General features: G+C 37.5%; 1 protein-coding gene across 5 annotated transcripts; it reads left to right on the forward strand.

Annotated features, from left to right (window-relative positions):
* Positions 1-9632: 9632 nt before the first annotated feature.
* TTK (TTK protein kinase) lies at positions 9633-47771 on the forward strand. Of its 5 annotated transcripts, none has more exons than XM_072965532.1 (22): positions 9633-9779; positions 10905-11045; positions 13581-13803; positions 14159-14265; positions 16475-16618; positions 17085-17199; positions 17360-17423; positions 17528-17622; positions 18080-18173; positions 19419-19539; positions 23156-23304; positions 29718-29851; positions 31244-31370; positions 34037-34129; positions 38170-38327; positions 38460-38611; positions 39631-39755; positions 41369-41449; positions 44810-44986; positions 45338-45422; positions 45744-45841; positions 47266-47771. In XM_072965532.1, exons 2-22 carry the CDS (start codon positions 10907-10909, stop codon positions 47350-47352), a joined length of 2568 nt encoding a protein of 855 aa, XP_072821633.1. In that variant the 5' UTR covers positions 9633-9779; positions 10905-10906; the 3' UTR covers positions 47353-47771. The 5 variants fall into 5 exon arrangements, with proteins under 5 accessions (XP_072821633.1, XP_072821631.1, XP_072821634.1 ...); XM_072965530.1 differs by having other exon boundaries at positions 9634-9779; positions 29715-29851; XM_072965533.1 differs by having other exon boundaries at positions 9634-9779; positions 18086-18173; positions 29715-29851.
* Positions 47772-72089: the final 24318 nt, after the last annotated feature.

A 72089-nucleotide genomic window follows, 5' to 3' on the forward strand; every position in this document is an offset into this window, starting at 1 on the left:
CTAGGAAGGCCAGGAATGTTATAAGCAGAACATTGAAATGCAGTAACATGTGCTGAGATAGTTCCTTTCTATTTGCTAACAGCACTCTCCCCAGATTCCCAACAAACTTCAATTCTTTCGAGCTGGTTCTGAGAAAATGTCAAATGGTGCTACTCAGTGACCTGCCACAAAGCTCACTCTTCACACTAATACATGATTCCTCTGCTTTGACTCAAATATTTCAACTCCTGCCTACTTGAGGGGCCTTAAGATGGGACACTCCCTGAGACATTGTAGTGGCTTTGGTTTCCTCCTCTCTGCTGGAGGATATCCATACCATGACTAAGTATCTAGCAACTGCTTCTTCAAGGACGTCCATAGAGGTCAAACTTCTACTGGTCTACCTTTCACATTAGAACAGCCCTATGTTGAGGAATTTGGCAAACAGACACACACAACCCCTGATTTAATAGAGTCTCAGTAATAATAATGCAACAGGAAAATGGCAGTGATGTCTTGCAAATCAAATAGGATCCCAAGAAGGATGATTTAAGCAGACAATGGAGGACAATTACAACCCTCTGTAGTAGCTGCATGTTCTTGTACATGAGCACATGTGAAAGACTCAAGGGACTCAGACACACTGGAGGAATGTGCATTTTTCCAGGAAAGGGAAGGCTGCACTAGCCATTGGAAGAGTGAGTCACAGGCTAAAAGATGGAACACCACCCCATCTTCAAAATGTCGTCTAAACATTTTCAAAATACCTGGAGCTTCTGGATGAGATTAATCATTTGTGTTTAATTTGCTTTCATCCATTCGCCCACCGTTAAAGAAATATATATTTGTGTGTGTGTGTGTGTGTGTGTGTACTATTTTTACATTGTTTGATATGAATATATATTAGTCACTACATACTATGTATATATGTATCATAATTGTTATGAGTTGAATGCTTGTGCTACCCCAAAATCAGATGTTGAAATCCTAACCCCTGATATAATGTGTTCTTATAAGAAGAGAAGAGGTGTCAGAGATCTTTCTCTCACTTCCCTCCCCGGGCACAGAAGACGGTGTGAGGACGCACTACAAAATGCCATCTGCAAGTCGAGGAGAGAGGCCTCATCGGAAACCAACCCTGCCAGCACCTTGATCTTGGTTTTCCAGCCTCTGGAGCTGTGGGAAAATAAACTTCTGTTGTTTAAGCCACTCAGTCTATTTTTTTTTTAATAGCAGCCCAGGCAGATTAATATGGATTTTAGGAATGTGAAGGAGGATGCTGATGTAACAAGCACCTAAAAATGTGGAAATGGCTTTGATGGGTCAAGGCTAGAAGAGCTTTGAGGTGCATGCTAGAAAAATCCTGAATTGCCTTGAAGGCGTTTTTGGTAGAAATGTGAGTGTTATAAATTTAGGAGTTTGAGATTTGCAAAGGTAAACCACTATATATAAAAATAGATTAAAAAATTTCTTCTGTATAGCACAGGGAACTATGTTCAATATCTTGTAATAACCTTTAATGAAAAAGAATATGAAAATGAATACATGTATGTATATGTATGACTGGGACATTGGGCTGTACACCAGAAATTAACACATTGTAATTGACTATACGTCAATTAAAAAAAAAGAAATATGAGTGTTAAAGATGATTGTGGTGAGAGCTCAGAAAGAAAAGAGGAAACAATCAGGGACTAAAGACAGTGAAGGTGCAGCTGGTTTCCCCTTATTGCTCACAGTTAAATGCAAGAGGAGAGAATGCACTGAGGGAATTATTGAGCAAAAAGGAATCAGAACTTGAAGATCTGGGAAATTCTCAGCCTATCCATACTGCAGAGATATGAGAAAGCAGGCTCTGAAGAGAACACCACATATGTAGCTGGACAATCTCTCTATATAAAGTTTGCCCACAAATTTAATCAGCCATCTCGGTTGCAGCTAGGAATAACGGTGAGATTATACCAGCAGAAACATTGCCAGCTGAGGCAGAGACAGAGAAAACAGGATAGGCTAAAGGAAGGCTGTCAGGCTTGCAGGATTGTACAGGACAAAAAATAGAGCTATCCTGCCGGGAACGTGTGTTATCCTTCAAGAAAAGGGATGACTCAATCAGAGATTATCATCAGGCTGCCACTCCCACCATGCCTAGGGACTAAGGCTTTATTCTCTCCATCCGATACCAACTCTCCTGGCCCCCTGACCTTGAACTTCCACACTCCAGAACTGTGAGAAAACAAATCTCTGTTGTTTAAGCCACACAGTCTGTGGGATTTTGTGACAGCAGCCCTAGCTCACTAGTATACACCTCTGCCCTGAAGACATTTCATCTGAAATTCTGATCACTTTAGGTACACCAAGAAGGGATAGCATCCTGGCTCTTAACAGCCTACATTGTGGGAGAGCATTTGACAAGTTTATTTTCTTTTCTCTTTCTTGATTTACTTTCTCTTCTCCTCCTAAGATCAGTGACCCGAGGGGATGGTGAATGTTGGCGGGGCTGTGTAGTTAGATTACTTATTCCAATGTTGAGGCAAATTATTCCAGTTAAATCCCATTTCTCCATCCTGAAGTTTTGACGGGGACATTTTAGTTGCTAGTGACTCTGAACTAGCTAAGCCTGTTCATAGATTCTGTGTTCAATCCACTGCTGTGATACGTGTCCGAAACAACTCTGGACCATCAGAGAGAAACAGTGCCTATTTTCACAGCTGTCCAGATACCTGTGATGGAGAATCTGGGACTGGAATTCACAGCATTCAATCTAGACGTCCAGCAGATGTGCTCACTTCTAACAAGTTTCCACTCTGGATCTGTGTCTAAGGATGCTTTCAATACACACCTGAGATCAGAGATCAAAGACCGTTTACCTTGATAGTCAAAAACCCTTAAGTCTATTTTCATAGACCTCTACCAAGTGAGGTCGTTCTGGTTCTGTATTTAGTAGCATTAGTGGGTTTATTATTTTACATTCCTTTACTTTTATCCTGCTTATATCTTCATATTTCAAGTGGGTTTGTTGTAGGCGGCAGATAGTCGGGATTTGCTTCTTTATTCAATACAAAAATCTCTACCCTTTTCAGGAGTTGTTTTGATCATGAATACTTTATGTGATTATTGATATAATTGGATTTAATTCTACCATTTTCTTTTTCTTTTTTTTTCTATTTTTTCAACTGCCCTCTTTTTCTTTCCTGACTTTCTGCTTCATTTTAGATTAAATGACTATTTTTATTTTCTCTCTTTTGTTGATTAGACATGACCTTTTGCTTTTATGTGTTTGCTTGCTTAATTTTATTTGTTTTTTAGCTTTTTACTGATTTTTAGAGTTATTTTTTACTTTTTTTAACCTCTTTAACATTTCTAGCAATACTATCTGATAGATATAAAATGTGAGCCACATATATAATTTACAATTTTTCTAATAGCCATTTTAAACAAAGTTAAAAGTAGCAGGTGAAACTAATTTTAATACTTTCAAAATTTCATACAATATATCCAAAGTATCGTTTCAACCTATAACAGTTTAAAATATTAATGAGAAATTTTATGTTATTTTTCCCACCATGTCTTTGAAATCTGATATGCATTTTACATTTGTAGGATATTCCCTTTCTGATTAGTCACATTTCAAGTGCTCAAGAGCTGCTTGTGGCTAGTAGCTAAGGTAGCAGACAGTGGAGATTTATAGAATGCATTTTTAATTTACCACAAGTAATATTATATTTGCATATAGTAGAAAAATCTTAAATACTATACTTCCATTTCCCTCATCCTGGCCTCAGTGCTATTAGTGTCATATGTTTTACTTGTGTATATGTTATAAACTTTACAATACATTGTTACTATTTTTTGATTTGTTATATTTTAAAGAGATTTTTTTAATAAGAAAAGTGCCTTTTATATGTACTCCTTTTTATCATATTCAGTCTTTTTTTTCAATTCTTTGATGTGGATTCAGAATTTTTTCAGCCTGAAGGACTTCCTTTAATATTTCTTATACTGCAGATCTACTGGTGATTACTTCTTTCAATTTTTGGATGTCTGAAAACATCTTTATTTTTCCTTCATAGTGAAAAATATATTCACTGGGTATATAACTGTAGGTTGATGATCTTTTTCCTCTTCAGTACAGGCATACCTTATTTTATTTGGTATTGTGTTTTGTTTGTTTTGTTTTTCACAAATTAAAGGTACGTGGCAACCCTGCATCACTCAACTCTGTTGGCACTATTTTCCAACAGAATTGACTCACTTCACATCTCTGTGTCGTGTTTTAGTAATTCTCGCAATATTTCAAGTTTTTTCATTATTATTTGTTATAGTGGTCTGTGATCAGTGATCTTTGATGTTATTATAGTAATAGTTTTGGCTCACCACTAGCTGCACCCATATAAGGATAGCAAATTTAATAAATAAATGTATGTGTTCTGACTGCTCCACCAACCAGGAGTTCCCTCATCTCTCCCCCTCTCCTTGGACCTCCCTATTCTCTGAGGCAGATCAATATTAATATTAAGCCAATTAGTAACTCTACAACAGCCTCTAAGTGTTCAAGTGAAAGAAAGAACTGTGTGTCTCTCATTTTAAGTCAAAAGCAAGAAATGATTAAGCTTAGTGAGAAAGGCATGACAAAAGCTGGGATAGGCTGAAAGTTAGGCCACTTGTGCCAAGGAGTTAGCCAAGTTGTGAATGCGAAGGAAAAGTTCTTGAAGTAAGTTAAAAGAGCTGCTCCATGGGGAGGGTATAGCTCAATGGTAGAGTGCATGTTTAGCATGAGGGCCTGGGTTCAATCCCCAGTACTTCCATTAAAAAAATAAACTTAATTACATCCCCCTACCAAAAAAAAAAGGACAAAAAAAATTACAACAAATTAAAAAAAAAAGTGCTACTCCAGTGAACACATGAATCATAAGAAAGCAAAACAACCCCTTATTGCTGATATGGAGAAAATGTTAGTGGTCTGCATAGAAGTTCAAACCAGCCACAACATTCCCTTAAGCCAAAGCCTAATCCAGAGCAAGGCTTAGTCATTTCAATTCTATGAAGGCTGAGAGAGGTGAGGAAGCTGCAGAAGAAATGTTTGAAGTTATCAGAGGTTGTTTCATGGAGTTTATGGAAAGAAGCCACCTCCATGACAACAAAGTTCAAGGTGAAGCAGCAAGTGCTGACGTAAAAGCTGCAGCAAGTTATCCAGAAGATCTAGCTGAGTGAATAAGGGTGGCTATATCACACAACAGATTTTCAATGTAGATGGAACAGTGTTCTATTGGAAGAAGATGTCATCTAGGACTTTCATAGCTAAAGAGGAGAATTCAATGCCTGGCTTCAAAGCTTCAAAGCACAGGCTGCCTCTTGTCAGAGGCTAATTAATGCAGCTGGTGACTTTAGGTTGAAGCTAGTGCTCATTAACCATTCTAAAAATCCTAGTGCCCTTAAGGATCATGCTAAATCTACTCTGCCTGTGCTCCACAAATGGAACAGCAAAGACTGAATGACAGCAGTTGTTGGTGGACAACATGGTTTACTAAATATCTTAAGCCCACTGTTGAGATCTACTGCTCAGAAAAAGATTCCTTTCAAAATATTACTGCTCATTGATAACACACCTGCTCACCCGAGAGCTCTGATGGAGATGGACAATGAGATTCATGTTGTATTCATGCTTGCTAACACAGTATCCATTCTGCAGCCCGTGAATCTAGGAGTCATTCCAACTTTCAAGTCTTATTATTTAAGAAATACATTTCATAAGGCTGTAGTTGCCAAAGATGCTGATTCCCCTGATGGATCTGGGTAAAGTCAATTGAAAACTTTGTGGCAAGGATTCACCATTCTAGGTGCAATGAAGAACATTCATAATTCACAGGAAGAAGCCAAAATGTCAACATTAACAGGAGTTTAGATGAAGTTGATTCCAGACATCATGGATGACTTTGAGAGGTTCAAGACTTCAGTGGAAGAAGTAACTGTAGATGTGGTGGAAATAGTAAGAGAACCAGAACTAGAAGTGGAGCCTGAAGAGGTGGCAGAATTGCTGTAATTTCATGATAAAACTTGAATGGATGTAGACTTGCTTCTTATGGATGAGCAAAGAAAGTGGTTTCTTGAGATGAAATCTACTTCTGGTGAAGATGCTGCGAAGATTGTCAAAATGACAACAGAGTATTTAGTATATTACATAAACGTAGCTAAGAAAGCAGCTGCAGGGCTTGAGTAGGCTGACTTCAATTTTGAAAGAAGTCCTACTATGAGTAAAATGCTATCAAACAGCATTGCATGCAGAGGATGCAGAGAACACAGAAATTGTTCATGAAAGGAAGGGTCAATTGATTTGGCAAACGTCATTGTCTTATTTTAAGAAATTGCCACAGTCATCCCAATCTTCAGCAACCACCACCCTGATCAGTCAGCAGCCACCACCATAGAGGTAAGATCCTCAGCCAGCAAAAAGATTACTATTTGCTGAAGGCTCAGATGATTGTTAGCATTTTTTTAGCAATTAAAGTATTTTTTAATTAAGGGATTTTTTTAAGACATAATGCTATTGCAAACTTAATAGATTATAATATAGTGTAAACATACATTGGTTTTCTGTGCACTGGGAAACCAAAAAAATTACGTGATCCACTTTATCACAATATTTGCTATATTGCAGTGGTCAAACCAAATCTGCAATATTTCTCAGGTATGCTCTTAAAGATACTGCTCCACTGTCTCTGGGCTGACATTGTTTCTGATGAGAAGTCTTCTCTTATCCTTATGATGCTTCCTGTATGTAATTGTGTTTTTCTCTGGTTGCTTTTTAAGACTTTATCACTAATTTTGATTAATTTAATTGTGGGCCTACATGTAATTTTTGTAAAGTTTCTTGTACTTGAGATTTGTTGAGCTTCTTCAGTCTGTTGGTTTATAGTTTTTACCATATTTGGACAATTTGGGCCCATATTTCCTTCAAATGTATATTTTCAGTTTGCCCTCCTTTTCTTTGAAAATTCCAAATTTTAAGAAATTTTTTTTTCATTTTGGAGTGCTTTTTGATTACACAACAGTTGCAAAGGTAGTACAGAAAGTTGATATACATGCTTCACTCAAATTTATTATCGATGGAATACTCCTCAGCCATAAAAAAGAATAAAATAATGTCATTTGCAGCAACATAGTTGGACCTAGAGATCGTCATTCTAAGTGAAGTAAGCCAGAAAGAGAAAGAAAAATACCATATGATATCACTCATATGTGGAATCAAAAAAAAATTTCCTATTGTTAAGATCTTATTTACTCTGGTACATTTGTCAAAATTAAGAAACCAATATTGTTACATTATATTAACTAAACCTCAGTTACTTATTATTTGGATTTCATTTGTTTTTCCATTAATGTCCACTTTCTGTTTCAGGATCCAATCCATGATACCACATTGCTTTTAGCTATTATGTGTCTTAGTCCCCTATGGTCTGTGCCTGTGGATACTAATTTTAATAATATATTTTATTTAACCCAGTATGTCAAAATTCATTTCAAACTGTGATCAGTATTTTAAAAATTATCAGTAACACATTCTACATTATCTTTTCATATTAAAATCTTCAAAATCTAGTGTGTATTTATACTCACAGCAGGTATGAAACTCAGATACTTTCACTGTAAGTACTTAATCTACATTTAAATCTCAAAAATTTTATAGTTGAAAAAGTAGATTCACATGTCAGATAGTTCCAAATATACTTAAAAGTCTTCTAATAATTGCACTATTAGTTTTTTATATTTAATTAGGTTAATTAATCAAAAATTCAGTTGCCCTAGCCACATTTCAAGTGCTCAAGTGCTCATCTGTGGCTAATGGCTACCATATTAGACAGTGCAGCACTAGACAATTGTAAGGACTTTTATTCTGAGCTCTGAAGGGTTTTGAGCAAAGGAGTGACTAGGTCTCTTTTAAGATTACTCTACTGTACTGGAGAACAAATTTGAGGTGAAGGCAGATAACCCAGTTGAGTGATAGTGACTGGGACTAGGGCAGTAACAGTGGAGGTGGAGAAAAGTGGTAGGAATTCAGGACCACTTGTAAGACCTGACACAATCTGCTTATGGATTAGATGTGGAGTCAGGAATAACACCAAGGTTTTTGGCTTAAAAATGGAACAATGAATGTCTTTTACAGAGAAGATTTTGTAAGAAGTGGGGGGCGGGGGGGACCAGGGGCTCTTTTGAACATTTTGAGTTTAAAATGCCTATGAGACATTTAAGTGGGTAAGTAGGCAATGGATATATGAATCTGGAGTTCAGGGGAGAGAGTTCTGCTGGAGTTATACATTTGGGAGTTATTAACATATAGATAGTATTTTACAGTGTAAGACTAGAAGAGATCACCAAAGAGTGAGTGTACAGAAAGGCTGAGTGAAACTTATTTGGATAGGTTGATTGAATTTTATCCCTGTTAATATACGGTAAGAAGCACAAAAGTATAGTTTTGTTTTAGTAAACCAAAAAAAAAAAGTTAGGGTGACGTTATTCAGCAGCAGTATTTTCAGGAAAATGCAAGTTTGGAATCAGGCCCTAAAGAGCTCATCAAGAGTTGGTGGAATAGTAAACTCCTTCAACTAAAAGCAGTGTTAGACGCAACGATGCAAAGGTAGTGATCAGCCAACCAGGTATAGCAAATCATTTCGCTCTGCTGAAGCAAAAATATAGATCCAGAAGTTACAGTAAGATGTATTCAGTGAGGAAAGGCTTTCAGGTTGGCCAGGTGGCTAGTCAGAGCTGGGAAGGCGAGGGTTCTAAAGACAGCTTTGGAGTTAACACGTGACAACTACAGTTAGTTTTCTACACCTACACAAAACCAACGATCCTGACCTCCCATTGAGCATATATGCTGGTACAATAGTCACCCCGTCTCTTTCGCAGGTGAAGAGAAAGCTTTGTCTTGGACCACAAAGCCACTTACCAGCGGAGCCCCGCCCTTGCATAGATTACAAGGGAGGTGCGATTTCCCTGAGGGACCGGCTCGGAGGGAGCGGGGCTGATAAGGTGAATTCAGGTGTAGCCATCGTATTGGGCGTTTGGGTTCTGCGCAGAATTCTGACAAAAGGGAAGAGCTCAGCTTGAAGACGACGCATGGTCATTCAAGGATAGTGGAAGGACATAAGTCGAAGATCAAGGACAAAATAGCACTGAGATTCTTGAGCTGGCGGCGGGGCTGAAGGTAGCATTGTGAACGATCCTTCCTCTTTGTGCAGCAATGAAGGACCGAACTCAGCTCGGCCTCAAAGACCGAGGACTGAGGTGGCGCAGGCGGGGAAGGGTCGACTCACAGGATACCTTTTAGGTCGTGATGCTGGGAGCAGCATCCGCGCTCCCAATTTTCCTCTCAGCCCCTATTTATCTCTGCCCGGAAGTGGCTCCTCGCGGGCAAAACTGTGGCCTTGTTAAACCGGAAGGTGCAGGAAAGCCGGCCTACTGGCGTCCCGGGAACACCTGCCAAGGGTCAGCACCCCGGCACCCGGCGCCGCGCGGGTGCAGTCACAGCGGAAGACCCCATCCCGCTGCACTCTCAGGTCTCAGGAGAAGGGGCGGTGCCGACGCGCACGAGCCAATCACGGCGGACGCGTCCACGTGGCTGGCACTGACCAATAGGCGCCCGCGGCGGTAGCGGCGGGGAAATTCAAACGTGTTTGCGGACGGGGACGTGGATTCCATCTTTTCTTCTTAACTCCGCTTTCCGGCGGAGAGTCCAGTCTCGCCGGACCACGGAGGGACGGCGCGGCAAGTGTGTGGGCTGTTTAGCGGCGCAGCGCGGGTCGGTGAGCCGTGGCGCCGAGGCGGGGAGGGCTCAGAGCCTGGCAGCAGCCGTGGGGTGCGGCTCAACGGGCTGGGAGGGGGGAGGGGCGGGGTCGCTGCCTCCGCCAGTCCTCCGGGGAGGACGGCTGATTTTGTTGAGGTCCCTGGAAGCAAGAGGTACGTGTGGACTCGACTGGAGAGAGGGTCTGGCTGGTCGTCTGGGGAAACTCCCTTTCTTGCCTGGTGTTACAGAACACGGAGAGGAGGTGGTGGCCGTGGTTCCGACAGTTATCTTTCGAACGTGACTGCAAGGGGAGAGATCTAGCTGCCCACTTTATCGGCCCTTGTCATTGTTATGCTCGAGGTCAGGGGCGACACTGATATCAGTGATCCCAGGTTACTAGTTGATGTTTGAGAATCAAAAATGAGATTGACCGGAAGAAAGAACGCGGACAATTTGTTGACCAAATAGCAACACCGTGCAGACCTGCAAATGATCAGGACGCTACGAATACAGTAGATTCTTGGTGTTACTAGGATGATTAAGGCAGTAAATCATGTTTCCTCCAGATGTGCACAAGAACAAGCCTGCTGATAACCCCGTTGATCAATAAAGGGCTGTGATGTATGTATTCTGCTTTGAAAGCAGTTGCAATGTGCATGTTTACTGACCTAAAGCAGATGAATAAAGGAAAGGTCATTCGCATTCCCAAAAGGATTTTTTTATGTCTATATGTCTCTACCAGAATCCAAGCAAGCATTTAACCACGTTTAAAAAAAAAAAAAAAGACTGAATTTGCAGATGGCCCAGAGAAAATAATTATGAAAAAAGTGAAAGGAAATTGTAGAAGAAAAATGGAAAGTTTGAAAGGCGGCAGCAATTTCTGTGTTGTGTGGTGGCTTTATAGAAGTTCTCTTGGAAAGGAAAGATGTGTTTACCTGTTGGAAACCTTGGTGGATAGATCACAAAGATCTATCTTTTTTTGTTTTGGGGCACATAGCTTCACAAATACCTTCTTAATATCTGTGTTTAGATGTGTTTATATAACTAATGCTTTAGTCTTCTGGGTTCTAAAGGCTAGTTGCAACATTTTTTTCTTTACTGCTGGTAAAAATAGAAATTATGAATGATTCAATTTTTTTCTTAGAAATGGAGGCTGAGGATTTAAGTGGCAGAGAATTGACAATTGATTCCATAATGAACAAAGTGAGAGATATTAAAAACAAATTTAAAAATGAAGACCTTACTGATGAGCTAAGCTTGAATAAAGTCTCTGCTGATACTACAGGTGAGTTCCTTTTTTTTTAAGTGCCCTCCGAGGTAAGGGAAGGAAATGTTAACCACTGGGTTCACGTAATGCAGTTTTCTCAGTTATTGATGATTACCAATTACAGTACAAACACTTCATGTTTAATGTGTGGAAATATTCCCACAATTTCCCGTTTTCTTAAAAAAGGAAACTTAATTTATTACAGTGTGCTCAGAGGTAGTTTTCTTAATGCTTCCATTATTGGCAGCTGTTGTTTCTGCTGATCTGCCTGCCATCAATAGGTAAGCCATTTTTTTTCCCGTTCCTTTTTTTGCCGCAAAGTGAGAAAACTTCACCAATCTTAATAAAATGATGCACAGATTTAAAGTCAAACACTCAATTTTTGGTGTGAAGAATCTTCCTGTTACTCCCCTGTTCTTTTTTTTCCTGTCCTCCCTTGCTCGCTGCGTTCCGGCTTCCCGGCTGTGTCTCCTGTGTGTTAGACCACCTTCTATCCCAATGCCTTTGTTCTTGCTCCCTGCCTTGAACACCACTCCCCAGCTCTCTGCCCACTCTTACTTCCTTTGTGTCTTGGTTCAAATGTCATCTCAGTGAGGCCTTCCCTAACCCACCTACTTAAAATAGCAATCTGCCGGGTTGGCTGTGTGTCCCCTTTCTCCCTTCCCTGTATTCTCTCCACAGCACTCACCACCTTGTATCTCATTTCCTCATGTGTTTACTTATTACCTGTCTCCTCTAGAACGTGAGCTCCATGAGGGTATGGTTTTTATCTGGTGTGTTCTATCTGCAGAGCTAAGAATGGTGCCTGACAAGTAGTAGGTACTTAATTATTTACTGAATGATAAAAGAGTGAAAGCACCCAGTTTAATGCCCTAGTTTTATGAAAAGTATTAGCTCAAAAGCCAAATTCTTTTCTGTACTTCAGATTGAGTTTTTTTGAAAAGTGACCTTTGGATAAGTTTGTTATATCCATACTAACCTGTAAATGGATAAGGGATTGAAAACAAATGGAAGAACCTGCAGCTAGTCATAATGGCAGATCATATTCACTTGAGACAACTTAGAAACTGATCATTCTGGTATTAAGCAAATTCTTAATATGGGGATATGCTCTCACCATACTTTATTTTGTGTGTTTAGATAGTGCTAGTAAAGCTTGTACACCAACGTAGATTAGTCCTTATTTAAAATCCTTAGTTCACTCAAAACTGCAAATACTTAACATAAATTGTTAATTGGGATGTAAGACATTATAATACTGAGGAAGATTAAAACTGTGGTTTCTTTTTTTTTCAATCTTTTTGGGAGGATGACTAGGCTTATTTATTTATTCATTCGTTTATTATTATTATTATTTTTTTTTAATGGGAGTACTGGCGATCAAACCCATGACCTTGTGCATGCTAAGTGTACACTCTACCACTGAGCTATATCCTTTTCCCAAAACCATGGTTTCTTGATGAGGATTTATGCATCCACTGTGCTACATTGTAATATGTGTTTGGCATCAGATGAAAACTAACACAATATAGACAGAATGCTTTAAGTTTTGAACACAGGGACAACGGGGCATCAGGAATTCATCTACAAAGACTGTTTTTAGACATCCTGAAAACTAATTTGTTAGGAAAGCGATGAGAGGTAAAACTGGAAAGTGAACTTAAGATCAGATCAGATTAAATTTAAAGACAAAGCAAAGTTACGAATCTGTTATGTTTTAGTAAAAAGCAGAAACAGTAGTTTTTGTTTGTAAAAGGGAATGTTTAGCCCTTGTTGAAGGTAACTGAAACTAACAGAGGAATGATAGCTTCTCTGAGAAATCTGAATTTAACAATATTTAGTCATGACTAAAATATCAGGAACAGAGACTGATGTTAATTCACGTTGTTTTTTATAGAAACTCTTAACACTAAAGAAAGTAAAAAATAAATTACAACATTAAATTTATGGAGAAATGTGGGTAACTTGGAGGGAGAAGAAAATGACCATATCATTTGCTTATCTTTTATAAGCTGGTTTTGTTTGATTGGTTTAAAAGTGAGTTTGAACTATATGGAGATAATGTGGGATGGATAGGTTGTAAAGAAGGATATGTTAGGACGAGGGCAACAAAGTCTATAAATTTTTAATGTATAGATCATTGATGAAGGATTTTCCAAGACAGTTGGTTCTGATGGGGGGTGTGGGCAGGCTGAAGTTTTACTGGATCATTAGGATGCTGAAATAGAATTATGCTGCTACAGCATAAAATTTTCTTTTATTGCATATAGTTTTTTTAGAGTTACTTACAAAAAACATTTATTTCCAATTTTTTTCTTTCCTTCAGAATATATGGTTTTTGGTAGTAAAATATATGCTCATGAAGGATATATATGGAGTAAATAAGTTGCTTACATTTACACAAATTGTTAAAATTTTTAAAAAGTATTTTAAGGAGTTCATGTACGTTCATACTGAGAGTATAAATGATTAACTGTAATTTGAAAGAAAAGTGTAATTTGGCATTTGGTTTATGTCTGTCTTCTGTTGTGGTGTATTTCGTCCCTTACTCAGATAACTCGGGAACTGTTAACCAAATTATGATGATGTCAAACAACCCAGAGGACTGGCTGAATCTGTTGCTCAAACTAGAGAAGAACAGTGCTCCTTTAAATGATGCCCTTTTAAATAAACTGATCGGTCGTTACAATCAAGCAATTGAAGCACTTCCTCCAGATAAATATGGCCAAAATGAGAGTTTTGCTAGAATTCAAGTGAGATTTGCTGAACTAAAAGCGTAAGTATTAGCATTTTAACTGCATTTAGCTAACTACATTACATAACACCTAACGACATCACCAAAGAGTACAATGAAAACCACGTCAGGGTTATCTGTAAGAAATTTAATATTTTTGACCAAATCCTTTTGTTTATAATTAACAAATGAATAATGTAAATCTTTACTGTGTACATATTTCCACGAAAGTTACTCTAGACTACCTAAAAAGATCTTTAAAAGTAACTTAGTGTTTAATTTTACATACAGAAAAAGAGCGATATTCTTTGTCTTTTGGAAAATAGAATGAAGAGTTATCAAACTTAGACAACTGTGTCCCTTTTCTTAAAATTTGACTCTGAAATCTTTATTTCAGTATTCAGGAGCCAGACGATGCACGGGACTACTTTCAGATGGCCAGAGCAAACTGCAAGAAATTTGCTTTTGTTCATGTATCTTTTGCGCAATTTGAACTCTCACAAGGTATTCTGAAAATGTCAAGTCCAAATTTTAAGTACAAGATAATGTCCCACTGTAACTTACATTCAAATATTAAATCGTGTGTATGAAGTAGAAGTATGAGGCAAAAAGCATGAAAGCTGATCAGACGAGAATACAGGGGAAGAATGCTGCGCAAGTAGAAACGTGGAGAATGTTTGCTATGCTAGCTCCCCGCTTGTGAAGAGTAATCCAGGGAAATAAGCGTGAACATCATGTGTGTGCTATTCGTTAGATTCAGGAAACATTAAAGGAAAATGACCCTTTTACTGAGTATTTGTGGGATGAAGGATATAAGATATTTAAACTATTTAAGCTAGAGCTTAAATAATTTTTTCATGTCCTGTGGTGTCATAGCACCAAAATATGCGTCAGAATATAATCGTAACATTAATTGATAGTTCTCTTTTTTAATTATAAAAAAGTAAAGTGCTATGGAAGCTTTTATTTCTTGCTCACTTTGTTCTTCATGATCTGGACTTTTTGGACAGATCTTGGGCAATCTCTTCCTCAGACATGTTTGGCTGGTCTTATGGCCTTTTCTCTCATTCTCTGGGGCCTTCAGATCCATCCTCAGCTGGCCCTCTGGCCCATCATTCCTGTTTTCCCCTTGCCTTGTTTCTGCTCCAGCCCTGGTCCTATTTACATCAGAGATACACACATCATCACCACTTTACTGGCTCAGCCAGATTCCTCATAGTCATGTCCCAGCAGGGCTCACTCCCTGGAGAGTATTCTCCAGGACTGTGTTTGGAGAAGAGCTTTGTACAAACTCAGATAGTGGTTTGAGAATCCTGAACTTCTACTCATTCAGGTGATTTCTGAGTCCTAGTTATCTGAATCATCTTCTCTGATCTATCCTGTTCACTATTAAGTGAATTTAAAAAAAAATCACCCCTTTCCTGCCTAGGAAAATTGACTCCTTGGCTGGTAGAGTAAGTAAGTTTGGCCAGGCCTCTATCTCTCCTTCGTTCTATTTTTTACAGTTTTTGAGGTGTTATGGCCTATCAACAGCAGCTATAAACTCTACCTCTTTAGAACACAAATTTTGAAAATCTCAAATTGTATTATCTTTAAAAAAGAAATAAATTTCATCAATCCCACTGTGATGTAGTAGTAACCTCAAGATCAAAATTGTGACTGTTTTAAACAAAGTTGGTGAAAAGGCTTTCAGGAAATGTGCAGAATTCCTGAAGTCCTCTGTGTTTTTGGTGTGTGTGTATTTTTGTGGGGGTGGAGGACATTCCATAGTTTTTATCAGATCTCAGAGGAGTTTATGGCCCTAGTAAGATCCCTAATTGCTAGTTCCTATCTCAGTCTATTTTTCCTCCTTTGCTATCCTGAAATGCTCAATACATGAAATACCACTACCCTGAATAAATGTAGACTTAACTATTATCAAAGATGTTTCTATTCTTAAAATTTGTAAACTGTCAGGAGCTAGAGGCCATCTCTTCATCATTTTTATACCCCAAATGCATAGCATAGCTCAATGGCTCCCATAAATGCTGGTAACATGTTTCATAACATACATGATGTACATATTTAATATTTATAAACGAAATTCTAGACTAAATGTATTGGGTAAATTTGCAGTTGATAGAAAATTTGTTTGGTAATTTATCTGTAGTCAGGAAGGTGATTTTGGTCACCTAAGTTATTTTGCATTGTGGGGGTGGTGTAGCTAATGCTGGGAACTAAAGATTCATCTTTATTGTTACCTTTTTTTTCACATGAATCTTTTTGATGGGGATTCCCTTTAGCAAAACATGTCAGCCTCATTTAAACGTTATCATGAATGATAATTATGCTGTGTTGTAACAGATTGATGCTCTTGGGGCCATTGCAACATCTCAGACTTAGTTTTCCCTTTACTAAATTCCCTCGAGTTTCTGTTTTAGTTGACCTTTGCTGTCCCCACTTTGTAACTGCTCTGTTAACATTTCTTTTACTTCTGAAAACGGTCAGTGGTGATGAACTAATACATAATTACACTAATTACATATTACACAAGTAAACTGACATGAACTGTTATCAGAAGTCAGATTGCTCATTTGCTTATGAATAAAGTGCATGAGCCTTGAAATAAATATTTTTGCCCAAGACTTTTAAATTTTTTCCTAGGTCTTGATGAATATGTATCTGGGGCGTGAAGGTTGTTGCACTAAAATGACTTTTTTTTTCACTTTGTCAGGTAATTTCAAAAAAAGCAAGCAACTTCTTCAGAAAGCTGTGGAATGTGGAGCAGTACCACTAGAAATGCTGGAAATTGCCATTCGAAATTTAAACCTTCAAAAAAAGCAGCTGCTTTCAGAGGAGGAAAAGAAGAGTTTATCAGGTAAATGTATTAGTATGTGCTAAGGCTTTTCAGTGTTATTTTATTCTGCAAAAAAGCATTCAGAATAATATTTTATAGAAAAATTTATTTAGAATGATTAAAATCTAAAATTAAGCTTTAGATATAAAGGAGATAAGACTTAGAAATAACAGTCTTTACTCCCTTGTTAGAAACTTTTCCCCCTAATCATTCTCTAATTGTTAACACATTAAAATCAATCTAAACGAGAGTGTGACTTTTTGCTTTTATAAATAGAGAGTATGTCTTTACTCTGAGTAAAGTTATGTAATCATGAAACAGTTATGAAGTATAGAGAATTATCTTCATAATATCTCATATCTGCATATCTTATTTGGGGACAAATATTTATTATGAATTGACTTTTTTAATATTCTGATTTATGAGATTACTTTTGTATATGCCTTATATCTTTAAAAATTTAATTACAATTTCAAAATGTTTACAGCATCTACAGTACTAAATGCACAAGAACCATTTCCCAATACACTTGGACATTTACAGAATAGGAACATCAGTTGTGATTCCAGAGGACAGACTACTAAAGCCAGGTTTTTGTATGGGTAAGGAAACTGAGTCCATTTTTTAAATGCTGGTCATACACTTATTTATACAACTGTATACATATGTTCATGTTATAAGATAACCGGGTTTAGCAGTTGATGAAAATGCATGTGTCGATATTGTTCTTTTAAAAATCAGGGGTATTTTCTTTCTGTTTAGAGAGAACATACCCCCTCAAGATGCAGAGATCGGCCATCGAAATCCCTTGAAACAAACAAAACGAGTAAGTTATTTTTAATCTACTTTGATTAAAATGGTATTGGAGAGGTCTCTGTTTATTTCCTAGTTATTTCCTAGTAACTACTTAATCTTTCAAAACATTTTCAGTCATGCCCATTTGGAAGAGTCCCAGTTAACCTTCTAAGTAGCCCGGATTATCATGAGAAGACGGATGGTTCAGTTGTACCAACTTTTACTAAGAGGTATGTTTGAGTTTTAATTTTTTAATTTGTTTTCAGTACTTGAAGATTGATGGCAGAATGATCTTCCAGTCTTTTACTATGTAGTAGTAATTATAATTACATTTTTATTTAGTATTAAAAGTTACCAAGTCTCTAAATGCTATCAGAGGCAGAGGAATGAGAGGGAAATAATGACTATTTTACTTTTTCACCCATTAAAAATATTGCAACTATTATTTAATATGGAATGGAGGAGGCAGTCACCATCTACACATCTCTATCACTTTCGTCATTGCCCAGCACAGAACTCAGTCATATTTGTACCAGAGCCATGTTATTTTTAAAAACATCTCTTCAAGTGATTTTTCCAATTAAAAGATGTATATGTTGTTAAAAGGCCAACTTTAAAATGGAAAAAAAATAATACACTGAAAAGATTGATTTCAAATTAAACATTAAAATTGTTTTGTTTCATGAGTAACAGACAGACCTCTGGATTAGAATGCCGAGATACAATTGTGCCTGGATCTAAATCAAGCGGAAATGATTCCAGTGAATTGAGAAATTTAAAGGTATTTCAATTTTTAAATCTTTATATGGAGCAAGGGGTCCATGGGTCTTTTTCTGGAGGAAGGGTCTGTGGTTTATGTGATATCTCCAGTGGTGTTCCTGAAGACCCTGGAGAATGTAGGGCCACTAATAAAGGAAGTAGCTCAGAGGTCCTAACATTGTCCTATGCTGAGGTGATAGAGCAAGGACCACTGATCTTGGATAACTTTGAAGTAGCAATTATTATGTATGTGTTTAAGCAGGTTAGTTGGCCCGGGATTGAGAATAGCTGGGGGAGCCATGCCCCCCAGCTTTTGTTTCTTGGTGTGTTTAATCATATGACCTGGTGGGGCATCTTAGACAAAAATGAGAGAGTAACTTTGTGATGAGGCAGAGGTGAGGACTTAGATAGTCAATCTGGCAGAGCAACGTTGTGAACTTCAAAGACAGAAAAACAGCTTTAGTCCCTAGTGCACTGATTTTTGGGTGTGTGTGTGCAACTATTTTAATTTTTTTTAATTATTATTATTTTGTTGTTGTTGTCTGGGGGGAGGTAATTAGGTTTACTTATTTACTTTTAGAAGAGGTACCAGGGAATGAACCCCAGACCTTGTATATGCTAAGCATGTTCTCTACCACTTGAGCTGTACCCCCTCCCCACAGTGTACTGATTTTTAAGGTTTATACTATTCCTACTGTACTTGAGTAAAACCCCTGACATCACAGTTTGGGTCTTTTCAATTCTATATTCTTTGTAATTCCTCTCTTTCATGATCTATGCTTTTAAATAATGACTTTAACTAATGTACAGCTATCTTAGAGAACAGTGCATAGTTGTGTCAAAAGTTTACTTTCTGGATTTAGAATAATTACTGTCTTAGACTTACACAAATCTTAATTTTGACCAAAGCTGTTATTTTTGGTGATAAAATACAATCATAGTAAGAAAATAATGAAGCACGTTTTATGTTGGATTCAAACTTTCTAACCTCTCTAAGTGAATATATTTTAGCATTTGATTAATACTTCTTTTGAAACAGATTGGCCAAATACTGTGGTTATGGCCATTCCCATTGTTCTAGTCAATAATTCAAGAAGTTACTCTTTGCTGGGATTTTATGAGTCTATATGTAATTATAGTGGATAATTTTCCTAGCAATCTTTTCACATAAATGAGACTTAGGTATATTGAAAACTAAGACAGGTTAGTACTATTTCTCTTTATGGTGAGACTTTATTTTATTTGATATCTTATTCTTTTTATGTAGTCTCTTCAAAATACTCGTTCCAAGGAAGCTCTGATATCCGATGAGAAGAGTTCTGAACTTATTACAGATTCAGTAACCCTGAAGAATAAAAGTGAATCAAGTCTTCTAACAAAATTAGAACGTAAGAGTGACAAAATACTTTTTTCATTGAAGAGAACCACTTTGTTACTTGCGAAAGCTGACCAGCTACCTAACAATTGCAACTTAAGGCTCTGACTATTTCCCTTTACCTTGTATTTCAGCTAAATTATGTAGAGTGTATGAAAAGTATTAAATTCTGTAGCAAAGGTTTATGTGCATAAAAGGAAGAGTGGAGGGAAAATACAGTGGCATTGAGTTTTTTTTTTTTCAGTTGTGTTGACAGATACTTTCTGGAAAGCAGCCAGAAGCTGTATTTACATGACAATTCTCCTTTTCCTCTTATATCAAACAAACATTTGCTTTTCCACTATATGAATACTATGGTAAATGTTCTAAGAATATGTAAATGAATGAGGCAGGATTCCAAGGAGGTTGCTGTCCAGCATGGGAGATCTACTGATAAATATAATGTGGAATAGAATGTAGAGTCTCATCAGAACCACATCAATTAAATGCTATGAGGACTCAGAGGAAGGAGAAGTCTGAGGAACTAGTTTGGTTTAGGGGAAATAAGGAAATAGTTTGTGGGGGAGAAGACATGTAGAGAACTGTTAGGGTTTAAATAGGAAGAAATAGCAGTGATAGAGTATATCAGATGGAAGGAATAGCATAAGCAAAAAGAATAAAGCATTCTAGGAACAAAAGATGATCTAATTATGCTGAAGACTGTAACACAGGTGGTATGGAAGTGGGAGATAAGACTAGGTAAACGTTGAATGCCAGGCTTACCTTTTTTTTAGATGTTAGAATACCATCAAAGATTTTTGAATAGGATCATTCATGAATTGGATGATTATTGTCCAAACAAAGGTTGCCAGATTGGGTGTAATTTTTTTTTTTAATTGGACTGAGAAGGCACACTGGGACAAAATTAAGCTTGACCCAGACTCGTGGTTTCCCTGGGACTTTCCTGGTTTTAGCCCTGAAAGTCCCATGTTTCAGGAAAGCCCTCAATCCCTGCAGACCGGGATATCATTCTTTTGATGAGGAATATATCCCTCGATATCCACAGGGGATTGTTTCCAGGAGCCTCACACATACCAAATCCTAGGATGCTCACGTCCCTTTTATAAAGTCGTGTAGTATAGTCAGCCCTTTGGAACCTGTGAACTCAGAGGACTAACTATGGACTCCTATTCCTAGTATTTGGGGGAAACTGTTGTATTTTATGTTTTTATAGCATCTATTATAAATTGGTATGATTGAAAAGTCATCTTTATCAAACATGCTTGTTTATAGTAATAGCCTGGCACCTACTTTCATGTCTCTTAAGTGAATGCTTCTTGAGTATCTACAGTGTGTCAAGGATACTTTATTGCACAGTAAAACTTCCAGTCAGAAAACTGCCCAAATCATCATAAGAGTATAGCCGTATAGCCCGATAGCCCAATGGAACATCATCTCTTTCACACTCATTTCTGTCGAGCGTATTCAGAGAGGGGTTGTTGGGTCACAGGATGTGCATACGTTCAGCTTGTCGATAGTGCCAGTTTCCAAAGTGCTGTGTTTGACCAGCAGTTGTTGGTCTTGCTCATAGTCTCCCCAAGAATTTTATTGTTAGTTTCTAATGTTAGACATTCTGATCCTGCTTATTGTGGTTTTAATTTGCATTTCCTTGGTGTCTATTGATATTGCACAGCTTTTTGTGTTTAATGACCCCTTGGGCATCCACTTATGAAGTGCTTGTTGGGTTTTCTGTTTTTTCTCATTGGGTTTTCTTTTGGGTTTTCTTTTCTGTTGGGTTTTCTTTCTTTTTCTCATTGATTTTTAGGTGATATTTATATGGTCTACATACAAATACTTTCTTGACTATATGTGTTACAAGTAACTTCTCCCATTATGTGGTGAAGACTTGATGAAAAGAAATTCTTAATTATCATGCGTTTTAATCTGTCAGTCTTTTCCTCTATGGGGAGTCCAGTCTTTTCCTATCCAAGATCATAAAAATATTCCATATATTTTGGACGACATCATTTTACCTTTCACATTTAGATTTACAATCTACCTGAATTTAATATTTATGTAAATTAAGATCAAGCATCAAGATTCATTTTTTAACCCCATGTCGATATACAGCAACATTTATTGAAAAGACCCTTTTTTCCCTCAGTGAATTGTTGTAAGTTAGATGATCCTATGTGTGATACCTGGTTTTGGATTCTTCTCTTTTGCGTAGTCCTTTGTGTCTTTGTGATAATGCTGTCTTAACTACTGCAGTAAGTCTTCACATCTGCCAGTGTAAATCTTATAACTTCATTCTTTGTCGAGGCTATTTTAGGTATTCTAGGCCTTTTGGATTTCCATGTAATATTAGAATCTGTCAGATTCCTTTTTTTTCTTTTAATGAGATTTTGATTTGAGACCTAGTGGGACAAGTTGATATCCTAACAGATAAATTTTCTAGTCCACTAACCTGGCATATCCCTTCATTCATTTAAGTAGTCCTTGAAACATTATTGAAAAAAGTTGTTTCCTGTGTAGAGATTTTGCTTATCTTTTGTTAGAGATATGCCTAGATACCTGATTTTTTTGATGCTATGATAGTGAATAGGATTTTTTAAAAAAATTTTATCCTCTGCTTTGTTGCTGGTATTATAAAAATACCACTGATTTATAGTTATTGATCGTATTTACAGTGACATTGCTAAAATCACTGAACAATTCTAATATTTTCCATGAATTCTTTCATGTTGTTTGAAAATAATACACCGTTTTTCTCTTTCAATCCTTTTAACTTTCATTTCTTTTCTTTGCTGTAATACACTTACACGTCTAGTATAATAGGAATAGAAGTAATGATAGGTGGCTTTTTTGTTCTTCCTCATTTTAGAGAGACTTTCAATATTTTACCCCGTATGATAACTGCCTTACATTCTTATAGGTGTTCTTTATCAAGTATCAAAACAGAGTGAGTTTTGCTTTGTATCTAGATTAACATTAGTTTTTTTATTACTGGGTATGATTTTTATCAAATGCTTTTTCTGCATTTGTTGAGTTGATCATACGCTTTTCTTCTCTATTATTATGGCAAATTAACTTACAAGTGTTAAGTAAACTTTGCATTTAGAAATAAACACAAGTTAGTGTAACTTACACCTTTTGTATATCAGTTATAAATATTTTGTTCAGAATTTTTGCGTCTATTGTGATAGGAACAGTTCATAAAATAGTAAATATATTGTTGAGGCTTTTATTCAGAGACCCTTAAGAAAGTAAATTAAAGGCTAGTTTAAGGTAAAATTTTTGTTGAAAAACTAGAGGTCTGTCAAAAGTGGTACATTGGCTTCTCTTTATTAGTAAGACTTTATGACATATATGTTTTTTAATTTGTATTTGTTTCTTTGTTTTCTGATAAAGACCAGAGCATTTGAATTCAAAATGGTCTCTGATAATCAGCTCTAGGTAACAATCTAGGAAGGTGGCTGTTGGAGCTTTGTAGAAGTTTCCTGCTGAAAGCTAATTATCAGCAGCTGGCTTAAAATTTTTAGTTTCTCTCTTTATTTTTCACAGTAAAAGGCTAACCTGTTGTATTGGTAGGTTTAATTTTGTTGTTAAATATTCTTTCCTTTTAATGACAACAACAAATACAATTTCAGAAACCAAAGAACATCAAGAACCAAAGGTTCCTGAAAATAACCAGAGACAATGGCAATCTAAGAGAAAGTCAGAATGTGTAAGCCAGAATCCTGCTGCATCTTCAAATCAGTGGCAGATTCCAGAGATGATTCAAAAAGTTGACACAGAGGTAACTTCCTTTTCTTCCTCAAGCGTAACATTGCCATTGTTCATAATGTGAATCGTGTTAAATGTTTCCTCCTTTCATTAAATCTTTATGCACTACACTTAATGGAGTAGTTTACTTAAATGATGCTTGCTCTTTTTTTTTTTTCCTAATTCATAAAATAATGATCAGTCATAGGTTTAGTAAGATTGTATGTCAGGCTAAGTTCCTTTCTATTGTCAATAGTAGTTCTAGATTGCTGGTAGACTGGTAAGGGCGTTAGCAAACAACAGCCTATGAGTCAAATCTAGTTTCCAGCCTGTCCGTAAACAGTGTTTTATTGGAACACAGCCATGCCCATTTATTTACTTACTGTCTATGCCTACTTTTGAACTGTAACAGCAATGCTAAAAAATTGCAACAGAGACCATCTGGCCTATACAGCTAAAAAGTTTGCTATCTTGCCTTTTATAGAAAACCACATGCTGATCCCTGAACCAGTGCAATGCTTTACCAAACATTTGACAATTTCCTATTGTCATCCTCATGGATAAAATAGAGAAATATACAGTAGACAAAGTGAATCATAACAGGCTGAATGATCATTCCCAGTGACTAGGGTCCATTTTCCATTTCAGAGGGAATGATCTGGTAGACTACTGGAGCACCATACCTGTATATAGTCCATGCCTATACTTTCCTCATTCTTACTTTTCAGTTATATTCTCAGTAAAACAAAATACTTATTTTCATAAAAATGTGTCTATATTCATATGCAACAAGTTTATTACAATTTTTTCTTAAATTTTTTTATTGAAGTATAGTTGATATACAATGTTTCAGGTGTATAGCAAAGTGATTCAGTTATACATTTATGTGTTCTTTTTCAGATTCTTTTCCATTATAGGTTATTACAAGATACTGAATATAGTCCCTTGTGCTGTACAGAGGTCCTTGTTGTTTATCCATTTTACGTATAGTAGTGTGTATCTGTTAATCCCAGTTTCCATTATCCCCCACTCCTTTCTGCTTTGGTAACCATAAGTTTCTTTTCTATGTCTGTGAATGCAGTTCTGTTTTGTAAATAAGTTCATTTGTATCATTGTTTTAGATTTTACATATAAATGATATGTAATATTTGTTTTTCTCTATCTGACTTCACTTAATATGATCATCTCTCGGTCCATCTGTATTGTTGCAAATGGCATTATTTCATTCGTTTTTTATGGCTGAGTAACATCCCATTATACATATACACCACATCTCCTTTATCCATTCATCTGTTGATGGACATTTAGATAGCTTCCATGTCTCGGCAACTGTAAATAGTGCTGCAGTGAACATTGGGATGCGTATATCTTTTCAAATTTTTTTGTTTTTCCCGGATACATGCCCAGGAGTGGGGTTGCTGGAGCATATATATGGTAGTTATTTTTAGTTTTTTAGGGAACCTCCATACCATTCTGTATAGTGGCTGCACCAATTTACATTCCCACTAACAGAATAAGATGGTTCCTTTTTCTCCACACCCTCTCCAGCATTTAGTATTTGTAGACTTTTTGATGATGGCCATTCTGAACAATGTAAGGTGATAACTTCATTGTGGTTTTGATTTGATTTTTCTCTAATAGTTAGCAATGTTGAGCATCCTTCCATGTGCCTGCTGGGTATCTGTATGTCTTCTCTGTAGAAATATCTATTTTGATCTTCTGCCCATTTTTTTTATTGGGTTGGGTTTGTTTTTTGATATTAATCTATATGAGCTGTATGTATGTTTTGGAAATTAATCCCTTGTCAGTCACATAGTTTGCAAATATTTTCTCCCATTCCGTATGTTGTCTTTTCATTTGAATTATGGTTTCCTTTAATGTGTAAAATCTTTTAAGTTGAACTAAATCCCCTTTGTTTATTTTTGCATTTCCCTGATTAGTGATGTAGAGGATCTCTTCATATATCTGTTGGCTATTTGCATATCTTCTATGGAAAAATATCTAATCAGGTCCTTTGTCCATTTTTAAATTGGTTGACTTTTAGTTGTATGAGTTCACTGTGTATTTTGTATATTAGCCCCTTATTGGATAGTAGTCTGCAAATATTTTCTCTTATTCCATAGATTGTCTTTTCATTTTGTTGATGGTTTTCTTTGCTGGGCAGAAGCTTTTTAGACTGATGTGGTCCCACTTATTTTTGCTTTTGTTGTCTTTGCTTTTGGTGTCAGATCCAAAAATCATTGCTAAGACCTGTCTTAAGGAACTTACAGCCTATGTTTTCTTCTAGAATTTTTATGTTTTCATGTCTTACATTCAAGTCGTTAATTCATTTTGAGTTAATCTTTGTGTGTGATGTTAGAAAGTAGTCCAGTTTCGTTCTTTTGCATGTGGCTCTCCAGGTTTTTCCCATTGTATATTTTTGACTGTTGTAAATTAATTTACCTTATGTCTTTGAGTTTGTTCCTGGGCTCTTTATTCTGTTCCATTGATCTGTGTGTCTTTTTTTTATGCCAATACCATACTGTCTTGATTACTACAGCTTTATAATATGGTTTGAAATCAGGGAACATGATGTCTTCAGCTTTGTTTTTCTTTCTCAAGATTGCTTTGGCTATTCAGGGTTTTCTGTGGTTCCATATGAATTTTAGGATAGTTCTGTGGAAAATGCCATTGGGATTTTGATAGGGATTGCATTGAATCAGTAGACTGCTTTGTGTAGTGTGAACATTTTAACAATATTCTTCTAATCCATGAGCACAGAATATCTTTCTATTATTTGTGTCCTCAATTTCTGCCATCAGTGTCTTATAGTTTTCTATATACTAGTCTTTTATCTCCTTACTTAAATTTATTCTTAGGTATTTCAGTCTTTTTGATGAGATTGTTTTCTTCATTTCTTTTCCTGATAGTTATTAGTGTATAGAAGTGTAACAGACTTTTGTATGTTGATTTTGTGTCCTGCAACTTTACTGAATTTGCTAATTATTTCTAACAGTTTTTGGTAGAGTTTTTAGAGTTTTCTGTATATAATATCATGTCATCTGCAAATAGTGCAATAGTTTTATTTCCTCCTTTTCAGTTTGGATTTCTTTAATTTTTGCTTCTTGCTTAGTTGCTGTGGCTAGGACTTCAATACTGGGTTGAGTAAAAATAGTGAGAGTGGGCATCCTTGTCTTGTTCACGATCCTATAAGAAAAGCTTTCATCTTTTCACCATTGAGTATGATGCTGTGGGTTTATCATACGTGGCCTTTATTATGTTGAGATATGTTCCCTCTGAAAAATAAACATTTTTCAAAATAAAATAATCATAGTGAAGAGAGTGATACTGTTTTATATTTTTTATAATTTATTTAATGGTTGGCTTAACAGAAGACTGGATTTTTTAATATCTGCTTTTCCATACAATCTATTTCATTATCACATGCTTTATAGCCTTGGGGAAACTCCAGTACATACTCATGAAAGCATGAAAATGAAAAGGGCAAGTAATGTCTTAGTCTGACTATGGAAATAGTTTTAACCTCTCAGACTCCCTGAAAGGATCTTAGGAATCCCCCTCCTTTTGCTATTCCTGGATTACTCTTTGAGAACTATTGATCTAAGCAGTGGAGTAGATAACAAATGTTAGGTGAGATGCATCCTGACAGGTTGAATCATGGACAAAGAGCATCTCTTCTTTTTTTCTTTTTACATCTTGTAAACCAATAGGATGGTAAAGGGACTCAAAACTATTTATTTGCCATTAGGGAGATGCAAATCAAAACCACAATGAGATACCATTTCCCACACACCAAGATGATTGTAATTGAAAATTGACAATAATAAGTGTTTGTGAAGATGTGGACAAACTGGAACCTTCATACACTGTTGGTGAGAATGTAAAATGGTACAATCACTTGGAAAATGGTATGGCAGTTCCTCAAAAGGTTAAACATACAGTTTTCCTGTGTCATCCCACAATTCCACTCCTAGTTATATACTGAAGAAAATTGAAAATATAGATCTACACAAAAACTTGTACATGAATGTTCACAGTAGCATTATTCATAATTGCCAAAATGTAAAAGTAACCCAAATATCTATCAGCTGGTGAGTGAATAAGCAAAATGTGGTTCTCTGATTTTATTACTTCATTTTATTATTCAACAATTAAAAGTAATGAAGTATTGATAGATGTTACAACATGGATGAACCTTGAAAACATGCTAAGTGATATAAGCCTGTCACAAAAGGCCATATATTTTGTGATCCCTTTTATAAGAAATATCCAGAATAGGCAAATCTGCAGAGACCAAAAGTAGATTAGTGGTTGCCAGAACCTGGGTGACTACTAATACAGAGTTTCTTCTTAGGATGATGAAAATGTTCTGTAATTAAATAGGGGTGATGATTGCATACTCTTGTGAATATATTAAAAAACACTGAATGGTACACTTAGGGAAAAAAGAGAAAAACTAGGCAGTTTCCCAAGGTCGCTGCTTTTCCAGCCACTCTCTCAAGTGCAGGCTGTTTTGTCTCACTTCTCACTTACCTGCTGCAAGCTCCCCATAGTTATATCCAGATCATTTCCTCTCTTGCAAAAACCCTGCCCTTTTGAAGCTTCTGCCTTTCGGATATACCATCCTCTTAGCTGCTTGTTGCCATCATCTCTGAACATCCTAGCGACTCCCCATCAGTCTTTGAAAATATCAGGCTCTGGATCACTTCCTTCAACTTCATCCCAACTGAAGGATGGGCTGCCATCCTTTTTTGTTAACTTCTATACCCCTGTGTTATCACTAGTCCTACACCTGACCTCCAAATCCATAACTTCTTCCTCCCTCGTGACCAGTTTCTTAATTTCACCTTAGCTTCCCATTCTTGTATCCTCAATTCTGATCTCCAGAATCTCAAAGGCAAACATCCACTCTGACTACAATCTTTACTTTCCTTGCTTAATAATCTTACTACCGCAGTTTTTCCTGACCACTATTCCAAATATGTATAGGTGAGGAAATCTTAAATGAAATGGACAATTTATCCAGGAAAAGAGATACAGTGGCCATACTAGATATCTTCAAAAACTCAAGGGGCTGAAATGTTCAAAGCAGTGTAGATTTCTCCACTGTGGTTCTCCAGAGCATAACGTGGACCAGTGGGTTGAAAATATAATAAAGAAACTGAATTAATCCAGTATCTGTGAATACTTTCTAATAACTAAAGCTGTCCCCAAATTGAAGTTGAACTTCCGTAAGCAGTAGTGAGCACTCAGTTACTAATAGCATTCAAGCAAAATATGGTTTGCAGGGCTTGGCAAAATTTTTCTGTAAAAGCTCCGTGGCCTTTGCAGGCCAGATGGTCGCTGGTGCAACTACTGAACTCTGCCATTGTCACATGAAAACAGCCATAGACAATATGTAAACAAATGGACCGTGCTCTAATACAACTTTATTTATAAAACAGGTGGCAGGCCAGATTCAGCCTAGGGCTGTAATTTGCTGATCTGCAGTAGACGATGTTCATTCGTCATTACTGCTTTGGGACTTGTATAACATAAATTCTACAAGGTTTATGTCTCTTACAAGGGAGAAGAACACTTGATAGGTGTTTGCCATTTCAGATTTTGTTAAATCATTAGTATTTGGCCATTTTCCCTCCAGACATAAAAGTAGGGAATATAGTTTTATTGGTTAAAGAGAGACTAGTTTTCAGAAGCACAGAGTACTTGTTTTTTTTGTTTTTGTTTTTGTTTTTTGATATGTTTCCTTTAATCATTAACTTAGAAAACTGAAGAAGAAAAGAGAAACCTATTGTATTCACCCACGTTTTTAGTTTACTGTCCCCTTTCTTTTTTTCTGATGTTCCAAGTCTTTCATCTTTTTCTTTCTGTTTAGAGAAGTTTTTAAGCCATTCTTATAAAGTAAGTCTGCTGGCAACAATTTCTTTTAGTTTTTCTTATCTGAGAATGTTTTTATTTCCTCTTCATTTCTGGAGGATATTTTACTGGATATAGTATTCTGGGTTTACAGTTTTTTTCTTTCGGCACCTGAAAAATGTCACGACACTTTCTTCTGGCCTCCATGGTTTCTAACGGAAAATCAGTTGCCATTCTAATTGTTGTTCCCTTATAGGTACTCCCAAGAGTACTTGTTAAGATAATAAAAGTTCAATGCTAATTACAATAGCCTTGATGAGAGAGGATATTAGATCCTGTTTTGTTAAACGCTGCTCTTGCTTTCCCTCTACTTGTAATCTCTTTGAGCAAAATAAAGCAGGCTTCAGAATTTAGAGTAAAAGAGCTATACTAAAAAGTTATTGAAAGTCTGGAATATATATGTCTATTTTAGCATGCTTTTGTATTTCATATTTTTACTTTCTTTTAGAAGTTATAATGTCTGTGAGACTGTTTATAGGTGGCTAATTAAAAGCCCTAAATCATGATTATTTTTTTATTTTGGTTTAGCAGAAACAAACCACTTTTGAGCAACCTGCCTTTTCAGTTTCAAAACAGTCACCACCAATATCGACACCTAAATGGATTAACCCCAAATCTATTTGTAAGACACCCAGCAACAGTGCCTTGGATGATTACATGAGCTGGTAATTACTTTTGGTTCTTAGCTTGGTACTATAAAAATAACAGGGGCTTTGGGACCAGACAGATCTGGAAGTGTATACTGCTCTGCCACTGTAAAGACTTTGAATTCCTGTTATTTTTCTCAGCATCAGGTTTTTCATCAGTAAAAGGGCAGAGGAAGGTGACTATGAATATATTTTTAAGGATTGTTGTGATAATCTCTGTCCTATGTGATATGCTCTATACTTTTATACGTATATGTCTATAGGCAGTACCTATAAATACTTTAAGTCTGCAGAACTTCTTGATGATCATGCATTGCTGCATAGATACCTCTGTGTAACTGAGAGAGAGATTTTAAAGGTTAACATTCTTACAGCTGATAAAGGGTGGATATATTTTATAGCAAAGGAGATGTTGATTAGAGGGTGACGGTTTCCGAGAGAGGTTGGTGGTCTGGGTCACATAGTTCTGGTGGTGTTCAAAACTGGAGAGGGTGGCAGGGAGGGGTGAGTGAAGAAGTTGGATAGTCGGTACTGATTGACAGAGAACACAAAGGATATTGCAAAAGCCAGTTAATGGCATTTCAAAGGAAGAAAAAAAGGGATGTAGCATAGCACTTCCTTCAACTAGTAGCTATATTTTTAATGTATTTTTTAATGTCTTAGAGGATTACTGGAGTCCATGATGCCTTTTGCTTTTCATTTTCTTAATGTAATGCTTGATCTTAGAACTGGCCTTGGGGTTTTATAACCAAGTCTCTTACTTAATACAATTTTGCTTTATATTACCTCATTTTCATATACTTAGAATATTTTAAAGAATGACTGCTAACTAAAATAGTGGTGTAGTTATTTCTTGTGAAGTTAGTTTAGTGGCAACAGATATTTGTAGAATTCCTTTGTATCAAGCACTGTTCTTGATTTAGAAGATACAGTAGTGAATAAGACAAGCAAAGCACAAATGTGAGCTGAACAGCTTTATGCTCAAAGGCCAAACTCCTCTGATGTAATTGGCTTTCAGATACTTCCATTGGTGGTTATAGAACATTATTGTTGAAAAGCATTTATAAAATCCCATGATTGGCTTAGGCTGAGCTTTGCCTTGGCTAAATTCTTATCAAATAACTCCAACTCCATATTTTAAATGCCATCTTATGTATTTTAATGATAAGAATTTCTTGTCTGCGAAAAAACAAGAATTCTTTCTTGCTTAAGAAAGAATTCCCCAAAATGAAATTTTTGGTGATGGTGTATCTAGGATAAATAATTCAGCTGTATTTTGAAAATTGACTTGGATTCTGCTTGATGTAACACATTTAAATTGGTATCTACCTTTTTAAAGCATACAAAATCTGAGTCACAATCTTGTTGTTAAAACTTTAATGTTTTAAATTTTTAAAATATCTTTACTAGTTTTAGAACTCCAGTTGTAAAGAATGACTTTCCACCTGCTTGTCAGTTATCAACACCGTATAGCCAACTTGCCTATTTCCAGCAGCAACAGCAGCAAATTCCTGTTACACCACTTCAAAATTTACAGGTTTGATAAGCTTTATTTATGATGGTATAATTTAAGTTATGAGCAATTTCAAAGATTTTATCTTTACAGCATCTAATTGTTGAGAAAGGTGCTAAGGACTTGTCCATTCTTAGTCCCATCAGGCAAAACTCATTTCTGATATCCTCATAAGGGTCCCTTATGTTTGAGCGGTTAGTTACTGAAGAAGCTAATTAAGCTTTTTCCATTAACTAACCCAAAGTATCTAGTTTGAATCACTAGATAGAAGTTATTTTGTAATCTAGGGTTTTTTTTTATTCCATTTAACTATGTAAGCCAGCTGGTAGAGAGCAGCCTTATTTCATTATCTGATTAATATACAAGTAAATTTTTAAGGATATCAGAATAGAAATATTGGATGCTATTTGAATATATTATAAAGTAATTATTATAAAATAAGAATAAAATGTTTACTGGCGAGGCACTTGCATTGCCATCTGGAAGAAACATGTTTAGGCACTCTCTTGACATTAATACTAAAGTTAGCTTATAATAACTACTTGAGTAGCAGCTTAATATTGGTAGAAAGTATAGCTTTGAAGAGAAACTGCCTGGTCTTGACTCGGCCTCATTACTTACCAGCTATGTGACCTTTTGCAAGTTAATTAAACTCCCTGTGTCCATTTCCTCATCTATAAAATAAGGATAATAAAGCTATCTACCCCATAGGATGAGGGTGAAGATTAAATTAGTTAATATATATGTAACCCTTACAACAGAGCCTGATGTTTAGTAAATAATAAAAGTTAGTAGAAATTGTTTAATAGAACAAAAAAACCCAAACAAACCACAAGTAGTTAACTAATCAAGAGATTTTAATCAAGAAATTAAAAAATTAGCTGACAGAAAGTAGAACAGTTGTTGCCAGGGGCTTGAGGGAGGGAGGGAGAAATGGGAGTTATTGCTTAATGGGTGTAGAATTTCAATAGAAGATGGTGAGAAGTTTGGGAGATGGATGCTGATAATGGTTGCACAACAGTGTGAATGTATTTAATGCCTCTGAATTGTATACTTAAAAATGATTAAAATGGTAAATTTTATGTTATATAAATTTTACCACAGTTTTTTCAATAATGGAACAAAAAAAATTAGCTGCCAATAGGTTATACTAATTATGGAAAGAGGTAATAGTGTTTTGAGTGTTGAATCAGCAGTATAATAAATTACAAAGGAGACAGAGAAAGAGGATCAGGTTTGCCCATACATTGATTCAGAACACCTTTATTGAGCTATCACTCATGTCAGGCCCTGTTTGGGTTGAAATCTAAATGTCAAGCCAGACATGACCAAGTGAAGGGCCGAGAAACCAGTGTCTGGAGGAAATTGAAAAGAGGCTGGAGTGTGGTCAGCTCAGGAAGGAGCAGGGGTGATCCTGACGGTTCTGCAGGGCCCTTTATGTTTTACCCTAAAAGGGATGGGAAGCTGTGGATCGGGTGGGAGCAGGGAAGTGAAATGATCTTATTTGCATTTGGAGTAAATCCCTCTGGCCACAGTGAAGACGATGCGAAGGCTTGGGGGATGTCCCCTGTAGGAAACCGGACTTCATGTTGGTGTTGAGTCAGAATTACTTTATTCCAAAAACTGTCAGCAGTTAGGTGGAAGGATGTTGAACTGCTTTCTTCCCTCTCAGAAATGTTCAGCTTAAGGACAAGAGGAAGCTCCAAAAGGAAGAGTGGGGAGAGGGTAGCAAAGACCCCTGCTGAAATTACAACTCAGTGAAAAATAAGGGGTACATATTTCAAAGCCTAACGCACTCTTAGAGAACACATGTTTCATGACTCAACAGGGTCTTTCTTTCAACCCTGGCAGTTAAAGAAATTAGAATCCTTATCTTCTATATGATATAGAAGGAGAGCACGTGAGAAATAGTCTACAATTGAGATCTAAAGCAGGACTTGGTTGAATGAGGTTTATTCAGACCTTGTTTCAACTTGGTCAGTCAGCTACTCAGGGCCTCTCTGTGTCTTCAGCTTCCTTGACAGCTCAGAATAAGTCCTCACAGCACTCCACCCGTTGAAAGCATCTGTAGGTCCACAGAGAGCTTTAGCATCAGGGAAGGGAAGAAGGGGCACACTGTATAATACATCGGCTGAGAGTTTGCTGAGGAAGATGCTGACATTCAAATTAATCAACTTACTGAATATCACCCAGCAAAAAGGGGACATCGCTGAAATTTGCATTTGTCTGATTGACGCTGGAACTCTTAGGACCTTAGCACGCTGCTTCCTTTATAATGTAATCCTAAATGAGAAAAAAGTATAGATGAAGTTCTGTTAATATATGTAAGTAAAGAACTTTGTGTAAGAAAAAAGAATAGATAAGAAAGATGAAAAGTAATGGCTTATGAGTTGGTATGTTGGATATTAAGTGAGTTTTTCTCCCCTTAAGTTTTCTATTTATGTATTTATGTTAAGAAGTAAAGGCAAGTTAGATGGCCAGTCTTTGGAACTTTGCCTATATATTCATTTAATAAGTTTTTTTCTTTGGCTAAAGTATGTACAGTAAATTGCCTCTTTAAAATATTGGGACATATCTAATTACTTAAGATTTCAGATAATTTCAAAATTGGAAGCATTTCACTGTACTAATGCAAGCTAGTTTCTCAAGCATGTTCTTTGAATCTTTGACTATATATTTTAATTATTTAGATTTCAGCGTCCTCTTCAACAAATGAATGCATTTCGGTTAAAGGAAAAATATATTCCATATTGAAGCAGATAGGAAGTGGAGGTTCAAGTAAGGTAAGTATTTTAAATAAGGAATGAATAAAAATATTTTAAACTTCAGTTTCTTTGTCTTTTTATCTTCTGGGTCCTTTTTCTTAACTTCTAGAGACCCGTATTTCCCTTGAGCAAAAAAGTCCCTCTTATCCCCTTCTCCCATCCCCTCCCCTCAACAAATGGTGTATTTCTTCAGACCTGTCTCTCACTTCCAGTTCCCTGTTCTTCTCTGCAGTATCCTATGATTCCATATTTCATCTCTAAATAACATTAACATTGACTTGGGGATAGCAAATGATAGCTATGTATCATCCCAAAAGAACCTTTCTAAAAGTAAGTCAGACTGTGATATAAATAATTAATATGCCTAGGATGATTTAGCAGAGTTTTTGATTAATGGGTTTTGTTTTGAGTTTCTCATTTCATAAAGAGTTTAGTAACAAATGGATTTCTCGAATTGAAATAGATCATTTCCTAAATTTATCTGAGTTCTAAATTTATATGGTTCTGATTCTCTGGAGGGAAGGCATCTTAAGAGTATTGTCTAAACTTACCATCTTCAGTTCTTCTCATTCTATCCTCTTAAATCCATGTAAATCAGAGTTTTACTTTTACCTTTATTACTCACCAAAACAACTGTTATCAGAATCACCAGTGACCTCCATATTTTTGCCAAAACTAATTAACTTTGGTTCTAGTTTACTTATTAGCATTTGGGACAGTCGATTATTCTTTTCTCGTTGAAGGTTTTTTTTCCACTTGGCCTCTTTCAGTGTTCCTCTTCTCCAGTTGGCCGTTCCCTTTCCTGTCTTCCTCATGTCCCTGATGTCAGTGGTGCAATGCCTTTGAGCTCAGCCCTTGACCTCTTTTCTTCTCTCTAAACTCACTCACCCACTTGCTGCTCTTATCCAGTCTCATGGTTTTACATACCATGTTTGTGCTGATAATTCTCAAACTTCTCTTTTGAATTCCAGACTTGCATATCCAACTTGACTGCCCAGCATCTCTTTCTGGGTGTCTGTGAGATATTTAGAACTTAGTATATCCCAAGCAGAACTCTTGCTTCATAGTCTTTGCCATTTCAGTAAATTGGCAACTTCATTCTTCCAATTGCCAGGCCCAAAACACTGAGGTCAACATTGACTCCACTTACTCTCACACCTTCGTCTAGCCAATCAGCAATCTTGTTGATTCTACCTCAAAACCAACCAGAATCTCACTGTTCCTCACTACCTTCACCATTATCGCTTTGGCCAAAGCAACTTCATCTTTTACCTGGATTGTTACAATAGCCTTCTAACCAGTCTCACTGAATCAGCCCTTGCTCTCCTGCTCTATTTTAACGTAAGAGTTGATTTTCCTCCACATGTCCTCACATGTTTGCTCAAGTGTCCTCTCAATCAGGCCTTTGTTGACCGCATTCTAAAACTGCAGCTCCTGCCTTCCAGTCAGCACTGAGCTCCATTCCCCTCTCCTGCCTTATTTTTCTCTGTAGCTGATCTTCCAATGTGCTCTGTAATTCACTTATTTGGTTTTGTTGTTTGTGTCCCCTTGCACTTGACTGTGAGTTCCATCGAGATAGGGATGTTTGTGTGGTTTGCTCACCGATGTTTGCTGCATTGTCTAGAACAGTGCCTCCAACACAGCAGAGCCTGAGGAATTTGTTGAGTGAATGGACTGTCTCTCCTCAGGTGTTTCCCTACTCTAAGTTGTCAAGGATGATATCTGAAACAAAGCCTGCTGGGTTCATTTTAAGGTTTACTGTGATTTATGAATAAGGTGTGTTCATTACCACGTGTAGCTATTGTTCAATAGTATCAGTTTCTTTTCTGCATACACTTCCTTTGTTCTTTCCCTTGCCCCACATTTTAGGTGTGGCAATAAAGGGACAATGCAACTGATTTTTATCAACATATTTATTTATTTAGTAGCATGTCTTCAGAAGATGTAGAATAATCTTAACAGTGTTTGAAATATTTTTCCTTGGCGGTTAATGAAGGTGTAAGCTTACTAAAGTCAAGGGCCAAGTGACAAAGCTATGACTGGCCCATATTTTCTTAGTGCAATAAAATTATTGTTTCATTCTTGTGATGGCATTGACAAAATCATCCTGCCTCAGGGGAAAGAGGGTAACATGCCTAATGAAACCAACACCATTATCCTCTGTCTAGTCTAGAATTTAGACAATGACCAGCTTATACGGTATCTAAAATAGATAAACAACAAGTTTACACCGTATAGCACAGGGAACTATATTCAGTATCTTGTAGTAACTTATGTTGAAAAAGAATATAAAAACGAATATATGTGTGTTTGTGTATGACTGAAACATTGCGCTGTACACCAGAAATTGACACAACATTGTAAACTATACTTCATTAAATATATATTCATATATATACACATACATGTATATAGATAGACACACACACACACACACACACATATATACACACACAAATAAAAAAAAGTCATGGACCTAATAGGAATGGTCAAAGCGCCGACGTTTCTAGTTCATTCATTAACTTTCCATGAAACTGACAAATTATAACTCTGACACTATCTCTGAAATGGAAATAAAGGCTCCCTAATCCATCTCATCAGTTATTGCAAGAGTTTTGCTGGAGCAGAGCAATAATGGAGTAAAAGCATATAATGCAAAAAGTTGATTTAAAAGTTTTCATTTACTCAAAACTTTTGAAGATCTTTAATACCCTACAAATCTTTTTTTCCCATATGCCTAACAACTTCAATATGTTTTGAAACATCCACCTTCTTCTGTCCTAATTGTCTTCAATGATGGTAGCTAACATTTGCTCCACTCCAAACACATCACCTCAGTCATCCTTCCAACCCAGTATGGTAGGTACTGCTAACAACGTTTTAATTGTATTAAAACAGAATAGTAGATACTCTCAGTTCTCTGAGATTTATAACGTTGTTTACCTTATACAAAATGACTTCATGCTGTTCTAAAATTACTTTTCTCTTTCCTTGCTATTTTCTGTGCCTCTTGCCCTATCACTGTTTTATGCCCTTCCCCCTCTAATTTGTTTTGTGTGCAAGTAAAACCAATAATACTTTGGTAGAGTTTTGCATTTAAAATAGAAGGAACTAAGCTGTACCTGCCAGCCTGATGGATTCTGCTTATCAGTGCAGTTGCAATGCATGAACCTCATAAACACTTTGGCTTTTTTCTTGTTCCTTGCCAGTATCTGCTGGGTAGTCAAGGTTAGATGGCCTTCAGATAAATGATGTTTTACTTCAATGTGTCAAAAGAGATGAATGAATATAATTTTTCTTGCTTGCACTGGCATTTTGTATTTGAATTCTTGCATTTTAGAAGCCCCATTCCTGCTGTGTGTTTGCTGAAAGTTAGACACATTCGCAGTGTTTTCGAACTGTGTTATCTTTTCTAAATGTATTATTTTTATATATATATATTTATATATATATATATATATATCTGCCCTATCGATACTGCTTTGAGTTTGACTGTCATTACAGCCAGAGCAGTTTGACCTGGACCTCAGCATGCTTACAGGACCATCTTGTTCCTGTCAGGTTGATTTTGAAAATTGGACCTGATCTGCTTTTTACGACCAAGCATTACTGATAGCTTACAATTAGTGCATATTTTGAAATATTCTCTACCACATAAATGAAATGGAATAAACACTATCTAAGAAATGAACTGACTCTTTATTACAGCCCTTAGTCTTTAGCATTTTTTAATGTCTTTTTCTAAGGTTATTTCCCTGGTTGTAGCATCTAACAGAGTGTTAGGAATGTATATGAAATTTAAATCGCCTTTCTTATATATTGATTCAGAAATATTTTAGTTTATGCCTATGAGTCATTGAATGCCCATCATTGTAGGTAGTTCAGAATGTACTATTACTCTCCTAACATGTTTCTTCCCCTCTATACTCAAAATAAGCCCAGACATTTTAAATTATTCACATCAATAATCCTTAACCTAAGATTCTAAAAAATGTAGAAATATTGTGACAATATGTAAATAGTGCATTCTAAACTTCTTCCTTTGTTCTGCTCTATAGGTATTTCAGGTGTTGAATGAAAAGAAGCAGATACATGCTATAAAATATGTGAACTTAGAAGAAGCAGATAGCCAAACAATTGATAGTTACCGGAATGAAATTGCTTATTTGAATAAACTACAACAACATAGTGATAAAATCATTCGACTTTATGATTAGTAAGAATTTTTTTTTAATTTAAAAAGAAAACTGTTTCTTGGCTTTAATTCTTAAGATAAATACTTAGTAAGTCTTAATAGTATAACCTAACTGTTTATTGTTCTGTTGTTTTTGTTTGTTTTTAATGGCAGTGAAATCACGGACCAGTACATCTACATGGTAATGGAGTGTGGAAATATTGATCTTAATAGTTGGCTTAAAAAGAAAAAATCCATCGATCCATGGGAACGGAAGAGTTACTGGAAAAATATGTTGGAGGCAGTTCACACAATTCATCAGCATGGTATTTTAAAAATCTCTTCGTATTTAAAATTAAAATATTTATTAATAGTCTCATCTTAGAGAAATAAGCCTATAATTTTAAATTGGTTATTGACCCTTTTAGACTAGATAAACCAAATATTTGGAAGTTTATTTAATAAAGATGATGGGGCAAAACCATTTCTTTAAAACACTGTTTAAGCAAAGAATATGGGGCATGAACTCAAGTCCCCACATCCATAAAACATCTATAACAAAATCTTTCTCAGTATTAACACAGTCCATAATCCTGAGTGTCCAAATGCTTGGATTGTAGCAGATCTGAGGCCTTGGGTTTCAGGCATCCTGAAAATTGGAGGTGTTTATTTCACTCATTCTCCTAGTCATTTTGTATTGTGTATTTTTTGTGGGAGTTTTTTTTTTTTTTAACTATAAGCTCTACATTCTGGGTTGGTTGTTTTACTTTACTTGGTCTTGGTTCTTTTTAGGGCTTCTTTACCTTTATCTTATCTTTATTTTAAATAATTGTTAATGTGGATAATTGTAAATTGTCTCCTTGCGTCTCCCTTCCTATGAGTTAAAAGATAATTCACCAGTGGTCAAGTTCAGGCTGTAAGGATGGAGGTGTCAGGAGCACTAGGTCCTGTAATCTGGCAGGTCTCTCGTGGGCAGTGAATCACAGTGGTCAAGAGCATACACTCTGAAAACCAGACCACACGGGTTCAATTCATGACACTGTTTCTTAGGCTGTGTGACCTTGAACAAATTACATACACTCTTTGCCTTCGTTTCCTCAACTAAAAATGGGGATAATAATAGTACTCACCTCAGTGTTAGTATGAGGGTTAAATGATTCAGTACAAGCAACAAACTTAGAATAGTGCCTGGCACGTAGCTGATGCTATATGTTTGCAGAATATATTAAAAATAAATACTAAATTTGATTGACTAAAGGAATCAACTCAGTGAATAGACTGTGAAGTTTTTTGTGCTTAGAATATTTTACATGGTCTAATATTATAATGAATTTTTATTTTGAAGGTATTGTTCACAGTGATCTGAAACCTGCTAACTTTCTGATAGTTGATGGAATGCTCAAGCTAATTGATTTTGGAATTGCAAACCAAATGCAACCAGATACAACAAGTATTATTAAAGACTCTCAGGTAAGACTTAATGGATGGTTGGTTACCACAAGTAGAGTCCAGTTCCTTTTTATTTGTGTGTATTATTTTGCTAATGAGGATTTTATTTTTACCTACCTCATTTTTCAAAGGATTTGAAGCCTTTTTACAAGAATAGATACTATAACTATACAAACAAATTAAAACTATGATTAATACAATTTAGTATAGAAAGTCAAGGTCCAGTAGAAATACATCCAGCAATTTTGAATGATTTTCCTGTAGCTGAGATAGAGAAGTGGTAATGTTTGCCTTGGAAATCATCTTGGTCATTATCTAAAATTCATCTGAAACTGTCTCAGTTTCCTGATAGCAGTCTCAGTTTGTCTCAGTTTCCTGGTAGCAACCAAAGAGAATTGCAGTTACATGTTTTTCACTGCCCCTGAAGTCATATTATTTCATTCTTGCAGAGAAGTAAAGCTTTCCCTGTCATTTAACTTTGAAAAAAAATTCTCAAGTGGGCCTTCATATTGGATGCACATTAATAAATACTGTACTCAACTGCATTTTTATAATAGGATATGCAATAGCAATCTTTTTTAATTGTTCTGCAATGTACTTTTATTGTTTTACAAAATTACACATATAGAAAAGCCTTGTTTGTGATTTGACTGCATATTGACAAACCATAATTTTTTTTTGACAAAGCATAATTTATATAAGCAATCTTCTATTGATGGATGTCTAGACGGGGTTCCTCTACCCTCATGTGTACAGTGAAGTGCTGTTATACACATAGGACATAGACGTATGCATATATGTGAGTGTCTGCCTAAGCCTGTATCTGTAGCAGTTGTCCCCCCAAAAACAGATGATAACAACCAAAGAAGGACTAAAAATAATCCTGCTTGGAGCCAAGACCATATATTCCATGTATCCAGATTTCTGATGTGGATCTGCCTTAATCATAGGGTTTTTTAGGAGCAGATGAACAGCATGCCCTTTAAACAATTCTGTTTGATAGTCACTTCTTTTTACATCAAAAATATGGCTGAACATTTAGTTGCAAATCAGCTTGAAGACATCTTCTATGGGAAGGCTCTAAAGTGCAGATATTCCGTGTTTGAAAGCAGAACTGTTTATTTTAGAATAGAATGAATTCATAGTAAGGTAGGCATAATCCTATTATGGAAATTGTTGCATGATTTAGATACACATCCCATCTCTATTTGAACATGAGCCCAGGGAATACTTAGAGACAAAGCTAGATTTTGGTTGGTTGGTTGAGTTTAGAAAAATGTTCTTGGTCTATTCCAGGACAGAAATAAGTGCTTAATCAATTCCTTCAAAGTTTATGGCCATTAATATAATTTTATCCTGGACAGTTGTATGGTAGATGCCCACCATAATCTTAGAAATAGCTCAACATTCTGAAAGGAGTCAATTTTCTGATTATGAACCAAATTTATTTTGCTGGAGTTGCAAAGAAACTTGTGTCTTAGTATTTTTGTCAGTTACTTGAGTTTTTCAGATATATTACTGAAATCTCATTGTCTAAGTTTCCAAGAATCTGACATTCGTGTTTTGAAAAAAATCTAAAACAGAATGAATTACTTCCACTGATCCGTGTTCTCTGTGATCTGTTTGACAAGTAGGTTGGTACCGTTAATTATATGCCACCAGAAGCAATCAAAGATATGTCTTCCTCAAGAGAGAATGGGAAATCCAAATCAAAGGTACTGTAAAGGTTACTTACATCTCATTTATCTGGCACCAATAGCAAGTGGACCAGTCTCTGAATAAACTTAATAGATAACTAAAAGTTATTTCCTTAAATTCTAAAATTTTTTAGGCCATTACAGAGACCTTGCTGTCTTAAGCAGATTGTCATGGGATTCACTTTTACCCTTTATTGACTTGAGATTGTTCTTTTAATATTGTGCTTTTAATATCATGATGCCTCACGGTGAGCTCCTATAAGAAATGCACATAAGATTTTTTTTGAATTCTAAAATTAGAGGGAAAAACAGAAGACTAAATCAACTCTGATATGGACACTTTAAGTAACATTGAATTGATAACCTTTGAAGTCTTTTTTTGTTTTGTTTCAAAAAGTTGTTGGAATCCTCTCTGATGCTTACATTTATTTCTTACCATTTCTTCGTTTGTGAATTTTACATTTCCTAGTACAACTCTAGTACGTAATTTTTCCCAGCTACTTTTCCACTTATTTCACCATCTGAATGAGCTTTTGTGTTAGCCTCATTGGTGCCCTTGTTGGGTCCGTTTTGCCTGCCCTGGTGCCCACAGCTTCCGGGCTAATCTCTCTTTCTCTACAGTAGTGTAACCAAGTGGATGACAAGCACGAGTCGCTGTGCGATACCTGCGTTCAAGTCATAGATCTCCTCTTCATTATCAGCTGTCTCTGTGACTTAACATGGCTAATTTCCTCATCTGTAAATGAGGCTTACAAATAGTACCTGTTTTAAAAGTAATTGAGAGGGGGAGGATATAGCTCAAGTGGCAGAGCGCATGCTTAGCATGTACAAGGTCCTAGGTTCAATCCTCAGTACGTCCTCTAAAAAAATAAAATTAGTAGATAAACCTAAAAAACCACACACACCCCAAAATTAATTAATTAAAGTAATTGAGAATTAAATGAGAAAGAATATAAAGCACTGAGTACATCGTCCAGCTCTACACAGTTGCTCTGTAACTACTTTCACTTACTGAATTATATTTTCCTTTCTAGAAAATTGTGGCTTCCAAATTTCTTTCCAAATAACTGGCATAAAATTATGCCAAATAGTCTCTCTTTGTAAAAATTCTTTTTATATCTCTTTAGCTTCTCTTTTTCTTTGAATACTTAGATTCGTTGTCTTTCTCTTTTGTGTTTTTCTTCATTAGATTTGCCATGGTTTTGTTAACTTTAAAGAACCAAGTCTTAATTTTATTTATTTATTTGGGGGAAGGGTGGTAATTAGATTTTTTTAATTTATCTTTAATGGAGACGCTGGAGACGGCACCCCAGACCTTGTGTGTGCTAAGCACACACTCTACCGCTGAGCTATACTCTCCCCTTGACTTCATTTATTAATTCTATTTTCATTTGTTTTCTAATTAATTTCTGCTTTTATCTTTGTTATTTGTATCGCCTTTAGGTTTTTTCCCCCTAGCTTCTGCGTTTAAATAATTGCGTATTTAATTTTAGTATTCTTGCTTATAAGTAAAACGTTAAAACTGAATTTTACTTTGAGTTTTACTTTAGCTGCTACTTATATGTTTTACTGTAGTGTTTCTTATTTTCATTAATTTCCAAAATTTTTAATTTCAGTTTTAAAATTGCTTTATTCTTTTTTACTTTAAAATTTATTTTGAACTGCATGTAGCGTTCAGATTTTTTTCAGCTATCAACTCAGTGCTTTATTATGTAGTATTGGTAAATGTCAGTTCAATTGAATCACCTGCTGTCCAGTGGCCTTAGTGGTTCTGAATAGAAGATAAATTTTTATCCTGACATGTGGGGTAATCCTTGCCATGAAAGAGCCCAAAACCCCTCCCAATCTAACACCTGCTGGCTACTTGGGATTTCTGTTCTGAGGTCTGGCAGTCACATTTGTTCCTTCCCTCTTCTCCAGACACCTCTACCATGCCGGACTTGTGGGTGGTGGTGGTTTGTCGACATTCTCATCCTGGGGTTCCCTGGTTCTGCTGTCAGTATTTTCCATATGTTTATGATTTTGTTACCAGGCTGCTCTGTCTTCTGGGGATTTGCAGAATTTGAGAAACTGGGGCTTCCACAGCCACTGCCCTTTTCCCAGAATCTGAAATTCTTTTTAATCCATGATTTAGTATTTAGAAATGGACTTAAATTTTAAGTGATTAAATTGGAGGAAGAAGAGGTTTTGTTTGTTTTGTTTTTTAATTAATTTTCAGTTTGCTTTGTGTTCAGATAATGGAATCTATTCTATCTGTTATGTTCTGAAAGGGATGTTAAAACCCAACTCCCTTCAAAGATTTTAATATAGGTTTTTGCTCAGTTTAGTTCTATTGAATGTAGTTTCAGTGCATAGAATTTCATAACTATCCTCTCTTCTTGGGTGACTGTACCTTTTATCACTATAAAATGGCTTTTTCTCTTAAAAGCATTTTGCCGTGTTCTCTTCCTAATATTAATATTGCTGTCTCTGTTTTCTTTTCCTTTTTGCATTTGGTTATATGGCCATTTCCTTTCTACCTTTCTGTGTCATCTGGTTTAGATTAATCTTTTGTGGAAAGCATGTGGTTCCCTTTTGTTTTAATGTGTATTGAGTATCCATCTTTTAAAAGAGGAGTCTAGCCATTCTCATTTATTATGCCCACTGCTATTTGCTCTTATTCATGTTCTTTTTAAAGTCAAAGGTGTAATTATGATATTGCATTATTTCTGATGAAATTATTTAATACAAAGAATATTTAGTAATAAGTAATATTTATTGAGTACTTACTGTAACCAGAAACCATTCTCTATGCTTACCCATATCTCATGGTTATATTATTTAATACACATGAAAATATACTTTAATTTTTTCTGTTTTAGAGGTGAGAAAACAGAGATGCATAGAAATACCAGCTAGTGATAAGGCCAGGATTCAAGCCCAGCCCAGCCTGGCTCTATAGTTTGTGTTCTTGGGTTTAGGATAGCTCAACTTATATAACTTTTTAAAAATCTATACATATTTATATATTATGAATTTATGTAAAAGTTTATTGTAATCCAGGAATTTGGGGGAAAACAAATAAATTTAAAATTTGCAATTATGCTTTTTAGTTTTATATTTTCACAGGCTGATAAGAATGTAATATTTTTTTTCGTTGAAATATTTTAATTATGAGTTTGTTGAATGATATAAAGTGAAACTCATCTCTTTTGATAAAATAACCAAATGAAATAAAAACTAGAAAAGGATGTTTTGTTATATGAACATAGTCTAATACTTGTACATTTACTGAGGTTTAGTAATGATTTTAAATATTAGGGTGCATATGTTTGTATATATAATATTCTTTTAATTTTATATTAAAATGACAGTAACTTTTTTTTTTTTTTAACTTAGATAAGCCCCAAAAGTGATGTTTGGTCCTTAGGCTGCATTCTGTACTACATGACTTATGGGAAAACACCGTTTCAGCATATAATTAATCAGATTTCTAAATTACATGCCATAATTGACCCTAATCATGAAATTGAATTTCCTGATATTCCAGAGAAAGATCTTCAAGATGTGTTAAAGGTAATATAAATAGTATATGGTTATAGAATAACTGTATTTCATATAGTACTTAATGGTTTACTTAAAGAAATAGCTGAAATGATTAGAATTATGTAACTGGCTTAGCTATAACTAATCTATTGAAAGGAATTGCTGACTGAATTAGCTTTCTAAGGAATGTGAATTTCACTTTGAAGATATTTTAAAACTTATGAATATTTGGGGATTTTGCCAAAATGACTTGTAAAATCTTGTAATTTCTAAGTAGACTCTCTAGAAAGCAACTTCTATAATATGATGTGATCTGGGAAAATATCAATATTGCATGAGAAAATGTGCTTTTTTTAAAAAATTTAATCTTTATGTTTACAGTGTTGTTTAATAAGAGACCCTAAACAGAGGATATCCATTCCTGAGCTTCTGGCACATCGATATGTCCAGATTCAAACCCATCCAGGTACTTCTTTAAAAATAAATTTATTACTAAATTGCTAATATAAACAGCCTTTTAACTGTAATGAAAAACAGAGTCTGAACTGGCTGTTCTTTTCCTGCCTGCTTTCTTCCTTAAGGAAGCTCCTTAATGCTAAATACAAAAATAAATGAAATCACCTTTCCTTAGACTGGCATTCATTTTTACTTACCCTAGGTAAGAGGTTATGATCAGTGATAAATTACAGGAATGCCAGTTATTGTGCTATTAAACAGAATACATATTTATATATATGAACTAATGTTTTTCTTATTTGATACCAGTGTGTTATTTTATTTTTTACAGGAAACCAGATGGCCAAAGGAACCACTGAGGAAATGAAACATGTTCTGGGCCAACTTGTTTGTCTGAATTCTCCTAACTCCATTTTGAGAGCTGCTAAAGTAAGTATGTCTGTTCTCTGTCTACGCTAATTTTAATTGTTTTGCATAAGTTAATGAGTTAGACACTTAAACAGGTAATCCAAAGGAAAGCTGGCCCAACCATCAGAGCAGCTATAAAGTATTTTACTATATTTAATACTTAAAATGTGATTTTTGACAAATATTTATTTGATTTACATTCTTATTGTGCAGACAGCACAACTGAAAATGGATTGTCATATAAGGTACATTCAAAGGATTACTCTCAGGTCTTAACTGGAATAAATTGAATAATATCTTTCATATCAACACCATTTTTAATACAGCTTTTCAACAGACTTCTTCTAGACAATTTTTTTCTTAAACCATATTTATCACAGTATTTATCACATGCAGGGACTCTTGTGAAGCTGTATGTAGCAATCAGTACATTTCTCAAAGCAAGTGTCTCAAGCCCTTGAGTCTCCCAATCTGCACCCTGATTTTCAAATTTCACCGCCATCAAACTCCTAGTCATTTCTAGAACACTATGTATGTTTATTCACCTTAGTTACTAATTATATAGTTCAGATAATGTTATTGTAAAATTATGGGAGCTTAAACTAAAAACTTTCTTAGCTCTCTGGATCGGGGGAAAGCCAATCTAAGATGTTAAGAACTTGGATACATTTCTAGAGAAATTTATAATATATTCACTATTGTATTTGCATTCATATGATACAAGGTAAATTTTTTTCTGAAGTTTTCTTAAGTGCTGATAGCTAAATCAATGGCTTTAGGAATTAAAATTGGGCAAAATTTGTTTTGTAATTTTTCTCTGTATTTCATATCTCTGTGGTTTAAATTTCTACCAGTATTGTTTAAAGCCTTTAATAAGTAAAATTGAGGTTTATTAGTTATCTTTATCAGTAAGGTTATGTGATCCTTGATGGCAAAGATATCTTTCTTTCATTTTCATAAATTAGATTTGACTAGCCTTAAATCCTTTATTAATACATAGATTTTAATATAGTTAATTATGCATATCTATATAATAATTGTATGATTTTTTTAAATGTCCTCTGTTTATTAGTTTAAATATCAGCTGAAAGTATATTGCCTGATGAGAATATTTTACAGTATAGGAATTTACCTAAGACTGGCTTTATTTAAGAAAAAGTAAGGGAGATCAAGAAGGCCTTGAGGATGCACATATATATTCTTACAGCTGTTGCATTTTTCCTACAGAAAGATTACGCCACATGTCATGATAGGTGATTCTTAAGCCAAGCTAGGTGTTTAAATTTTTTAATTATCTCTTACAGTTTATAAAATAATTTCCTAATTATAAGAACAAGAGAGAAATTTATTACAGAGTAGAATATGTAAAGTTATATTTATTAATCTGATATGATAATACATTGAATTTTAAAAGTTACAAAGCAAATTTATGTTTTTAATTTCAGACTTTATATGAGCACTACAGTGGTGGTGAAAGTCATGATTCCTCTTCATCATCTAAGACTTTTGAAAAAAAATGGGGGAAAAAATGATTTGTAGCTACTCATAAACTGTCAGGTGTCACCTGTACAATGTACTGGACTTTCATACTCTTGAATCTCTTGGAGATCTCTTGAAGATAACTTCACTCTGAAATATCATTGGCAGAAAATTTCAGTGGATTATCCTCAAAAGAAAACTGTAAAAACAATAACCAGAAATGGCACTGTATATATTAAATTGTAGAACTGTTTTCTCTTTTATGCTTTCCTGTAAATCTACTTGATATTGTTTCACACTTGGAATAGTGGGTAGAAAACTGAAATACATTCTGAAGAACTATGTACATAAGGTTTTGTATAGTATAAAATGACACTAAAATGTCAAAGTTGTAAAATTGTTTTCTTTGTTCAAATGTATTATTGGTGTGGCAACAGAATTCTTAATTAATAAAAATAGGATTAAGGGAAAACATGAGAGTAGACCTAGTAAATGAACTTCGGGGGAAAAATTCCAAAGGGTTTGAATTCTAAAATAGATTTCCTAAATTGTTTTATGGCACTGATAGTAATAGTCCAGAGTTTTAGGGCCGTATTTGGCTCTTTTAATTCTCCCTTTGACTCTTCATAACATCTGTTGTTTTTGGTGGTCAGAGTATCATGCTGGATCCCGTGATGTAGGCTGTATAGGGCGTGACCTCATTGTACGACTCACTTGGTAATGAGTTATTACAAATGTGGTCCCAGAATTTCTGACTCTGAATCTAACAGATTAATGAAAGATGTTACAATGTAGTATTCTTTTCCCCAATTTTTCTCTAGATTTCAATAGACCTTTTTAAATTAAGACTTTATTTTTAAAACAGTTTTAGATTCACAGCAGAATCAAAGGAAAGGTACAGAGATTTCTGATTTAACCTCTGCCCCAAACATGCATAGCCTCCCTCCTCCATTATCAACATCCCCCACCGGAGTGGTACTTTTGTTACATTTCATGAACCTATACTGATACATCATAACAATCACCCAAAGTCCACAGTATACATTACGCTTCACTCTTGGTACACATTCTATGGACTTGGACAAACATATAATAACATGTATCCATCATTATACAATTATAAGAGTATTTTCACTGCCCCCCAAATTCTCTGTGCTCCACCTAGTATTCCCTCCGGTACCCTCAACCCCTGGCAACTGCTGATCTTTTTACTGTCTCCATAATTTTGCCCTTTCAAGAATGGCAGAGTTGGAATGATACAGTATGTAGCCCTTCAGATTAACTTCTTTCACTTAATAACATGCACCTTCAGGTCTTTTCATGGCTTGAGAGCTCACTTCTTTTTAGTGCCTAATAGTATTCCATTGTCTGGTTGAACCATAGTTTATCCATTCAGCTACTGTAAATCATCTTGATTGCTTCCAAATTTTGGCAATTATGAATAAAGCTACTATAAACATCTGTATACAGGCTTTTCATGTGGACATGTTTTCACCAACTTTGCATAAATACCAAGGAGCATGACTGATGGATTTGTATGGTAAGTATATGTTTAGTTTTGTGAGAAACTGCCAAACTGTCTTTGAAAGTGGTGGTACCACTTTGCATTCCCTCCAGCAGTGAATGAGAGTTCCTGTTGCTCCACATCCAGCATTTGGTGGTGTCAGTGTTCCAGATTTTGGCCACTCTGGTAGATTTGTAGTGGTATCTCATTGTTCTTTTAATTTGCGCTTCCCTGATGACACATGTTGTGGAGCATCTTTTCATATGCTTACTTGCCATCTGATGTCTTCTTTGGTGAAATCTTTACTCCATTTTTGTGTCTTTGCTCCTTTGTCAAAGATTTGTTAACTCTATCTGGGCTTTCCATTCTGTCCCATTGATCTATTTGGCTCTTCCTTCACCATTACCGCACTGTCTTGATTACTATCACTATAGGAAGTCTTCAAGTCAGGTAGTGTTAGTCCTCCAATTTAATTCTCCTTCAATATTGTGTTGGCTATTCTGAGTTTTTTGCCTTTCCATATAAACTTTAGAATCTGTTGTCAATGTCCATAGAAAACTTGCTGGGATTTTGGTTGGGATTGCATTGCATCTATAGGTCAAATTGGGAAGAACTGACATCTTAACAATATTGAGTCTTCCTATCCAAGAACATGGAATATTTCTCCATTTACTTAGTTCTTCCATGATTTTATTCATCAGTTGTGTAGTTTTCCTTATATAGTACATTTTTAGATTTATACCTAAGTATTTCATTTTGGGGTGTGCTAGTGTGACCGGTATTGGGGTTTTTATTTCAAATTCCACTTGTTCTTTGCTGTTATATAGGAAAATGGTTGACTTCTGTGTATTAGCCTTGTCTCCTATAACCTTGCTATAGTTGCTTATTTGTTCCAGGAATGTTTTTGTTGATTCTTTTGGATTTTCTACATATATAATATTGTCATCTGCAAACAAGATAGTTTCATTTCTTCCTTCCCAATCTGCATACCTTTTATTTCTTATTAGTTAACACTCCAGTATGATATTGCAAGAAATAAGGGGACTTCTTGTCTTGTTTCTGATCTTAGTGGAAAAGCTTCATGTTTCTCACTGTTAAGTATGTTTGTTCTATGTTTTTTGTAGATATTCTTTATCAAGTTGAGAAAGTTCTCTATTTCTGTTTGCTGAGAGTTTTTGTTGTGAATGGGTGTTGGATTTTGTCAGATATTTTTTCTGCATCTATTAAAAGTGATTGTATGATTTTTCTTTTCTAGTCTGTTGATGTGTGATGGATTACTGTGTGGCTGTTAGCATAACTGACACCATCTTGGGCCCTTACAGTTTCTCCTATCCTACTAATCCTACCCAGGACTATACTGTGCAGTAAACTTCTCTGTCATCAGGAGCTTTGTAATTAATAGGTATTATTTAATAATCATTAGGACCAGGTAGCTTGCATGCACTGTTAGCCCCCAGACAATGATGAAAACCTTTGCTGATGCATTCCCAGTGCCCATGAGACTACTTACCCTTTCATAAGTCTTGACTTAAGAATGCATGTCTTTTTCCAAACACCTACCCCATACCCTAGGTTAACTATAACATTGTCCCAATGGCCCCTCGTAGCGCAGAATGTAGCTGCGGATGCTTCTGGATCATTATCTGCCCATCCCAATCCCACCTCATCAGGACTGAGTTACCCTATAATAAACCAGTCCGTTGATTATATGGAGCCACCTGCCTCATTTTCCCGTCTCAGGATGCCTTTTCACTTCACTAGGCATGCTTGTTTCCTCTGTCCTCTAACAATTAGTTGATTTTTGAGTGTTGAACCAGTCTTGCATACCTCGGATAAATCCCGTTTGCTTGTGGTTTACATATATATATACACACACACATTGTTAAATGTTATTTGCTAATATTTTGTTAAGGATTTTTGTATCTATATTCATGAGTAATGTTGGTCTGTAGGTTTTGTCCAATGTCTTTGTCCCGGTCTGGTATTAGGGCAATGCTAGCTTCATGGAATGAGTTAGGAAGTGTTCGCTCTGCTTCTGTCCTCTGAAAGAGACTGTAGAGAATCCATATGATTTCTTCCTTAAGTATTTGGTAGAATTCACTGGTGAACCCACCAGGGCCTGAGCTATTTTGGAAGGTTATTAATTATTGATTCAATTTCTTTAATAGATATGCACCTGTTCAGGTTATTTATTCTTGTGTGAGTTTTGGCAAATTGTGTCTTTCAAGAAATTAGTGTATTTTATTTATCAAATGGTTATCAAATTTCTGAGCATAGAGTTGTTCACAGTAATCCTTCATTATCCTTATAATGTCCAAAAGATCGGTAGTGATGCCCCTTCTCTCTTTTCTGATATTAGTAATTTGTGTCCTCTTTTTTTTCTTAGTTAGCCTAGCCAGAGGTTTATCGATTTTTATTGATCTTTTCAAAACATCTCTTGATTTTATTCATTTTTCCCTTGTTGATTTCCTGTTTTCAATTTCATTGATTGCTGCTATAATTCTTAATATTTTTGTTTTCTTCTGCTTACTTTGGATTTAATTTGCTTTTTTGTTTTTTTAGTTTCCTAAAGGGCAAATTTAAGTTACTGGTTTTAGATCTTTCTCATATGTGCATTCAATGTTATAAATTTTCCTTTAGGCATTACTTTTACTGCAAATTGTGTTTTATTTTTACTTATTTGAAATATTTTAAAATTTCTCTTCAGGGTGTGAATAATAGGAGGCAGAGATCATCACAGGCCATCTTTCAGGCTCCTTACCAGTAAATGTTAGCTCTTTTCATGATTTTTTTTTTCTATTTTGTATAGATTTTTTTAAGTTTGTCCTTGGGAATGTTGGCCTAAATTACCATTTCCCTTGCTTCTTAAAAATAATTTTATCACATATGTTAATAGTCTTAGGCAATATTCTGGTATCTCCTTAATTTGTTTTAATCAGATGTTCTATGCAAAAATAACTTCTAACCAGAAGCCTATTTTCTATTATGTTAAATGGGAAAGTTACAACATATTGCATGTTTTCTAAAATAGTAAAATATCTTTAGGAAAGGGACACACTATCAAGTTAGGAAGACAATGTTGCAAATATCATTTTTTTCTATTATTATATCCATTTTTGCCTTATAAATATTGAGGCTATTTCACTAGATGCATACAGACTTAGAATTTTTTATCTTTGTGAAAAATATATATAAGGGGTTCCTACCCTGTAATTCAGGACTTCCCAGGACTACTAGGCACGGAGTGATGCAAAGAGAATACAAAGATTCTATTTTTTCTTGCTTTGTCACTTTGGACAGTTTTTATTTTACTTTCCCCAAAATAGTTACAGATAACTTCGGGTTGCTCTCATGGTCCTTCCCCTTCTTTTTGCTTTTCTCCCTTCCTCTCTGCTCTGCTTCTCCCCTTTTACCTCCAGAAAGACAGTGTATTGTATGGAAGAGGGAAATGTATTAGTAATTACACTATTTAGTTGCTTAATAGTTAAAATAAGAAATGACCTTTATTGTGTTACAGTGTTTGTAGAGCTATAATATATGTACTATGTATAGAATATATATAGAACAATTTTGTATGTTATGATGTTAGAAATACACTCAATCAGTGCATTTGAGAGAATAAAGTGAGAAAGGTCCCTGTAGACACAGGTGAGGTAAGGAGGAAGTGACTGTGAATGGTTGTTTGCCTTCTGCAAAGGTTTGGCTCCAGCAACGGATTAAGGCAAGAACACAGCTGGCATCCAAGCAAGTAGAGCAAGAACACCTAATCCCATCACCCTGAGTTGGTTACTGATGACATTTGGCATATTTGCACAATTGAGATAATACATTAATAATTTTCTACTCGTTTTTTTCACCTGCCTTTCTCAAGCATTTCCCTAAGTCATTTAAACCCTTCGTAAATAGGATTTTGATTCCTGTGAAATATTCTCTCTTGTGAACATACAAGAATATTTCCCTATTTTTTACTTTGTGTAAAATAATTCAGAATAAACCTCTAAAAAGTTGTTTTGTTTCTAAAGAACGGAAGTTAACTTCTGTCCTAAAACACAACTAGTAGCATAAATCCACAAATAAAGATCGTGATACCATGATGGATGTGTGTGTGTGTGTGTGTGTGTGTGTGCACGCGCGTTCACGCTATGAGCAATTTGATATCAGATTTGGAAATTGAGACCTCATTTTATTTTCAAGCCATTCCTGATATGTAGTGGCCAACCCAATACATTTGTAAGTGGATTTAATTAAACAATATTTTAGGGAGAAGACAAAGGCTGTCTAACCAAAAAATTCTGTTGGTTCCACTTTCAAGATTGATCTAGAATTCAAATGGTCGTCACCAACTTGGATCATTGCAGTAACTTCCCCACCGTTCTCTCTGCTGCTGCTCCGACCCCTGTGCACTCTGCTCTTTCCAGAACATCCAGAGATTTGCTCCTCTGCCCAATATCATCTCACTGAGTCACATCTAATTTAGAGTAAATGCCCGAGGTCTTGAAGGCTGGGTCTCTCCTGCCATGTGGGGCTGCATCTGGTCCGGATTAGCCACACCCCTGCCTTACAGCCCTTGGGCTTGCTGATCCTTCTAGAAAGCTTTCCCCTCAATAGTCACTAGGCTGGTCCCTCATCTCCTTGTGTTTGTTCAAATGTCATTTTCCTACTGAGGCCCTCCTTAAATAGCATATTTAAAATTATAATCCCTCCTGCTCCCTCTGCTCCATAATCCCCATCCTTGCTTTCTTACTTTTAATAGTATTTATCCTTCTAACATTCTCTGTAATTGATTTAGTTGTTTTACTGTTCATCTCCCTCCATTGTAATACCAGTCCCAGAACGCAACGTTTTTTTTTGGTTCTATTCACTGCTGAATTCCCAGCACCTAATGCAATGCCTGGCCCATTGTCGCCGCTTGATAAATGTTGGTTGAAATCATGCATAAAAGCTTTTCTTCCTGAAAAGAAAGAATTATAAAACATTTCTTACAGAGAGATCATAGGAGTGGCTAGCCCAGCAGACAGCTGTCAGCCTGAGAGACAAAATGAGGTGTCCATCACCCAATCTGTATGACCTAGTGTGCAACATGGGGATGTGAGGAACAAAGGATGCGCGCAGGGGCAGGCCTTTTTTCCAGACAAGCCCTTGATGGACCAGGAGGATTGAATACAGAATTAGGATCTGCCTTTCCACAGAGGCGTCCCATGACATACGGCTCCAAATAAAGTATTTCTATGTTCAAATAAATGAAATAAACAAGTCCCTGCCCTGTCTCTAGGTGCTTATTTCTGTTTCTCCTCTTACTAAGATATGAGGAGGTTTTTTTATTTTTTTATCTTTGGCTGTAGCCCAGATGTCCTGGCATTGACTTGCTAGTTCTCCCTGACACCATGGGAGAACAAATTCATGGAAGCGGTGACAAGACATGAGGGACAAGCAGTGAACCTGGTTGTGCCTGCAGCTCAGGGAGGCCGGTGAGGATGGGCACAAGACGCCCTGCCTCCTCACCTGCTCTGGTGCTGTCTCTATGGGGGGCCCCCAGCGCCCCTCTCTGGTATGGACTCCCCACGGGCAAACGCATCATCACCAGATGTTCTCTGCATCCCAGGCTGGAGGCTTCCTCCTCTCCGCCCACCAGGGCTGGCCCCCGTTCTCCCGAGAGCTGGAGAGGGCCCCCTCATGGTAAGGCCCAGAGGTACTGATGGTGCCGCTCAGCCCAGAAGTTTGGAAGCATGTGGCTTAATGAGTCAAGGTTCACACCCCCCCAGGTGGGTGTGGCGCCGCAGTGACAACAGTTGTGGTTCTGGTCCTGGGCAGGAATTTCTGGTTTGGGTGTGAGTCTGCACCAGTGACTGACTTGAAACAATGCTATAAGGCTCAGCCATGCAAAGGCTTGCTAAGTAGGTCAGGTCAGGTTGGAAGACACGGCCAGTCACCGGTCACCCATTCTGCATTTCCTTCGCTCCCGTCGGACTCCCTGCTCCCTGACACTTTTGCCATTCCTGGCACTCCCCTCCGTGTGCTCTCCATGCTTACTCAACATCTCTGAGTCCTCAGCAGCGGAACCCAAGTCTGACTCCTGAGCACCGCCCAGAGCTCTCTCCTCCCTCTGAACTTATTCTGGTCTCATAGACTCATATGGTCTAAAGCACTCATTTACCCCCTGTTTCTCCCACCTAGTATTGACAGCTATCACTTTATGTATATGGATCAATTTCCCCAAACAGACGATAAGCTTCTTAAGGTTTTATAATATCAAACTTCTTAACATCACACTCACAATGACTAATTACTTTCTTATCTTTCCGTCGGTCTTTCCAAAACTGGCCTGATAATAAGAAGACAAATGGGGCTCAGAGCCCAGGAGAGACCAGCGAGGGGAAGGAGGAACGACAGGAAAACAGTGCAAGTGGACGGTTTGATTTAAACAGCACCCTGCTTCTCCTGGGAGAAGCATGTCACCCGAACGACAGGTGATGAGTAGAAATCCAGGTAGTAAGGCGGGCACATGAGTAGGAATCAAGGGAGATGATGATGAAATAAAAATCCCCTCTATCATGTCTCATGCTGAGTGATTTTAACAGTCATGAACCCCCCGGAGCCAAGGAATTGCTTCCTCCCTGAGTCAGACCTTCCAGAAACGCCTAAGAGGACCATCTCCTTCTTAGAATGGTTATCACTCAGGCCAACCTGTGTCACCCTGTAGGTGAAGAAACTGAGCCCAGAAAATTAACAACTTGCCCCAATGACACATGGCTGTTCATTTTCAGAGTGAAAATTAGAATCCAGATCTTCTGACTCCACCATCCTAGGCCTCTTTTTTAAATTTTAATTATCTACATCTTTCAAAAAATAATTACATTATTTTTAAGAGTCTATATCTTAGGCATCTTTATTTTATCTAGACAAGAATAATTAATACCTAACCTGATCCCAGATTTTCAAAAGTGAGACCTAATTCTAAAAAGTACTGTAACTGAGATGAACTTAAATAATAATGTAAAAGCAGGTGTCACAGTGACTGTCATAGGCTTGGCCTTTAATGTCTGTCTGTGCTTCCTGTCTTTGAATTATAATTCAGGTCCTCTCCTGAAAGTTTAGCCACTGTCTACATAACTAAGGGCATTGGCTTTGGAGTTATTTGGACCTGAATTTGAACCCTGGCTCTGTCAAACACCATGTAATTTTATTCTTAATTGATTAATCTTCAAAGCCTTGTTTCTCTACCTACAAAATGGTAGGACCTTGTATGATTGCTCTGAAGAGTAAAGGTAACGATGCTTGAAAGTGCTTAACACCACGCCAGGCATTTAGAAAGTACTCAATAAACGAGTTATTTTTATTATTGCTGTACAATGAAACTTTAGTCCAATCTGTACCTTCTCATAAAGAGGCAGCAAGGGGAAGAGAGTGGTGCCTGTGGCAACTACCTGAATTTGAATCTTGGACCCAGCACTTACTACTTGTATGATCTTGGAAATGTTACTTAATTGTTCCAAGCCTCAGCTATTACCTCTGTTTTACAGATAAAGACACTGTATCCAATTCAGAGGGTCATTGTAGGCGATGAATGAGTTACTATATATGAAAAGTGCCTAGAACAGTGCTTGGCACAGCATAAATGCTCAATAAATATTAGCAGTCATTAATTTATTTCTTCCTATATTTGTTGGCCTTGAGATTTTTCTGACTTTGAACAGCTCTTTTCCTCTTGGCAAGGCTGCACTTGGAAAACTCCTTTCCATCTTTCTATTTCTACATTAGTGTTTGCACCTGACGGACCACCCCTCCCATGTCTGTTACTTCTTCCCTACATTTCTGCCTGTGAAGGTTGGAGGAAACCTTTGGCCGACAATCAAACAATAACCAATTATGCATAAAGAAATGATCAACAGTATAGGAAGAGGAAGAGTGCTGGCCATGTTACCCAAACACTGGGTTTGCCTGTTGGTGGGTGTAGAGCCAAAAGATACAATCAAGCCAAAGAGTAGGGGGAGGAAGGATCTATTACTTGCAGCAAGGAAGGAGAACACTGGGGATCCTTCCCAGAGCAGTGTCTCCCTGAACAGCAAAACTGGAGAAGCTTTAAGCTAAGGGTGCATGCATGTTCATGAAGGAGTTTGGGCTGTCTACAGAGTCCAAGCTTTCGTTGATGGAAGTTACATGGGTCAGAAAAGGTCAACATCTTCATCTCTTAGGATCCAGTTGATCTGGTGATTGAGCGCTTCAGGCTGAGCTTTACCACTGACACTAAATTCCGAATTCCAAAACCAGTCACTGGCAGAACTATAAGACCACAAGTTGGGCTCGGCCAATCAGGATTGACCTCTAGACCTAGAGATAGAGCCACTTGTCTCCAGGTCTCTTGGAGGAGGGGTGGTTCTCTGCAGGTTCTCATGCAACTTGCTTAACTTCTCTGAATTTCTGTTCTCTCTTACGTGCAATATGTTTAATAACACCTTGCAATGTTATTTTGAGGATTAACTGGAGCAATGAGTGTAAAATGCCCAGGATAGAGTGGAGACTCAATCACATCGTGTACCATAGCTACCTATGTGTAACTAGATACACAACTTTTCCCTGATGTATTTGTCCTTGCTGAAGAAGAAAACTCATGCAAAGAGGACAGTCAGCAGTGGGCACTGGAAGAGGCGGAGGACTAGAAGATATTTAGACCTAATCTCACTCATATTCTCATTTTATAAATGAGGAAATGGAGATCCAGCACTGTTCTAAGACTTACCCAAAGTCTTACTGCTCTTCGTGCATTTTAATGCCTACCAATAGTTTCTTGTCCCAGATCATGTGGTTTTGATGATTAAGATCCACTTATTCCTCTACTTTGTTTGCCCCTTCTTCTTGCAGGGAGCTTGGAGTGGGTGACTAAGAGGAGAGTATCAGTATGAAAGATCTTCCAGACCAGGCCAAGTGGAATTGGGTAAGGGAGTCCCTGCCAGGTGGCGTACAAAAAAATCATTTCCTCTTCCCTGAGAGACACAATATGAAAATGGGAAAATATGAAGTAAACATCAAAGCAAAGGGTAAGGGAAATGAGAATCACCTCTTTTCTTTTGACACCAGGATAGATGTTATATAGCCTTAGCAGTTTGATTAATCTTATTATCCTTATCTACAAATGGCTTTGCTCTCTAAACCACATTTTCTCCTTGTCCTTTGAAAAATCACAATAAATGCGAGAGGAAGACTGGAAGCAAGAAAATAAGACTGTGGGATGCCTTGGTCACCATGAAGTTAACCTTAAATAATGTCAGCATCCCACAGACCTCCGGACTTGCTCAAACTCATCGTACTACTAGAATTTGCTCAGGGGAACACTCAGTTCTCTTTTGCAATCCTAAGTGAGGAGGCTTTGCAGAGCAAACAACAATTAGATTTTGATGGTGTTCTTTGTCTGTAATATTTAGCATAGCTGATGGCCCTGGATGAAGAGATTGAATATGTTTCCAAACTCAGAGGCCCTGACATCCACATTATGTCCTGAGGCCAGTCATTGCTAGAATGGGGAGGGGAAAGAAAGCCCAAGTAGGTCTTGGGTTCCCAGGGCAGAAGCAGAGGCGTCCTGGTAGCTGGTGTGCCTGGTAGCAAGGGGAAGGTGCAGCTGTTGCTCTCCCGCGAGTGAGTGCTGATACACGATGTAATGAGACAGCATTTAGACTTTAAGAAACCAGCTTCAGAAGTCAGTCACGGATCTTGCCAATCTTTCATCTCTCTTACTTCCTGCTATACCTAACCCAGAAATATCAAAAGGGAAATGGGTATCCGTCCAATTCACCCAGTACCCCATAGTCTTCCCTGTCTTGTACTTCCCAGAACAACACCGATATTCATGATTCTTCTCTATTCCTACTTTAAAACGTAATTTCTTCATTTTAAAATCAATCATTTAACTTTTTATTTCTCACTTTTTTCTTGACTCCTTTCTTCCTGTTGTAGATAGCAGAGATCATACTTCAACTATTTTATTACAATGACTATATTTCTCATTTAACTTGTGCCTCAATAATGGTAATTAGAATGGTTACAGCTGATGAGTTGAAACATCTTCACAGAGAAACGTTCAAGGATGTTTACAACACATTTATGAGCAAGGAATTGGAGGCAATTTGGGTGTCTGTCACGGGGGAAATGGGGAAATCAATGGGGGAAACACCAGCAGTAGTGGACTAGGTGTCTGTGGATTGCCAAGCACAGATCTTAAAAACAGTGATAGGAAAGTAAGAAACAGAATGAACTCTTTAATACTCAAGTAACATTCAAGTGAATTAAAATAAGTGCGCACAGGACAATACATATTTTGTAAGGAAATATCTAAATGAAATGATATATGTCAAAAATTAAAATAGGTACATATTTGGGAGGAAGGCAATGATAGTAGAGAAAGAAGAAAAAGGAATAAACTGATATAAAACTCAGGAGAAGATATTTACCAGTATTAGCAATGATAATGTTCCTTAAATGGGAGAAGAATGTGATGAGCATGGATCAACTCAACTCACTGGACTGGAGGGTCCGATTAAATATAAAAGTAAATAGCAAAAGAGGGGATTATCTATAGTGGGGGAATTGAGAGCTGTTTTTGAATGGGCTGATATGAATCAGAGATGCAGTTTCCATAAAGAGGCAGACTTGATGTGTCCCAGGAATTGCGCTATCTTAAGCCAGCAAATGACAGTCCCGTGGGATGCTGGAGTTTCATTTACTTGGTGGAGTGACACGACTGTAAATGTGAATATCATGCTGGAGGGATGATTACTGAGAGCCATGCAGTTTGCCTCGTTGTAGACAGAAAATACTTCGAAGGCAATTTTCTCAGCATTCTGTTAGAAATAACAATACCTTGAACTTCTATGACATTTAATATCATTATTTTTTTATTGAAGTCAGTTACAATGCATCAGTTTCTGGTGTACATATGGTATACATTTACTATTATTTAAAGCACATCATTTGATTCTCCTGAGAGAGGCTAAGTGAGATATTACACGTGTCATAGATGAGGACTCTGAAACACAGTATCTCAGTTACTGTTCCAAGGGCACACAAGCTAGCAGTAGACCTGGCCTAGAACCCATGTCTCCTGAGCAACTGGTTTTCATCTATCCTTTCTTCTGGTGAGAATAGATAGCTGACTGGTGCATACCCCCTTTTTGCTTTGGTTCCCAGGAAGCTCAAAGCCAGCTTTGAAGTTCTTTTGAAGAATTATATCTGTTCTTAACATCTGAATATTTATTCTTTTTTTCTTGGTCTTGAACTTTGCTTTCTTTTATTTTTTTTCTATTTTTCTGGTCCTAATTCTTTAGTCCTACTTATAATTGCCCTGGTTTTATTTTGTATCCATTATAAACTACATTAAATCATTTCTAGAAGAGGTAGGAGTATAAATGCCTAAAGATAAAAAGGTTGGGGGAACCTCACAACACTAAAATAAAACATTTTCCTGGAAAGATCAAGTAGTTAGCTCTAATGAGGCTGCTCACATTTAGAGAACCCCTATGTTTGGATTATAAGATTTGACTAGCATTTTGAAAACTACGGTGAGTAAGAGGACAACATCTACAACATTGAATTAAAAGCATGATCTAGATTTTGAAACTTAACAAATCAAAATGATCCTGGCTCAATATTCCTTATTGCTTCACGGATATGAAACAGCCCTCCATGAAGTCACCACCCTGGAGTTGTCTGATTTCAGAGCATCAGATTAGGATGCTGGGTTCATGACTTCGGTTACCCGTTTATTATTTAGATTGCCTTTCACGTTGGATCACCTGACCTCAAAGTACCTCAATCAAACTTCAGTCCCTTTCCTTCCCTCCACCTGCCCTCTGGCACCATCTGAGATGTATCACGGATTCACCAACCCCCTTGCTGATATTCTCACTGGGTCCCCTGACGGATCCCCCTTCACTATTTCCCTTTAAAGGGCCAGTTCCTATCACCTCCCTCAAGAAACTGTCCTTGCTTGAGGCTCCTCTTTGGTCCCATCACTGAAGCAGAAGCTCCTTCTCCAAGTTTTGTGGCGTTCTGAAAATGTCGCCATAGTTAGCAGCAAATTTATTTGTCTCTTCTTCTAGATTATGAACTCCTTAAGTCAAGAGCTATTTTGTGGTCATCCAGGCCTTCCTGTGACCTAGCATAGGACTTGGCATGTACTCAGTTAAGCTTTGATTATGAGTGATTACAGCTGGTTGAAATGATGTCCAGTGTGTTGCCACACACATGGATCAATCAGCAACTCCACTGGGTCATGGCCACAAAGGTTCGGGTGTGCTCTCCTTTGATCTGATCCTGTGGCCACAGCCACAGCAGCCCCTTACCTTTCTTTCTGGCCTTACTTTGGTCCTTTTTATTCTCTGCCTTCCTGTTGAGGAAGCTTATCTCAAAGCCTAACTCCCTACTTTAAAAGTTAATTTTTAGTTGTCACTATTTAATCAAAAACATCTCATTTTTAAAAAAATCTGGCAAAAAGATGGAAATGTCAACATGTTTTTCATATTGAAAGACCTGGAGGCTTTTAGGGAATACAAATATTTATATTCTATGATATATGTCTCTGCATTCATATATATACACACATATACATGTACATGTATATTTTGAATATGGTTTCTATAATCAGTTCCTGCGTCCAAACTGAGCTTTAGCTGAACTTTGAAGTTTCACTCTCACAATCTGAAGCAAATATGAACCATTCATAGAAAACCTGGAGCTAAAAAGTGTTTTTTTAAGGTCATGCTAGCTATGATGCATGCAGGCATTTCTTCATTCTGCAGGCATTTAGAGAACCCAAGTTTAGGAATAAGGACTGGGGACAAAAAAAAAAAAAAAAAAAAGACAATACTTATCCCAAAAAGCTGGTAGGAACACATTACTATATATAAGATAGATGAACAACAAAGACTTGCTGTAGAGCACAGGGAACTATATTCAATTTCTTGTAATAACATACAATGGAAAAGAATCTGAAAAGAAAAAATACATTTGTAGGTATATATATCAATGAATCACTTTGCTGTACACCTGAAACTAACATTGTAAATCAACTTCAATGAAAAAAAAATTAAAAAAGATAAAAAGCTGGCAGAAGTGCAGCAGGAGCTGAAGCTGGAGTGGTGAGCGCGGGCCGGGTGTAAGGAACTTGTGTACCACTCTAAGGAGCTAGTGTTGCTCCTGCCACCAGCTGGGAATCATTTAAGGCTTTAAAAAAGGATAGAGACACAATCTTGTTGCTATTTGCACCTTTAAACGTCTCTCTAACTCTCTGAGAAAATGGAATAGTGGGAATATAAGCAAATAAATTATTGCTAAGAGCTAGGCGTGAGACAGTGATGGCTTTAACTCTGACAGTGGGTTAGGGATGGAGAAAAGAGGATGGGTTCAGTAGATCAGGAGTAAAATCAACAAAATGGTCACTTCAGGGGGAAGGCGAAGAAGGGCAATTGTAGGTTTCCAGCTTGAGCAGTGTGCGGGCGCCATTTACAGGAATTAAGAACACAGAAAACCAAAACAAAGTAAGAATCCATACCTAACTACCTCTGAGACAGCTACATTTGAAAGCGAAAGTAAAGTCACTTCAATGATTCTCTAAAGGTCAGGGTCCTGAAAACAACACTTAACACTGTACTTCCAGCTGAACTGCCGGAAAGGGTATCGTGTTTCTTGGTTGGACTGTTTTTCAACCCTAGATTCTTGGACGCAACTACATTGCTTGAGTGAGAAGCTGAGGGTGACCAATGGCTTGGGTCCAACCATTCTGAATTGTGATGTGCTGACCTCCCCTGGTTTTGGCACTGAACGTGTCATAACGGGGAAGCTTCTCAGCGTCACGTAATGGCTCAGACCTGAGCAAACCAGCCAGTTAGGATCCCTTGTACCATAGTTTGATCTGTTCTTAGGAATCCAGATCAGCTAAGTCCTGGTGAAATGCCAGGAAGCATTTGTCTGAAGCCTTTGCTTTTAGTTTACTATTCTTTAGGGTCAAGCTCTCCCTTTCCCCTCAGCTTCCTCCTTCTTTCTAGTTTCTCAGGCTCTTCCTCAATGCAGAGAAAGATCTGAGACCATTGTTTACATTTCAAAAGTTATTCCTAAGAGCGAGCATGCTCATTCTCCCAGGTTTTGGTATTTTAAGCCTTTTAGTCTCAATTCTTAAAGAACTTTTAGGGAATTAGGGCAAGTGTGGCAGGTAATTTTGTAAGGGTAATTTTGCCCTTTTGCCTGGAATCACTGTAGCAGCACTGGGTACCTTCAGGACCCTGGAGGGAAGAGCTTTGGAACAGACAGCCGTTGCTCATCTACCTCTTTATTTAAACACCCCAAGTTGGGCACCATGAAACCAGAAAAAACAAATGTGGGGCGTGAGGAGGGCCATGTCCCAAGTCTCAGTTGAGTCCCTGGGATGTGCCCCGCCAAGTGTGGGTCCTTGGCTTTGTGCAGCAAAGAATTCAAGAGTGAGCCACAGTTGAGTACAGGTAGTTTATTTAGAAAGATACATACTGCGGAGTGTAGGCTGTGAATGAAAAATACTGCAAACCATATCAGTAAACAAAGAACGCTGAAGCCATCAAGTCATCAGCGGCCGCCGCCACCCCCAGTGAAGACAAGCCTGTAGCCCAGCCTCTGCAGCTACTCACAATGGTGCACCCTGAGGGGACTCAGAATAAGAAAGGACAGGATACTGGCCCTGGATCGCTAGGTGCTTGTCAAAGGAATGAATTCAATGAGCCCACATGTTTGCTTCCTCCCATAGGTAGAAAAGCGTTAAGTTCTTTAACTTGAGATGCCTGGCTTTCTTTAGTTAACAAGTAATCTTTTAATGTTCCAACTACCTGGTCTTTGTTGTAAAGCTCCTATATATCCTAGCTTCTCCCCTGCCTCTTTGGAGCAGTCCCTCCGAGCATCTGAGAGGCTGTCATCCTGGGCTCCAAGGGGTTGGAGTCCTCAGAAATGTCTGCCAAATAGAACCTAACTCTCAATTTTTAGGTCGTGCATTTATTTCAGTCGACAAGTCTCTTTCAAAAGATAAGAGAAAGGCTAAGAGGTGTGGAGCTTGGGTGCTCAGGTTAAAGTAAAAATAGATACATACTCCCATAGATGAGGGAGCAAGAGAGGTGGCCAAGAGGTGCAGTGTTGCTAGTTTTTATGAACTTGGCAGCTTCATAGGCCTACAAGTGGGAGGACCATTCCAGCTAACCCGGGGAAAGAGCTGGGATTCCCTGGAGTTGGGCCACCACCACCCACTCTTTGACCTTTTGTGGTTAGCCTTGGAGCTGTCATGGCGTCTATGGGCATGTTATTCACTGAGCTAATAGATTACAATGAGCGTATGAAGCTCACAATCTGCTAGAAGTCAAATCTCCCACCATCTTGAGCCTCAGGGCCAACTGGGAGTTGAATCTTCCACCATTTTGGTGTTAATTGCTGTCATTCCTTGAATGGCTGTGCCCTGCACCCTTCCCTCCTGTCTCATTTCCCCCTCAGAGGTTTTGCCCCATAGCCTTATGGGGGTGCAGAGGGGCGATGGATCCGTCTTTCAAAACTATTTCTGGGCTGAGCAGGGGCGTTGACCCTGCCTATCAGGAAGTAAAAATCTCTGAATGCCTAATCTAGTGGCCCCAGAGGCAGGACAGCCTTTTGTTTTTGCATCTCTGCCCAGGGTCCCCTGGTGCTTACATGATATATGGTTTCCTACATTTGGCCTGTGCCCCTCCATTTTGCCCAGTTCCTGCCATTTGGTCTGCGTCCCCCTTTCTCTGCTCATGTCTATCTATCTGCCTGCTCTAACACCTCCAGGTGAGCTCATAGACCATTGTCAGCCTGGTAGATTCCTCCAGGAACCTACTGGGGTCCTCGGAGAAATGTCCAAATTTCTCCTTGCAAGTAACTATATCAGTCATAGAAAAGAGGATGTGAATTCTGATTGTTCCTCCATCACTAGCTGGCACTTCCCTTAAGAGGCAGAGTTTGGTAGCAGGAGGTTAGTAGGTGGCCCACTTTGCATAGTACGGGCAGGATTTTCCTCCACTGAGGAAGATGGTGGGGAAGACTGGTCCTGCTCAGAGTTGGGGAAAGTAAGAGTTCCTGGCTGTGGACGTTGGAGAGCTGGACCCATAAGGGGGTCATCTCAAACATCGAGCTCCTGTCTGTGGGAGACGATTTGAGGGGGCACAAACCAGGCATACTCAGCAGGAGCACTTCCTTTGGCCTGGGTCTGGGGATAGACCTGGGGCAGGAACGTTTGGATGTATGGGATTCCCACCCCCCCCATTTATCTCCTCTTTTACAAAATATGTCTAGCTGCAAGATGGTATTGTAATTTAATGACTCATTTTTGGCCAGACCTCTTGGTCCCCTAGTTTATATAGGGGCCATGTAGTAATACAAAGGAAAATTAATTCCTTTTTCTCAAAACTATCCTGTTTAAACTTTTCCCAATTAATTGATGTGTATCCGAATAGGGAGTCCTTTGGGATACTTGTGGTTGTCCCCAGTTTGGTTAGGATGTGCTGCCTGTGAGCCTGAGGTGACTTTGTTGGGTTAGTTAAGGAAAGGAGCAAGGGCCAGCAGAAGAAAAAGTTACCAGAGTCCTAGGATCCAAATCCTTCAGAGGGAAGGAAGAGACCTAAGTCCTGAGTCAATGAAGCAGATTACCTTCTGAGGAAAAGGGGAAACAAATAGCGTTGAAAGGTAGAAATGCAGAACGGAAAGGGAATGAATGCTATAGCTACGACACTTCCTACACCAGAGATCCATAAGCCCGCTGAGGGAGTACCCACCTGTGACTCCCACTCAGGGGTGCTTAGACCTGTGACCCATGAAGGGAGCGCTCGCCTGCAACTCTTGCTCAAGTGTGAAAAACTGCAACCCGCAAAAGGGAGTGCCCACCTACAACCCCTGCGTAGGGATGCAGTGGGATCATAAGCCCTGGGGGAACTCGGGGAGGGCCTGGCCGCAAATTTTTAAAGGGGAATTCGGAGTCCCCTAATTTGGACCCCCTTTCGCAGTTCCAGCATCCCAGAATGGGACTGAAACTAAGACTGAGAAGTAGAATTGGGCTCAAGGAGCCATGAAGGGGAAGCTCACCCAATTAACTTGCTAATTACTCACCACGTGGTCTGAATTTGGATGTCTGAGTGGTCACCTTGGTGGATCTTCTCCAGTCTGAAGAGATAGAGCAATAGAGGAGAACAAGAAAAGATCGAGGGGATCGCTCACATGTGGAATCTAAAAACAAAACAAACAAAAAAAACAAAAACAAACAAACAAAGCATAAATACAAAATAGAAATAAACTCACAGACGTAGAATACAAACTTGTGGTTTCCAAGAGGGTGGAAGCTGGGAAGGGATAGACAGGATTTCAGAATTTGTAGACTAGATAAACAAGATTATATTGTATAGCACAGGGAAATATACACAAGATCTTGTGGTAGCTCACAGAGAAAAAAATGTGACAATGAATATATATATGTTCATGTATAACTGAAAAATTGTGCTCTACACTGGAATTTGACACAATATTGTAAAATGATTATAAATCAATAAAAAATGTTAAAAAAAATACCAAAAAAAAAAAAAAAGAAAAGAAAAGATTGAGGGGAGAAAAGCCTTGGGCTCAGTGGACTCCTTCAAGGCTGGAGAGCTGGTCTCTGTCAGATCCTGCAGGCAGCATCAGCCCACACCTAAGGGCTACTTGAATCTACACAGCGCGGGAGAAACCCCCCCGCCACCCTCTGAAGAGAGGGGAGCCATAGCCCAACAAGCAGATTGAGATTATGCCCTTTGGGCCACTTTTCTTTAAACACCCTAGGTTGGGCGCCAGAGAGATGTTACAGGAAAAAACAAATGTGGGGCATAAGGAGGGCTGTGTCCCAGGTCTTGGTTGAGTCCCCAGGATGTGCCCCGCTGAGTGTGGGTCCTTGGCTTTGTGCAGCAAAGAATTCAAGAGTGACCCACAGTTGAGTACAGGTAGATTTATTTAGAGAGATACATCCTGCATAGAGTATAGGCTGTTTCAAAAGGCGAGCAAAAGGCCACAAGGTGTGGGGCTTGCGTGCTCAGGTTAAAGTAGAAGTAGATACACATCCCATAGACAGAGTGTGTGTAGCCCATCTCTGAAGATGAATGAGGGAGAGAGGCAGCCACGAGGCGTGTTGTTGCCAGTTTTTACGGGCTCGGTAGCTTTACGTGCCAACTGTGAAAGAAAAGCCAGGCTGGGCCTACTCATAAATCTAAGTGTAACAAGTGTCAGATTACTGATCTGAGTTTTGCTGGGCTAACTCATAAATCTAAAGTTAATAAGTGTCGGTTTGCTGATTCCCTGCTCATGTTTTTTTTGCTAGCCCGCTGGATTTTCAGAGACATATCTGGCCTTGGAATGTCAGTTGCTGCCTCCCTGCCTCTGCTTTTGTGATAATGATGCGCCTAAACCTGTTCCGTGCCTATTGGCCGAATACCCCAAGCTTGTAATTAACCCTATAAAACCTCATGCACACGTCTTGGAGGTGCTCAGAGCTTCGGAGCAGAAGCCCCTCTGAGCCCGCCGGCATAATAAATCTGAGTTCTCCAAACCTCCGAGTGGTGCTTGTTTCTTGGCTGGCCTGTCATTTCCATAACAAACAAGTGGGAGGACCATTCCAACTACCCCGAGGAAGGGGCTGGGATTCCCAGGAATTGGGCCACCGCCCACTTTTTGACCTTTTATGGTCAATCTCAAAGCTGTCCTGGTGCCTGTGGGAGTGTCATTTACCATGTTAATATTACAATGAGCTATCTGAGAGGACAATCAGCAGCCCTGGTCCAACCTTCAGATGACTGCAGGCCTGGCCCATTACCTATTTCACTGACCCTGAACCAGATCCAGTGGGCTCCAGCACTCCCAAATTTCTGACCCACAGAAACTATTCGATAATAAATGTCTGTTACTGTGAGCTGCTAAATTTAAGGTAATTTGCTACACAGCAACAGACCCTACTACATCCTCACTACCTCTATCTCTTCTGATTGTTAAAATCTATTAATTGCGCTTATTTAAGAACTTTATATAAATGAAATCATACTGTGTATCATTAGTAATTGATTATAAAATCTAATGTTATTTTTAATAGCTTGAGGTTTTCCCTGCAAAACCAATTTCTAAAGAAACTGTTTGGTTACTGAATTATGAAAAGAGAAACTCTAATGGAGAGGCAACTCTTAATTGCCTTAGCAATTTCTTGTTTGTGTGTGGGTGTTCCATTCCTCAGCCTTTTCATTGCATTTTATTTTTCTTTAAGAAGAATACTTATCTAATCCTTAGGAATGATCCTTCTGAAGTGTCTCATAGAACCTGGTTCCCACTGGAACCTAGCTCAGGACCTTGAACCCAGTAGGTACTCAAAAAATACACAGTAAGTAAATGCAGAACTAATTGTTATTGCCAACAATTCCAATGACCTGAATGATAAAAGATTAGATTGTGTGGTCCTTCCTACCTGTGCTGCATTTTGTCACTCATGCTTACTGACCTGTAGCCCATATCACAAACCACTCAGAAGTAGGTGTTTGACTGGGCAGTCTGAGCTTTCTGGAGCAATTGATAAGAGCTGGGACAGCATCTTGCTTCACTGTGGACCTGAAGCATATACCTCACTTACCACCTTCAGACTTTGGCTGGAAATTCTGCCCTCAGAAATGTCAGGGTTAAGTCACAAAGGTGGATAGAACACAGTCTCTCTTACTGAATCCAGATTTTACCTACCTCTCTGAAAAATGCTATTATTTGTTTTGGATAACACATATATTGTTTAATTCCAAAGATGTCAAGACAGAAAAATCTAGGTCCGTTATAGCTACAACCAGTACGAGGTGTAAAACCTGTATTTCATCATGGAAAATTTCAAAGGAGACTCTAGTTTGATACTTAAGGAGATAGAGGTGAAATTGTCGAATTCTGGCTTTAATGATGATCATCTCTCTGTAGCCCTGGGTCATCTTCTCATATACTTGGGAGATTAGTTTAAATCTAAATCTTTGCATCCAGTTACAAATGAATCATGAATTCAGAACATTGGGAAGATAGTCTTTCATGGACATACTTATAAAGCTGAGTTCACCTTATGATGATTTTTCTTCATCTTTTTTCTTGAATATGTTAATCTCATTATCATTATTTTATTTATGCACAGCTAAGAGTGGCCCACATTCCCTGAACCCCCGTCACTAGGGAAGTGGAGTGCAGAATGTAAATTCTCAAGCCTCAAAATGTGATAGGGGTAAAAAAAAAAATGTGATGGGGACCTGCCAAAAGAGATAGCACCTACTTGAAGGGGCTCATAGTGGCTAAATCTGAGCCAACTGAAGCAACACAATTAATGGATTGTGATAATGCAATGTAGTCAATGTGGTAATGTAACTGTGTAATGATAGTAATGAATGATAACCCGTGAATCAAACAAGAATCTGTGGTTCCATGCTGATGTAAGTAAACCACTGAGTAAATAATTGAATGAAGGACAAGGGAAAGCTATTTATTAAAGTGGAATTCTAAGTAATAAGTATAGAAAGAATGATGAAAATAAAAAAATAAATTTGTCAAAAACCACAGTAATTACTGTTTTAGGCAAGAATCATCAATGGATGCTAAAATTAGCACATGAAAGTGTTTACATAGTTCAAGATACTTATTAGATACAAAGAGAAAAATGGTAACCTTACAGTGCAGGCACTTGGCAGACACTTTAACAAATGATCAAAGTTAGCCTCAACAGTAAATGGACAAATTGATAGCACGTAAAAAAGAAAAATATATATATATATATATTTCAAAAAAAAATTGATACCTTGTGTCTTCTGATAACCCCCAGGAGGAGGAAGCAATATCACCTCTGTGTCATCCTCACCCAAAAATGCATAACCTGAATTTAAACATGAACAAACCCTGAATCAAACTCAAACCGAGGGATGTCCTACCAAACAACAGAGTGACTTACACTCTTCAAGTGTTAGAAGACAAAGACAGAGGAGTTGTCTAAATCAGTGTTCCAGAACTTTAGCATTCATCCTAAACACGTGGGAGAACATGCTAACACATAGATGGGTGCTTCCCATCCCTCCCCCTCAATTTCCGATTCACAGGTCTAGGAAAAGGCCCGAAATTTTGCATATCTAACAAGTTCCTCGGTGATACACCTGCTAGTGGTCTGGGGACCACTCTGAGACCCAGTGGTCTAGAATGGAAAAGCCCATTCTCTAGCCCGTTCATCTAGCTGGCTGCTGGCCGCTGGCTTTTCTATAAAGTTATAGCGGAACCCCGCCACACCCACTTTACGTCTCGTCTGTGGCTACTTTTGGTCAAGTGGAATAGTTCTAATAAAGACCATTTCACCTGCAGAATTTAAAATATTTACTATCTTGTCCTTTACAGAACAAGTTTGCCAACCTCTGGTATAGAATCTAGATTAATTAGGTAGCATGACAACTAAATATGCGTTTCCCCTGCTATCCAAAAGTAGAGGGTTCCAGTGAAACCTTCCGTAAGCTGAAATGGCATCAAGGGAAGAAGCAATTACCTATTAATACATATTGCTGAGGGGTGAACAATGTAGTACAGATGAAGCACCGATGCTCACAGACACAGTTCACAGCTTTGGCGGCTTGATGCCCAGGTGATGAGCGTAGTTCCCCAGGAAGGAGCTTGGCGGCGCCACTCTCTGCTCAAGAGTTCACACTGTCTCTACAAATGCTCACTGAAAAACAAACTCTGAACGCTATTTTTCTTTTTGCCTTTTTTCGTAAAAGCGAAAATCCTCTTCGGATTTTTTTTGGTTAGAGAGAACAAGTTCTAATGCATGTCTTTCATAAAAGTGAAGTGGTGTAAAGAGAACTTTTAAAAAGCAGGGGATGCCTGTACAAGCGTGAGCCTCTCTTGAGTTAGAACCTGTATAAGAACGAGGGTATTAGTGGGACAATTAGCAAAACTGAATGAGGTCTGCAGATTAGGTAACAGATCTTAGCAATATTAATTTTCTGTTTTTGATCATTGTACCGTGGTTATTTAAGATGCTAACATTTCAAGAATCCGAGTGGAAAGTGTATGGGAATTCTTTGTATGATTTTCACAACTTTGTGTGAATCTGAAATTATTTTAAAGTAAAATGCTTTTAGAAACCTAAAACCAGAACTATGAAAAAAAAAAAGCAAAAAACCCCCCAATGTTTGTCTTTCATAAACATAGTACTGCATAGATAATTGCGCTGAAGGTGTGTTAACAAAGGGTATCTGGGCTGTGAATGATGATAGAAGTTACCCCAATCTGAATTGCTCCCTGAATCAAGAGGAAAATTCCATGAATCCTCCAAGCTACAGAACAAGCTTCAATCTAGGGATCAGAAATTGGTGTCAGCTTCTACCAAGACGGAATCAAGTGCAAGAGGCAGTCTCTCTGAGTTTAAAGGAAAAATTAAGCATCGCCACCCAGGTGGCCTTTCAACTCCTAGTCAGTTGCTTTCATGGGCAAAACAGGACGTGATCTTCTGATAAGAAGCATTCTCTCTTCTCATTGTTAGTCTTAGCTGTGCTTGCTTGTGTTGTGGTGAAATCCCCGGGCTGCCAGATGGTGTATTTGTAAGACACGCGGCTGGGACAAAGCTCAAGCCGTGCCCAGCTCAGGGGATGGAGTAACGCAGAGGTTCACGGGTAGGAAAGTCTTCAGCTTCGAGGGCACCCCTTTCCCTGTGCACCTCGCTGTCACTGATGACTGGCTCTCTCCCTAGAGATGGCAAAAAGGGATACATTCTAACGTTCTCTCTCTTACCCCAAGCCTAGTGAAGCCATCACAGATTCTTTCTGGGAATAAAAAACGTCAGTGATTTATCCAGATTAAGCAAAGAGCTTCAACAATTTCTAATCACACACAAGTTTAAAAATAATACACATGCTTTTTAGAGAAACGGGGCAATGTGCAATTTCTCTTCTCTCAGTGCAGCTTTTTGTTTTTAATTTGCACTTGAGATTTTGCCACTGGGGTCTCAGGCTTGGTACTTAGGCTTGTCTCAGACACTGAGATCAAAGAAATGCTCTCCTGCATGAAAACAGAGCCCCCACTCCGACGTCCCTCACTCCCTTCTCCTGATTATGCTTTCTGAGTGACCCAGGACTAAGTTGTTGCCCTCCTGAAATGCTATGATCAGAAATAGACAAGAAGAGAGGTGGACAGGAGTCTCGCCTACTCTCAGATTGGATCACAGGGATAAGCTGGGAACCCTGGTAAAGTCCCTGGAATCACATTCCACCTACT

The sequence above is a fragment of the Vicugna pacos genome, chromosome 8, assembly GCF_048564905.1.
Source record: "Vicugna pacos chromosome 8, VicPac4, whole genome shotgun sequence".
NCBI classification, from domain to species: domain Eukaryota; kingdom Metazoa; phylum Chordata; class Mammalia; order Artiodactyla; family Camelidae; genus Vicugna; species Vicugna pacos.

Bases quoted from the DNA above. Each gene is read 5' to 3' on its own strand.
- TTK (XM_072965530.1), top strand. From the start codon at position 10,907: ATGGAGGCTGAGGATTTAAGTGGCAGAGAATTGACAATTGATTCCATA. The intron at 13,804-14,158 runs GTAAGTATTAGC...TCTTTATTTCAG, and splicing joins AGATTTGCTGAACTAAAAGC to TATTCAGGAGCCAGACGATG. The intron at 14,266-16,474 runs GTATTCTGAAAA...TCACTTTGTCAG, and splicing joins GCAATTTGAACTCTCACAAG to GTAATTTCAAAAAAAGCAAG.